The 70,493-nt window shown below is 38.6% G+C and overlaps 3 protein-coding genes across 6 annotated transcripts; 2 read left to right on the forward strand and 1 right to left on the reverse strand.

Moving 5' to 3' along the window:
• Positions 1–5,084: 5,084 nt before the first annotated feature.
• Positions 5,085–7,915, reverse strand: s100a10a (S100 calcium binding protein A10a). 2 transcript variants are annotated; one of them, XM_041809985.1, is made up of 4 exons: positions 7,793–7,903; positions 7,375–7,484; positions 5,424–5,585; positions 5,085–5,337 (listed from the first exon to the last, which is right to left on the reverse strand). In XM_041809985.1, the coding sequence occupies exons 3-4, from the start codon at positions 5,562–5,564 to the stop codon at positions 5,176–5,178; spliced, it is 303 nt and encodes a 100-aa protein (XP_041665919.1). In that variant the 5' UTR covers positions 5,565–5,585; positions 7,375–7,484; positions 7,793–7,903; the 3' UTR covers positions 5,085–5,175. The 2 variants fall into 2 exon arrangements, with proteins under 2 accessions (XP_041665919.1, XP_041665921.1); XM_041809987.1 differs by lacking the exon at positions 7,375–7,484 and having other exon boundaries at positions 7,793–7,915.
• A 6,164-nt stretch (positions 7,916–14,079) lies between these two features.
• On the forward strand, positions 14,080–40,176 carry trim46b (tripartite motif containing 46b). Of its 3 annotated transcripts, none has more exons than XM_041809320.1 (14): positions 14,080–14,098; positions 14,178–14,256; positions 15,104–15,218; positions 20,353–20,614; positions 20,754–20,943; positions 21,349–21,547; positions 23,093–23,239; positions 24,107–24,202; positions 27,389–27,642; positions 29,709–29,830; positions 30,562–30,900; positions 34,336–34,565; positions 38,308–38,375; positions 39,005–40,176. In XM_041809320.1, exons 3-14 carry the CDS (start codon positions 15,126–15,128, stop codon positions 39,444–39,446), a joined length of 2,442 nt encoding a protein of 813 aa, XP_041665254.1. In that variant the 5' UTR covers positions 14,080–14,098; positions 14,178–14,256; positions 15,104–15,125; the 3' UTR covers positions 39,447–40,176. The 3 variants fall into 3 exon arrangements, with proteins under 3 accessions (XP_041665254.1, XP_041665256.1, XP_041665255.1); XM_041809322.1 differs by having other exon boundaries at positions 15,104–15,206; XM_041809321.1 differs by lacking the exons at positions 14,080–14,098; positions 14,178–14,256 and adding an exon at positions 14,816–14,945.
• Positions 40,177–65,657: 25,481 nt separating this feature from the next.
• On the forward strand, positions 65,658–67,194 carry dpm3 (dolichyl-phosphate mannosyltransferase subunit 3, regulatory). The gene is made up of 2 exons (XM_041809218.1): positions 65,658–65,696; positions 65,924–67,194. Exon 2 carries the CDS (start codon positions 65,970–65,972, stop codon positions 66,246–66,248), a length of 279 nt encoding a protein of 92 aa, XP_041665152.1. The 5' UTR covers positions 65,658–65,696; positions 65,924–65,969; the 3' UTR covers positions 66,249–67,194.
• Positions 67,195–70,493: the final 3,299 nt, after the last annotated feature.

The raw sequence follows: 70,493 nt of genomic DNA on the forward strand, positions 1-70,493 counted from the left end.
ATATGGCTCTGCTAGTATCTACAGCTACAGCTGTGTTTTCAGCGGTTGCCATGATATATACAGTTTGTGGCTAAATGGTTGTTACCAAATGGGGGATTTATCACTAAGACAGGTTTGTAAGGTCTCACACTTTAACACTAGCTTAAAGGTCGACATGGAAAGATAAAACTTTTTGGCATAAGAAATGTTTATTAATTTATTCATCTTTTAGATTCAGATTCTCTTTCTTGTCCCACGAAGGTAATTAGGGAATTTAGTGAGGCAGCACACAAAAAGGCAAGGCTCATAATGAAAGCATCAGGTAATATATCTGCTTTCCACACCACCGTTTCCAGCAAGTAATGCACAGTTATGTACGTTCAAACTTAAACACGTTAACAGGAGAGCACTTTATTTGTGTTATGTGAGACTATAATATATTTTATCTATTTGTGTTTAATTTGTATTAAGTGCACATGATCCTTAAATGAAAACCTCGGGGTGCACTGACTCACTGAGTCCTGATTGTTGGTCCTGAGTGGATCTTCTCTTCTTGCAGTTTTGTGGTGGAGGCTGTGACTCAGAGTCATCCCTGAAGCAGTCATGAGTCAGAGACCAGAAATCAGGGACATAAAAAATAAAAGTAGCGGGGCAACATGTGTGTTTGTTTGTTTGTTCCTGTGGATTCCTGTGTGTGGGCTGCTGAAAGACTCTTAGTTTGCTATCAAAGATTCCCCCACCCACCCCGTAGTCCTGGTAGAGTTGTTTTACTCACTAATTATAAACTTCGGTCGGAGTCTGCTTCACTAAAGATCATAGATTAGAATCTAAGTCACTGTGAAATGACAAACATTCACATTTGCTGCTATGACATTTTTTTGACATATTGGATTGTCCCTGCCTACATGGAAAACTTTAGACAACCTTTTGTGACCCTTTCAAACTTCCTCATCTTACTCAACATCACCAAATAAAGGAGGCTGTAACCATAGAAACCATAGTCTGCATCATTTTCAATTGTGATTTTAATTTGAAACTTTGCAGAAAAGCTGGAGCGATTTTAATAACTTCTCAATACTCATGCACAATACCATAGTTAAAGTTTTACTTTGCTTCCATCTAGTGGTCAAATAAAAGAAAACTTCAAATAAATGTTTCCCTAACAGAACTATAAAATTCAATACTAAACACCAGCACCTGGCAGAACTGACTGAAATGTCTTAAAATTATCTTTAAAAAACCAAGGGTATGTGATGTGCTTGTTCTAGACACAATGATTAATCAAGCTATACTTTTATAAGCATTTATTAAATGGCACATACATTAAGTGCATGAAAGTAAGCTGAATAACAAATAAAAGTGGTCTCAAATGGAGTTGGTACTGGTAACTGAGGTTTATGTTTGATACTTGATTCTCCAGCCCAGGGGTCCCTAACTTTGCCATGCCAAGGACCCCCATATAGTATAAGCCTGAAGCAGAAACAGAAGCAGAGCAGGCACCGGTGACATCAGAATGGCATTCATTGAGTTAAAAGCAGAATAAAGGAGGAGCTGGGGCAGAGGACAGTTGCTAAAAGTGGCTTGCAGGGGGAGCAGCAAAGCGTATCCAGGTTAGAGCAGTTAATATATGGCAGCATGATTGCGATTAGCCAACAGCGTGCTTATAGCAAATCATCTTAGAGCAGTTCATGAGGGCATGCATGAGATCAGATGATCTTAATTATATGGAAGCACTTGACTCCCAGGCCAGCCTAAACTAACGCTATATGCTTGATTTTTTAAATTTGAGATAAAAAGAATATGATGATTTACAATTAACTGCAAAATTCAGAGATGAGTTGTGAATAAAAATGTGAATCTTTTGACAGTCCTAAATATAATATGTCACCTGGCAAGCTGGCAATGTGTTATTGGAGTACTATGTCTAATCACTGCAATGCTATTGTCACAAATAAGGTTAATGGTTGACCCCCCCCCCCACCACCACCTTTAGGGACCCTCACACCTTTAGGCCAAAAGGCTGTCAATTTTCAACTATTTTGAAAATTTAGCCATATTATAAAATTTTCACTACACAAAGGTCTGTCGCTTTCCACATTTAGCCTGAAACACTGCAATTTCTTCAAAAATGATTTTGGGGATTTTCATTGTCTTGGCAATCTCAGAAATTAATAATTTTACTCCAGGCCTTTTTCAGAAGCAGACCATGTTAACCATGTCTTAGTGGCTATGTCCCTTAAAAATTCTAAATTAAACTTAGGCTATACCAAACATAAACCCAGAGCCAACTTCAGCACCATGAGGGATGTGGCGTATGCAGGCAATCACATTGATCATGCAATAGTCTTATGTTTCTGATGTTTTTTCCCCAAAAAGCAAGTCAGCCAATGAAAGGGCATATAAAGTCATAAATCCTGTTCTCTCTCTTTCAAATATAGGACTGCCAGGTGCATGCTGGTCACTTTTGCACCTATGTGACCTCAAGTGCCTATCATGATACCTAAACACCAAATAAACATGAAACCTATGCCATCCATACTGGGAAAGACAATATTATGAAAGTTTAATATTAAAAAAGAAGTAGAGAGTAATATTAAACAAAACTACACAGACCTAGATACATAACTGAATACTAAAAACAAATAATCAGAACTCCCAAATCCTATTGTTCGACCCATTACTTCATGAGTGACAGTGAAGCAGCTTGGACCAAATCCAAGAGGATCCTGGATCTGAAGCAACTAAATGGAATCCTGCCGTCATCACTGTTAGTCTTTACTCCACTGCTTCTCCTGCTCTGACATGTCAGTTTATTTTGTGAACAATGCCAATGTCCAGTCTGCCTTGTACACATTCCTGTGAATATACCAAGCAAAGCTCTGACTTTAAAAAGGAAAAAAACACAACTTTAAAGAAAAATCATCAGCTACAAGGATAACCAGACAAGAATAGTTTCATCCTGTTTCCAATGGCAACAGTGCTAAACAGGATGTTAGAAGGGTCGATAAAAGGTGTGGTGTGCATGAGTGGATGTTTGCTTGTCTCTAACCCGAAACCTACCTTCTCTGTGTAATGGCCGACAAATCTTGAACAGCTGACAAAAAATGTGACGCAGATCATAATCTCAGTGTTAGTAAGTGTCATCACTAAGGGGAACAAGCTTTGGTCTGTTCATTGACCTCACAGCTGGTCTCTCACTTCATCTTTTACATGCTTATTCATCTAACCACATACAACTATGATGTTATTATACATCGCATGATGAACATACAGTATGTTCATAGCTTTGGATTCAGGAAAAGCTCCTTTTAACAGAAAATACTTTACTAACAGAGCAAAGGCGTTTAAAGAAAACAGTCGACAAAGTAGGAATCCACTGCTTTGACTCAGCCGTGGATCACATGGGAGTGGCTCTTGTGTAAACCGGGGGCTGAGTATGAACTACACACACAGAAAAAACACATAGACTGAGCGTCATAGCCTAGCAACTTGAGTGTTTACTCAGTAACCATGAACACTGGTAGGCCGCAGAGCCAGACCCTACCCAAGGAAGTGTGCGCAGTATGAAAGACATCTTATTATGAGACGTTCTGTGCTCAGAGTTTTGCCTTACAGGCAAGTATTTCTCAAGCAATGAAAGTGATGGATGCTTTTACTGGGGTTGTTGGACCCTGAATGCAGCCATGACCAAACTAAAGACATGGATTAAAAGAGTGTAGGAATATTACACCTCAGTAAAAGTACAGTTAGCTTTGACTTATATTTTCCTAAATAGGATTAAGGTCACTAGGCTAAAAATCTATTTTAGTGACAGCAAAAAGTAAAATTAATTATTTTAAGTTTACGGGAAGTGATAAGCAATCATAATTGAGACGTAAAATATCAGAATCAAAATCAGCTATTGGCTAAGTAGGCTTATGCAACAAGGTATTTAACTAAAGATGGCTTTACTCTCAATGTACAGGAGCAAAACATTAAATATGAAAAATAAATAAATAAAGATGAAAAAATAATAAGATTTAAATATGTACAAGCTCTTGTTTCGTATTTTTCCTAGCATATAAAGTTTGTGTGCATTGATAGTATGGTTGTCAGATGTACAAAGGGTGCAAGAATGCTGATTAGACATCAAAATTATAAAACATGCAGGGATGTGTGCAAATTCACATGAGGTAGATGGGATAATTTAACATTTTAAATGAGATGAGGTACTTTACTACAGTGAGCTTCCTTACAATATTTGAGTACAGTAAATAGATTAATTTGCGCAAATGGTCATGTGAGATGAGGCATTATACCACAGTCTTGCAGTATTTGAGTACCATAAATAGATTAATTTGTGCATGTGTGTAAAGCAAATATTCTGATTTTAAAACCTAAAAAGTAAAGTACTAGTGCACAAAGAAGCTTCTCAGTCACAGTGGGAAGAGATATCTTGACTATTTATATAAAACATTTTTGGTTGGGTTCATCAGTGCAGCTGATGAGAAATTTTGCATGGGAGGCTTCCTGCATTGCCATCTCTGGTGTTACTCGACTTTCACCAAGCATGAACACAATAAGAAGAATTTCCTGGAATAACAGTGTTGTACTGACCCACTGAGGCCTGTGACTCACTCCCTAAAAATTCTTCTCAGAGCCTGGGTCTGTCCTAATGAATCAAATCACACTGACCATAATGCCACGTAGCTTACACAGATCATACCTAAGAGAATTGCACCATCTGCTTCACAGAGAGGTGTGTTTGTTGCAGGAACATTCTGCAGATTCCTCAGTGCAGTGATAAGCTGGACCTTATCAAATGGACAGGGAGAGGTTTTCCTGCCCTTTCATACCCAGGTGGCATAAATTATAGGTGCAAATTACAGCGTAACACCTAATGTGGCTGGTACAATTGTCAAGGTAGTCAGGGAACAGTGGTCTGTAGTGGCTTTTGTTCATTTGTCATTTGTATATGTATAGGTGGAAAAAAAGATTCAATGTTGAATTGAAAGAGACTGCATGATAATTTGAAGGCATTAGTATTAATTTTAACCTAGTTCCATCACCACCTTAAAATCCTTGCAGGAGCTTTAACATAGACATACAATAACTAGACACAGCACTTTTGAAATTCTTCAGTTGATTTAATTGGTGGAATTACAAAAATTGAAATGCTTATCACTTTTTTCTCCTCCCAGCTTCTGTTGTTGCTTTTCACTTCTTTGCCATTTTCTTCATATGCATCTGATAGCACTGCTCACAGGCAACGGAAAGTCCAACAACCAGAGAAACAAACTCTTCAAAGTCCACCTGGCCATCCCCGTTTGTGTCCAGGTCCTTCATGATTTGGTCCACAGCAGCAGGGTCCTTCTGAGACTGTAATAAAAACAGGGGGTGTATCAGTAAGCTAATGAACACAAAATCCCTTCAACTGCAGATACTGTGACAATAAACATTCTCACCTTGAGGAAGTTTGACAGCTCATTTTCCATCAGCTCTCTGAGCTCTCGTCGGCTCAGAGTGCCGCTGCGCCCTTCTTTAGAGGCGTATCTGTGGAACACCTTGATAAGGGACTCCATAGCTGTCTCTAGTTCTGAAGGCATGGTTGCTGGAGTGTATTTGGTCTGAAAAATGTCAAGACAGAGAACAAAAAGTGTAATTCACCACATCAGCATGACAACAATTTTGTAACACATCACAACAGCATTACAATTGTTGTACTAGGACTATTGTCTATTCGGGCAGTGAAAATTCAGAACAAAATTTGGCCATTCTTCAAAAGTAAAACTTTCAGAGATAATGGGATTAGTGGATATTGTAGTATTTTAGGCTGAGATCACAAATAAACTATGTTTTTCTTAAAAAAAGATTGATATCTTGCAAACTTTGGCATAATAGAATAATAATAATAATAATAATAATAATCTTTATTTATAGAGCACTTTTCAAAACAGAGTTACAAAGTGCTTCACAAGAAAAAGAAATTATATGCAGATAAAATACCAGTAATCAGGCAGCAAAGTGGGTACAGGTAAAAAGATCAAGACATGTCAAACTCAGATAAAATCAGGTAAATAAGAGGAGTTAAATTCAAGAAAAATCCAGAAAGGCTCTTTGATAAAAGTATGTCTTAAGAAGAGATTTAAAAGAAGTCACTGACTCAGCCAATCTGATTTCCTCAGACAGGGAGTTCCAGAGCCCCAGGGCCCTGACTGAAAAAGCCCTGTCCCCTTTTATATTTCAGCCGGGCCCCTGGGACAACTAGAAGACCCTTGCCTGAGGATCTCAGGGTACAACCTGGCTCATAAGGGTTTAAAAGATCTAAAATGTAGGTAGGAGCCAGGTGATTTAGAACTTTAAAAGTTATCCGTAAAATCTTAAAATCAACTGGCTGTTACAGGAATCTGGGTGTGAGGATATAAAAGCATGTAAAAGTGTTTCTGTGTCTTTGAAATTTAAAACTGGTCATATTTTTAAGATATTTCTTAGATGATAAAAACAGGATTGCACAAGTTTAGTAACATGTTTTTCAAATGGTAAATTACTGTCAAACCACATGCCTAGATTCTTTGCAACAGGCTGTATGTTATACTTTTTCTATAATGACCCAATGACAAGTATGTCTGTTTTGTAAAAAGTTAGAGGACATTCAGCTCTTGACATCATCCAAACAAGTTTTTAATGTGCTTACTGTAAATAGCTTAATTAGTGCAAATGTGCATATGAGGTGAGGCATTTTACCACAGTAAATGAACTTTTGGTATCTACGGGAGCATATACCAGCTTGTGGTCAGTCTGGCTTGGATACTTCTGATAATTAGGCTTTAGATCTGCTATAGTGAAAATGAATGGTATTTTTGCTTCCAGGACCACACTGCTGAGCCCTAGTGTGGGTTTCTAAACATAAAATCAATGCTGGATTGACACGTCAACAAGATGGATTCCTCTCTGATGTGCATTAATTCCAAGGCATGCTGTATAATGTCTGGTTGAAAGGCCTCTATCCTGCAAAAGAGATTATTTCATCCACTGTAAGAGGATGTGATCCACCCTAATGAAAAAGGAGGCAGCACACTGGTCTTTGCTCCAGTGTCCTGCCCACCTATGAGTAATGCTCATGAGAAGTTAGAGACAGTCTGTTATTACGCTGTTTGAAAGGCTTTAGCCACTGCACAGACTGTGCTGATTAAAACCATTCTGAACACTGTGTTCAAGCACTACATATGCAACACATAGGGGAAAAGAGAAGTGGGAGGGGTAACTTTTTAGTGGTGGAAAACTTCATCTAATAAGGAAAACAAAAGCTGAGAGGACCAGAATGATAAAAGTGAAGGCAGAAAAAGTGAGGACAGCAGCAGAGCACATGTGTGTGCATACCTTCAGCCTAACCACACCCTTTTTTAGTATACCTACCTGACAATGCAGATTCTGTTGTTTTAACTCGGAAGTTAGCTAAATATGTTGAAAACTGAAGAAAATATCATGGAATTTTCCTGTCGTCACTTTTTGGACTTCCTGCCCTCCTGGTAAGAAGGAACGTGTACAGTCAAAACTTATACTTAATACGCAACGAAGTTATTTTAACATGGAGTCTAATATAAAATAATAAAAAGATGTTCGGTGCTTTCTGTAACCTTTCGACGTACATATAGTGGAATGTATTGGAAAATAACGGACCTTTTTAGCGCTAGAAAGTCTTGCATAGACAGAGAAAGACATACATAATCTAATACAATCCTACAGCACCCAAAACAACAGCAGGCTTAACCTTCAGAGTTAACAAGGTGTAGTCTATGTTTAATATTGGAGCAGTAGTCCTGTAAGATCTTACCGTGCAGAGCTGGACGAGTGTTGGCACAGGAGAGACAGGAATGTTCAGAGTTCAGGAATAAGTGAGACTCTGATTTTATAGTCAAGCCCCGCCCTGACTGCTGCTGCTCCGTGTTGAGTAAAAAACTGTGATAGCTACAGATAGTGAACACTGTTTAACTAAGGATGGGCTGGACACACAGCGATAAGAGGCGATAACACATTATTAAATTTGATATTAAGTGTATAAGATAACAATTAAATGGCATCTTTTATTCTGGCTGTAAGAACTTTGGTTCAACTCAAATGCGTGTTGTAAAAAAGTGAACTGATTGGGATATAAGGTTGAGTATGACTTAAAAGAAGGTTTATTTCCCCTTATAATACATGAAATAAAAACTTTCTCATGAGCCCACACTGAGACACGACATGAAAATTGCTGTCCCTCGTTGGTGTGACATTACATGGGTGGGAGGCTTTACTAGTTTTCATTTTAATGTAATGACGATTGTCAGAGCTAATAACATAAAAGCAGAGGTGGAAAGTAACTATTTAAATTTACTCCAATTACAGTAATTGTTTATTTTTGGGGGGTACTTTTTGAGTATATTTTAAAATCAGTACTTTTACTTCTACTTAAGTACGTTTTAACCAGAGTAACTGTACTTTTACTTGAGTACAATAGTCATCCAGTTTTTCTGCCTCTGCATTAAAGTAGAGTATGCATACAACCAGTAGTGGACTAAAAGTTTGGTGCCCAAGGCAAACCCACGCATGACCCCCCACATCCGTTGTTCTGCCCCTTTTTTCAATCCTCATAAACCTAAAAAAGTCCAGACTAAAACATAAACAGTATTCTAAACAGTTAATACAACAAAATACTTGTTTTTAAAAACAAAATAATCTCTGTAAAAAGATGTACTCTATTTTTCTGTAGGTTTCTCAGTAGTTTGATCCTAGATGGATTTGCTAAAGCTGATTTATCATAGAATCAGCTCTACATTTATGTTAACTCACCCTCCCAGAATGACAAGACCAGAATGCAAGAAAATAAACGGTTGCAGAAGAAAAAAACTGTGTTGTGGAGGAAATGTATCGTGTGTTTGACTTTTTTCCCTTATCAGAAGACAACAGATAAAATATGTCCCAATGTCACTGAACTCACAGAAATGTAGCTGCAGCAACTTTGTCAACTTAAGCAATTGAATATACAAGATAAGATACTCTTAACAGGAACTCCATCAGAAGTTTAAATTCTAGCAGTAAAAATCTTGAGATTTGAACGTCTTAAAGTTCTGACTAAATAAATAGATTTGAAAATAAAAGGGATTTTCTAAGTGTTAATACAAAACAGCATCCAGACTTTTTAAGTATCATATGAAGGTCTATCATTGCATCTACTATTCCAGCAGAGGAATGAGAGTTATTTGTATATACTTCTCACACACATAAGTATGAATACAAAGCATTCATAAATGAAATAAAAACACATGGTTGTGGTAGAAGCCTACAAATGTCTTACTGTATACGAAAACCTCAGCTGGAGGACGTATTAAAGTAAATATGAAACCACCAAAAAGACTCTAGAAATCACTTATATGGGAATTTAGTTGTGACAATGAAAATAAATAACAGAAATAACAAGCAAGGATGTGAGAAACAATAATTGACTGGTAACTTAAATAACATTCATTTCATATGATATCTTTGATACTTGAATGTGACCTGAAGACGGACAATCTTGTCTTAATAAAGCTTGAACCTCAGATCACATGACCCCAATGTTATTCTCAACACTCAAATTTTACTGGATCACCTGAGTGCAGTGAATGTTGACAACTGCAGGAAAGATAGCTGTGGTGAAGAAAAAGAAGAAAGCCTGTTTGACCACTGACAACAAATCATGATTAAATCACAGACTGGGACTTGATGTGATCAGTAGCCAGTCAGTAGACAGTGATCAGAAACTACAGGATTGATTTACTAAACAAGATAATGCCCACTAATTTATCACACATGTGATTAGATTTATGATAAACCAGCAGAGGGTGTCACTGTTAACTTTTTTCCTTTTGTAAATTCTTTGGAGAAATCAACACGTGCTTAGAGTACCATGCAATGAAGTACTGTATATCTTTTATAGTTATTTGCTTCAAAAAAAGTTTCTTACTTTCTATGGATCCAGGGTGGGAAGCAACATTATCTCAAGCAGTTCTTAACGTACTTGATGCTGAAATGATCTGGTATTTTACAGCATCAGGTTGACGCTTATGAAGTGGAATCCACATGAGTTATTGTACTTTATGTGCAGCTCATATCTGCTCGTTGTAGATAGTAGTGTTGTAGTTCTAGAGAACGGTCTTGGTCTTAAGACCGGTCTCAGGAGCACATTATGAACGTCTTGGTCTTGTCTTGGACTCGAGAGCATTTTTACGTGGTCTTGTCTCCGTCTCGAACTGGCCGGACTCAGGATTTTCCATTGAGACCGGTCGAAACCAGCACTGACCTGCTATTCTTCGACTTCTAAATGTGATAATAAGGAGAAGCACTTGCTAAAACAACAAATAGCTACACCTGCAAAAACTCAGGCAACAGTCCATCTTATTTTTAGTCAGAAATACCTCTGAACACTTAGTTTAGGCCTCATTCACCTGACACATAGATAAACATGTCATTTTCAGATATTTAAAATAGTGACATTTAAATACATACAAGGATTTATTTTTACAAGAAAAGTTGAAGAAATTTTTTAAGATTTGAGATTTTTGCATATTGTGCTTTGAAAGAGTTCCAGACACCTTGTTTTTATCTGTCAAATTTATTATAAAGAAATCTAAAATTAAAGAGAGAATGCTCTTGAACTGTTCAACCTTATCATGGTTTTTAAAATGGATTTTTATGGTCTTGGTTTTGTCTCAGTCTCAGTCTTGACCCCCAAAAGTCTTGGTCTTGGGTAAGTCTTGGTCTTGGATAGTGTGGTCCTAGGTACAACACTAGTAGGTAGTATCCTGTAGTTGTTGCTCTTTTACACCTGAACTTTTCCATTTGACAAAAAAAAGGTTGGTAGCTAATTTTCAACCTTCTGACATTTCTGCATCATTTAAAGCTGTTGCCCCATTCTGACTGGCTAGAGAAGTGTGTGTTATTTTGTTATGCAGCTATAAATAGGCTAACATCTAAAACAACTAAAAAATAAAAACACAATAAATTTCACCATCACAACCCTCTAACACCCCCTTGTGACCCCCCAGGGGTCAGGGACAACACTTTGAAAGATGCTATCCAGTAAAAGTTGAAGGATAAAAGGCCAAAAAACAAGCAGCTGTAAAAATTTGGGTAAACACTCCTGATGCAAAGGTCTTATCTGTCAGTCTGTTTTTGCATCAGCTGTTTAAAAAATGCCCCCTGCACACTTCAGTGTATAAGGTACAAATTTGTTAACTACTAATGGAGCAGATGTCTGACTAAAGCTAGCTTGCACCATCTTGTGGACACTAGTAGTAAGACTCCTGAGAGCCTGAATTACTCTAATAACAATGATCTGCTAAATTATTATTTTTACAAGAAGGTTGAAATTCTATACTCATCTACAGATAGAAATAGACTTAATTGTCTAAATAAAATAAATCAATTACTGACTTAAGAACAACTTTGATGTTCTTTTTTTTAGGGTTTCCATGCGACTTCTACTTTAAAATGCCCTCAGGGTGCTGCTTTATAAAGCCCTGTAGGAGAACAAAGCATCATTCCAAATCAAACTCAAGGCCCAGGGGCCAAATCCGGCCCGTGGTACAGTTGTATCTGACCCACAAGATCATAGGATCTTTCTATTATAACTGGCCCATCAGTATGAGGTCTGCAGATTTCCTCCAGTATAAACGTGTAAACGTAACCTTGATGATTTAAAATATCCTTGTTAAACAATAAAAATCTGAAAAATCAAAGAGCAAAAGAAGTTAGATAAAAAAAGTCAGGAAGGTGGTAAAATAAATTAATGTTGTAATTTCATATTTTCAATTTTTCATCTCAGTTCAGCTACAGTTCAGACTTAAACTTTTGATTTTGAGTTTTTTCATGTTTTGGCCTTCAAGATTCACAATTCAAAACTCTGAGTCATATTTTCACCTTTTAAACTTGTGATTTTGACTTTCTATCTCATTTATTTGCCTTTTAAAAACATTATTATCCCTCTAAATTTCATTTTGACCTTTTGAACTAATAAGTTTGACTTTTTATCTAAGACTTTAAGCCTTTAAACTTATTAGTTTTACTTTTTTTAATCTTAGAATGATTTATTATCAGTGTTATTTATATTTTTTCATATTTTACTAATGGTGAAAAAGAGGTTTACAGTTTATGTTTAAATGCTGACCTTGTAATGCCTAAATTTAGAATCTGTGATTGACTTTCACAATCCTGGCCTAAATAGTTCGGCCCTCAGAATTTCTCATCAGAGCAGTTCTGGCCCTGGACTCAGTATGAATCTGACAACCCTGTTCTAAATATTTCAATCCTTCTGTCATTAGGCTGTTAAACCTTGATAGTGGTTTCATGGGTTAAGTATTTTTTATTGTTTTGTGTTCCTTGTTTGGCTTTTAAGCACATTCTGGTTTAAACTTGTTCTAATGCTGGTGGTTCTTTCATACATTCAGTGAATGGAGACTAACAATGTAACCTGCAATGCACCTTAGTGTGTCTTTTTTTTTTTCTTTTCTTTTTTTTTTTTGGCTGCTGTTCTTTGTTAACCTAGCATGAAAAACCATCAATACTAAACGCTTGGGAAAGGGCAGAGGCTTTGAAAAAAACTCGGAGTGTGATTGGATGAACGTTCTGTCTGGTCGCGACTGAGATGTGCGTGCGCAGCTACCCAGGAATAACGCGAACCATGGACTCTATAGACATGTAAGTACATGACTTTTGTCATTTTTAAAAAGAAAATAACTCACTACTGTTCATTGTTCTTCTCTTAACAAAGAAATGTCGTCAAGTTCTGATAAAACTGGCACTTTAGCAGCATCCACGCTAATGTCTTCCGCCATAATTGCATCGGCCTCTTGTTGATGTTTGCTTATGTCACTACTCACCCATGCACTGCCCCTCGACGCTGATTGGTCCTGTCACTTTCTAACCGGGCCCAAACGGTTCAGATGGGAGCTGTGCAAGATGGATTCGCCAATGAGAAAAATGGAAACAGGCGTATCCATCTGTTTTGCAAGGTTAGTTTTTTATTGTGCTTCATAGATTGAAGTTCATGTCTGTGATCAATGAAGAGTTTCAATTAGAAGTCGTTTTCCCGATATCTGACATCAGTCAAAACACACATGATGCCTGAAATGAGTAAATGTACTTCTCATTATAAAAAAAGGACCTGTGGTAAAGTTGGTAAATTGCTAAGTGTCATTCAACAGTTTTATGGAATTATAACATTCTATTCTGTTTTGTTTTAGCACCAGTAATGTTCTGTTGTACTTTTAGTGAATGTGCTTAATTTATGGAAAAAATGCCTAAAGTATCAAACGTTATACAAAAAAAAAGTGATTTTTTTTTGTCATTTTTTGAATCAGTAGAAGGTTAAATAAACATCTTAGGTCCAAAAAATGAAACTTTATTTGAGGCATCAGGCTTATAGGGTTAAAGCTCAATATCTGATCTATTGCTCAAATCTGATTCTTCTTTTGTTTTGCTGTTCACACTGTGGTCAAATTTAAAAAGATCAGACATTTTTTCTGATTTAGTCCCAAATATGAAGGTGGCCTGAATCGGATTTTAAAAGATCAGATTCAATGTCACTTGTGGTGTTTACACTAGTAAAAAAATCAGACATGAGTTGCTTTAAACTGCAGCATGAGCATAGCCTTCAAGTGTGGGATTAGTTTCATAGAAAAACTATTTACTATAATGACATACACAGATACATTTTAGGTATGTTTACATTGTGTCCTTATTTGAGGGAATCAACAACATTTTTATCATTATAACTATATTTTTACTTGGCTGCACAGTGGTGCTTTTGCATTACAGTTAAGGTCCTTGGTTCTGCTATAAGCCCAAATCAGTGGAGGGCTGCAGGGACAGTTGACCTTCTTGAACCTTGTCCCATCTCCCACAGGATCTCTGGAGCTCACTCACAGTGTCCAATGGGTTCTTGGTCACCTCTCCGACTAAGAACCTTCTCCCCTGAACTCTCTGTTTGGCTGGGCAACCAGCGCTTGGAAGAGTCCTGGTTGTGCAAAACTTCTTCAATTTAAGAATTATGGAGGCTACTGTGCTCTTTGGAAATTTTTTGTAGCCTTCTCTCCTGCTACATTACTGTCTCTGAGCTCTGCAGGTAGTTCTTTTGACCTCATGGCTTGAGTTTTGCTGTGATATGCATTGTCTCACAATTCAAACATTTAATTTCACCACAGGTAGACTCCAAGGTATAGAAACATCTCGGCAATGATCCAGAGTAATCGGGGGAAGCTGAGCCAAATTTCAAGTGTTTCTGTAAGGGGTCTGAATTCTTACGTCATATTTTAATTTTTAATTTGTCATATATATGCAAAAAAAAAAAAGCTAAAATTATATTTCACTTTTTCATGATGGGAGTACTGAGTGTAGATTAATGAGAATATAAATGTTTTTAGACAGTAGCATGAGGCTGCAACATAACACTGAAAAGGTGAAGGGGATCTGAATACTTCATGAATGCACTGTTTATTTTAGAATTATAAGTGAACTTTGGAACTCAAGGATTAAATTAGATATTCTTAAAAAGTATCATGTTATTTACAATGTAAACTCTTGTTGGAGAGGCCCCCTTGTGAATTCAAGCCCAGGGCCCCATCAGACTTCAGAACCGCCACTGATCACTGACGTCACTGAACGCCATTAGTACAGTTATGATAATTGATAATTTATAGCTTTATGTTTGTACACCTTACCAAGGGATCCAAAGCTGTTAAGATTCAGTTTTCATCTCCTTTGACATCGAGCTTCAGTCCTGCTGCGGCCACTTCATTTGAAGGCATCCGGTGCAGGATGGGAAGGGTGGGGGGTGGGATGTCTGCGTGAGGAATAAAAGCTACAGGCATCTGCTAGTATTCGGCGTGGATATACACTGACAGCAATCTACAGAAAGACTGATCCTTCTTTTGATATTATGCTGTTTAGAGCAGCTTTTCCTGTTCAGCTTCGTACGTAAAAATGTTTAAATTCGACGTCTTTTGAAAAATAGCTTCATTTTTTTAACACACTGTTTGACCAGACGGTTAATATTGAATGAGTGAGCATGAAGTGAGCATTTATTTATTTTAAAATTTCTTTAACATGCACCATATGGCGGATGACCCAGATACATCGAGGTTTATATCCAGATGATGAAAGCAGGAGGAAGCATTTTCCTTAAAATGGCAGAGATGGATCTGAAAACGGCCACATCGACAATGGAAGCATTGGTTCGTATCAGTGTGAGTACTCTACAACATGTCTGTCTGTTGCTATTTTACCTGTGCTTGCTAAAGTACTATTTTTATGAGTAGACAGAAGGACGTTGTTTTATAAATGGAGAACCACATGAGCGGCACGTCTCCAACATTTCTCCAAAACACTGCGTCTAAATTTTACCTACACCCAGATTAAAGGGTGCCAAATCAAAATGGAGCCCACTGCCGGTAAAAAAACACGTTATTTGTTTTTCCTGGTTCTTGCTAAGGGCTTTAAAATAAATATCCCAAGGTTCGTTGTGTTCCCATGATGCTGCTGGAGGTGCTAAAATGGCTCGGTGCAACAGCTCGTGCTACATAGCCTGTTCCTCTTAAGAATGCGTGAAAAAAACGTGCTTTCTTTGATGAAATAAAATTTAACTTTTAAGCAATTACACATGACAGCTGAGCGTGAGCAAGAATAAAATGGCACGTTTCTTTTTTGGGTTCACTGGATGGTGGTTTCCATGGAGACAAGATGCAGGATTGAGCTGCTGCTGCAGAGGCACGGAAGGGGAAAAGTGTGCGTGTTTGTGTACGTTGATGCTGCTGCTTGTAGCCTCGGTCGTTTCAGGGTTAAATACCCTACATATTTGCAGAGATGGTCACAGCAAACAATGGCGAACCGGCTCGTGCACACATCGCAGCATCTTTCTGGTGAATCCTACCGACGCCAGACACTCATAGCTCGAGGTGGAAAAATGCCTCAAACCCCTCCCCTCTTCTCGAGAGACTCTTGATGCAGGCAATGTCCACGTAGTCTGCTGCCATGGCGCCTAGATTCCAGGTGAAGGTAAGGATGCGCTGTCGCATCGCTTGTTTTGCGCCTTCACCGCGCCGTGCTCAGCGTTAGCAGTGCGCATCATGCATTATTGATGCATATGACAGAGCTACGATTCGTCGTTGTGAACATAGCATGCTGGTAGACTGAGATTTCAAAAGGCTAGATTGCTACATGAGGAGAGAATGAAGAAAAAGGCCTGAGTTGACATTGGGGAATGACACAAGGAGGGGGCTAGGGGAGAAAGTGGGTTATATTAATAATCCAATTATTTCAATTTAATGCCTTAATCTGGGTCTGGGCAGCCTTATTCTGTCTCATCATGCCTGTAGCTGTATCACTCTATTTGATGGAAGGTGTGTTACCTGGCTGTGTAAATTCAGGCCTCTTAATATCAAGAGGAAACGCTGTAATCTTCTGTATATGATTCAATGATCTCACTTCTATAGACCATTGTTGTACGCTGTGATGATCTTTATGCTGCGCCTGAGCTCACCCCTGTGACAAAACTCCCAAAAGCCCAGATGCAGCACAGTCCGTCACTCTGTCTCAACCTGGTTTTGAAGTTGACTCACAGTGTCAGTGATGTGGACTGTGTGCCTTCGCTGGTGTTGGGTGAAGATGGAGGAACAGGTCCATTTAAGTACGTCATAATTTATGAGGCTGGGCAGACTGGCTGTAGCTGTGAAGTCACAGGTTTGTGCAACAGTCAGCATGTCCTTTACTGTCATTTCCATGTCCTTGAGCAGGACTGTGGCATGCTATGTGCTCCTGAGGGCAGCTTTAAATCTCTACTTAAGGCTTTATATAGCCTGAAGGTAGCAAAGGTATAGCTACGATAGCAGCACTCTCTTAAACACAAAGAAACAAATCTATAATGTGAAACTTAGAGGTAAAACCTGTTCGTTGTGATCGGAATTGTATTAACTGCTGTGTCTTTGCTCTCTGTTGAATGCCATCTTCCCTGAGCTTCTATTAAGGATGCTCCGATCTCTCAGTTTAACACCAACATCAGCCAGTATTGGCCCTGGTGACAAACATCAGCCAGTAACAAATAATGTGCCAAGGCCAGATATCACTTGTTATCAAGTATCACTGTTTTAGAACGTAGTGGCTCACTTTATCTTCAAAGCTAACATAGCTACACTAGCTATGAAATCAGTGTTACCACATAAGTCAATGTAGCTATGTTAGCTTTAGCAATGTAAACTTGAGAAAACTAAAGCCAGCATTACTACATAGATAATTTAGCTACATAGCTAAAGCTAAGCTCATGAAGTAGCTCTACGTAAACTACATAGCTATGTCACCTACACTACCTATGCAGCTTATGTAGCTATGTTACCTACATAGCTTAAGGAGCTGCTTTGTGAGCTAAGTTCTAGATGTTAGCTATAGCTTACACAGCTAACATATCTATGTTAGCTATATTTGCTACATTAGATGTTTTTGTGGAGGAGTGGCTTTTTCCTGCCAGCAGACTGTTAACTGGGCTTCTTTATCCATTTTGTATTCAGTTTTTGCAGTCTAGGTTTTTTTAACATTTGACTTTTGGTGTCCTAGCCCTTACCTGAACCCCTTAATCTAACTCCAAACGGAAGTTTAATCCGATTTTATTTTGAAAGTTTTAGTGTGTATTTTTGTTCTGACTGTCTCACATGAACCATCAGGGATGTACAGTCTGCAGCCAGACACCTCTTGAGATTTCTGGAGGGGCGTGAAAGCTTTGTTCTGCTCTAAGATCACCAAAATTAGATTTGCACATAATAACTACAATCAAAGTAGGACATTTACTGGATGGATAAGGAAACAAGGTCTGTTGGTGGGATCAAGTGTGTGTAGGCCTGTTAAATTTCGACATTATCACTTAAAGCTATAAAGTTAATGTTAATTATTGACAGCCAAGCATTATTTTTTGTGTGGGTCCTAGGTGGGCTCACCATGTTTTAAGATACAAGTCGGAGGGCTCTAAGGAAAAAGGCCAGACCAGTAACTTAGTAGGTCTTACTACATTTATGATCTTGTTCTATAGCAAAAAGGGAATCATGATGTACACTTGTGGTTAAAATGTAACACACACTGAAACATTTACCACACATAAAAAACCTATGGACTAATAAAAGCAACACAGCATGTGGAAAAGTGATCATTTAATCTAGATTATCTTGTTTTTATGTTTGTGGTAAGACAAAATCATAACTGATATTAACACGGATTGATAACCTAGCACTAGAGTAGAGTATGAAATATATAATAAAAGACAGCAAAACTGGAGCATATAAAGGTGCTATTAAGTGGTTGGATTTAGGTGCAGGGCTGCACCATGAGGGATGCACCCTGTGCAGTGTTTGAATAATTAATGTCTGATCTTTATACATATTTCACAAGAATGATAGCCTAGGTCACATGTCCGACTCAGCTTCTCCCATTAAGCCCATCACTCTAAATGTCTCCTTTAATGTTTCTAGTTATGAGTGTCAGAGCAGAGGAAACTTGCTCTCTAGGATTCCTCACATTTATAATCTTATTCTCTGTGTAAAAAGTTAGAGTCAAATCAAATTCTCACAAATTTAAGATAATGAATTATGTCATATTTTGATGTTTGTCTACTTTTGTTTAAAGCTTCTGTGAGGAATTTTTGTTGGCAATGGAAATGACTCACACTGATACTGATGTTTCTTTTTGACCATCAGTGATAAGCGTAATATTCTCTTTCAAGTTATTTTTATACCACTGCTGAAGGGTAGGTTTCAGACAAAGGGAGTTAAAGCATGGTGCACAACCAGACTTGGTTTACATTTCTCACATCAAAGATCCATAGTGAGTGATGCAACTGAGTTTTAAAAGAAAGCTACTGCAAAGCAAAAGTTCCTCACAGGAACAAGAGTATTCTAATAAATACATGCTTATATTTCTGTTGTTAGGTACCTATTCTAATATATTTCAGCCTCCAATACTGCCATCAAATGTTGTTTCAGGTATCAGTAAGTTCATCTACCTATGCTCCAATCTGATGCTGTAAAATGTTTATATTAGCCCCAAAATTTTTAACTGTTTTGGTCAAACAACATCATTTATTGTTTTACAATAACAAACTACTACAAGTTTGCAAGCAAAGAATGGAATGTTTTTGAAGAAACTGTAAAAATGTGCTTTATTCAATCAATAACCTATAAAGCCTTGTTTCCACAAATGTATGGTTATGGAGGAATTGCTGCGTTCCATTTAATTCTGGTAAACACATAATTTAAGCTACTTAATGGTGAAAAAATGACACTAGGAGGCATCATCTATGTATTCAGGGATGCACAAACATCAGTCACATGCCTTTGTGGAAACAAGGTATTAATCCCAGAAGCTCACCTCTGTCGCAGTGGTTCCCAAAGTGGAGGTCTGATGGAGGTTGTGGGATGCTTTCTGAAAAAAACAGACATTTTAAATGATTTAAAATAGTATATCATATCCATTATTGTGAAATATAGTCTTAAACTTAGTTCAATTTAAAATAAAGCTGTAGTTATTAAGTAAGATTTGTGCTTAAATATAAGTAATGTGCAATTTAAATGTAATTTTTTACATAATATTTTAACAAGCCCCAGGGAAGGTGGTTGTCCCCAGTCTCTGACATGGTTATTTTGGGGGTCAAGGGCTGAAAAGTTTGGAAGACCTGCTCTATCAGGGGGCTACTTGGAATTGGTCCCTAGTCAGGTCTAGGAACTGGAATTGGTTTCCTTATATTGGCACTAGGGATGTTCTTATGAGACTAGTGTCAAAGATGATTTAACCCAAATATAGATTTAGATGATCCAATTTGTCTGAAGGTATGAAAATACTTAGAAAACACAAACATCTAAACACTGGATCACAGAATGTATGTATCAACAATGTCGTATTGGTTTGTTGAGTGTGGCTGTTGTTCTAAGCTAGTTAAACTTTGATACATAAACCTTACCCTAAATGCATCTTCATCTCTATTCTCTATATGAAATAGAGCCATACCACTCTGAGTGTCCATCCATCCACTGAGCTGGGCCCAATAGCTGGTCTTCAACAATTATAAGTCTAAAGCTCCGACTAGCTGTGCCAACCTCAGGCACAATGTTTGACTGACAATGAGGACCAACTTAGAAATATAGTTATATAACTTACTAGTAATTCTGGGGATGAAAAGCAAGGGGGATGATAGGTAATCATTTAGGTCATCCCTGATGCCACCATCTTTAACTGTCTGAAACAAGGATACTGAAAGTTCTGTTTTGCTATCAGTAGAAATAACTTCTTAAATATTTGTTTGGAACCCTTGTTCATCCTAACTTCTTGCCTCTTTCTCTCTCTCAGTCTAACATGAAGAGCCTGGAGCGTGAGCTGCACTGCTCTGTGTGTAAGGACATCGTCAAACAGCCCGTGGTCCTGCCATGCCAGCACAGTGTCTGCCTCCTGTGTGCCTCTGAGGTCTTAGTAGCAAATGGCTACCCTCCTCCAGAGCTCCCCCCTGAGCCGAACTCCCCGGCCTCCACGCCCAACATGCGCTCACCCCGTCAGGCCCGCAGGCCCACACCTAAACACGAGCAGAGACCTATTGACCGCGTGCTGCGGGCAGGTGTGACAAACCTCTTTTTAAATCTTTAATATGTTTTAGGGTAGAGAAGCGGAGAATTCATACATGATTTGTGTGTAAGATTACCTGGAACCTGTTGTAGGTGAATTTATTGATCTTTGGCTTCTCTGATCGGATTCAGGCCCCCATCCGCCCTCCCCATCCATGCCTCGGTCTCCAGGATATGGGTCGTATCCAGGACGACGACGCAAGGAGGGCCCGCCTCTAGTGATGCTGTTCCCCTGTGTCCCCTGCGGCAGAGATGTGGAGCTGGGAGAGAAGGGCCTCACTGACTGTTTGCGCAACCTCACGTTGGAGCGGATAGTGGAGAGGTAGAAACAACACACTGATACAAACGCTTAATGGTGTAGAATAAACAAGCAGAGGTAGGTGCAAATAAAACCACTCTCAGTGATCTAACCCTTAAGTGCTTGGATGGCCTGAATAACTGAAGATGTGGGAACATTTCCAGTCCTGACTGTAGCTATTCGGCTGCAGCTGAGCTGTGGAAGAATCCTGCAGAGCGTGCACTGACACTGTAGCTGTCATGGCTGACTGTGTGCTTCCTTTGTGGAGTAGGTTCTTAAACACTTCATCACCAGTTAAATAGGTCTCCCTCTCTAAAAGTGGTCCTTAATATTTGTCTACAGATCTCTCATGATAGGTAATCACAGCAGAGCATGTCACCATAAGAGTTTAAAGCATAATCAGTCTGTCTGTTCTCTCCCCCTCTTCAGGTACAGACACACAGTGAGTCTGGGCAGTGTGGCGGTCATGTGCCAGTTCTGTAAGCCTCCCCAGGCTCTGGAGGCCACTAAAGGCTGCGCTGACTGCAGGTCCAATTTCTGTAATGAGTGTTTCAAGCTGTATCACCCATGGGGGACGCCACGAGCACAACATGAACACATCCTGCCCACACTTAACTTCAGACCAAAGGTGAGACTCTAATTATTATTCTGTATATTTAAAATAGCGTGTCTAACTTCTCTTTAACTCCACTTTTTAAATTAAGTAAACAGAGTAAAGACTAATGATTTGAAAACATTTTATCTGTTGTTGTAACAAATGACATGCTTCAGGGGTCAGCTCTGGGACCACTTTAAATCTTTGTTTTATCAATAATATTGATTAAAATACTTTTTAACATTATATTTTTTGTGTAGATTATATTGTACTGTACTGCTCAGCATCCTGTCTTAACTAGGCTGTTTTCCAGTTACAGCTTGCTTTTATGGGCCCTAATTACCTTGTATTACAAAGTAATTTTGTAAGTGGTAGTTTTCTAGTAATAAGGTGGTATTTCACCAAGCAATAACTCAGAAATATGGTTATATTAACAAAGTATTTACCTAGTAATGATGTAATAATAATGTATTTTTTATCAAGTAATTCCTTGTAATATTATGGCAGTTCTCCTGTAATTATGTGGTATTTTGCCTCAACCCCCCCCACCCCCCCACCCATCATCAAGGAGACTAAAATTAAACTAATGTAATGTAGTTTTTGTTGGGACTTTCAAAATCCATAAAATTCTCTTATGTGGGCAAATCTGTCAAAACACAAAGCATCAGCAATTTCTCTGCATCTCAGTGGTGGAAACCCAGAGTGCAAAGAACACACTAGTTATTTGGCACCAGATTAAGGCCAAGAGAATAAATGTTTTTACTAAAAGAAGAGACTAAAATGTAAGAACCTTTTGTGGACTAAAACTGGACTACAGCTATAAATGATAAAAATGACTAAAATGTGACTAAACTAATGAAAACTTTAATCTCAAGGGTAAGACTGACACTAAAATTTACTTAACACTGCTTAATTTTACATAGTTAATTCTTGGTAAAAATTTAACTTATTATTAGGTAATTGCACCTTATTTGTGAGAAATTACAAGATAATTCCACTTTAACTATACAGTTACAAGATTACTAGGGTCAACAAAAAAAAGCTCTGCCTTTTTAATTCATACTTAAATAAAATTTTATGAAACTGGGGGTTTTAATCATAAAGCACATCCAAGATTGTCCTGAGATTTTGAATCTTAATGAGTTTTGTCTTGGTTAAAAAAAGTTTGATAAATATTAAAATAATTAAAAGTCTTTGGTTCAAAGAGATAAGTCTCCCTGTTAATGAACATTTAGGTCTAACTTGTTAAATCCTTAAAGGTCTATGACCACTAAACTGATAATAAAACTAAATCATAAAACAATTCATCAGGTTTCATAATTAAAAAAAAAACCTGTACCTTCTGTAGTTTTTCCTAATTAAACACTCTCACATGTTATAATTGTATTAAAGACTCAAATTTTTTTTACATTTCATTAAGAAATTAATTGCAAATTAATTGTGATACAAAAATGTAATATTATCAAGTTTGGACTACTCAGTAAAAAAATCAATTAATATTAATTTGTGTTGTTCCAATTGTGTCTAAAGACACTTCGCAAAAAGTCAACTTAGTTTCACATCTTCTCTTGTTCCCAGGTTCTGACTTGTCCAGAACATGACCAAGAGAAACTGCAGTTCTACTGCAGGTCGTGTCAGCGGCTGCTCTGCCCTCTCTGCAAACTACGCCGCATCCACTCCGGACACAAAATCCTCCCTGTGGCACAGGCGTACCAGGCCCTGAAGGTACCTCTCTGACTCTGACATTTCCTGAACTAGATTTAAAAATCTAGTGCAAAATGGATGGTTTAATACACAGTTTATACACAGGTTTACAGTCTAATTCAGGGATGTTCAAGCTATGGCTGGTAGTCCATTTTTAATTGGCTCAGTGCAAATTCTAAAATGAAAATGAATCAAAATAGTCGACATAAGAACATGAAGCTTGTGCTTGATTGCATTGTACTTCTTTGTTTTAACACTAGGTAATGCTGCTATGTTAATTCTGAAAACAAACATATTGACTTCAAGGATTTGTTGCTGTTTTTTTTCCATATCTAAATTGAGCTGACAATTAAAATAGCAAACACAATGATGACCAAAACAGTAATTATATTTTGTTTCATTATGCCCTGAAAAGTAAAGACAAGGGATTATAGCAGCATATAGTACCATGAATGAGGCTCATTTAATCCACATAACATGTGATTTGTCTGCATGTGGCCCTCAGTGAAGAACTGTTTGGACACTCCTGGTTTAAAACCTCAAGAAACTGACATTTACAAGTAAAGGAATCATTTAAGAAAAAGTTATCTTTTAGATAAATGTTAGGGGATATTTGAGTATATTTTCACATTGAAATGACCAACATTTTAGATTTTTTTTACACCATACAGAATAATATTTATAAGATTGTGTTACGATAACAGCATGCATTTGTGATTTCTCATTCTCTTTATTTAGATTTTAGTTATAGAGTAAATTAATGTTGTTTTAAACCAAAAAGACACCATGACTTTATTATTTTAAACTGTATGCCTTATAAGTATCTGTGTATAAATCACGGACAAGCAATGAACTGCTGTGCCTCTGTTTGTGCTTTGTGTTTGACAGGAGAAGATTACAAAGGAGATGAACTACATTTTGTCCAACCAGGACACAGTGCTCAGTCAGATTACCCAGCTGGAGAGTTCCATCACACAGACTGAGGTGATTAATGATTTAAAATGGCAAAATGTTGCTTAACATGGAATTAACACCAGTCAGGATAATACCGCAAACACCCCTAAATAATACCACAAAAACGGCTATGTTTCTGTTAGGGCTGGGTGGACAAAAAGTCATATCTGGCTGAATGGTGTTACACATTTATCTTCATAATTTGTGTAAAAAAATAACATATGGTTGTTACAATACCAGAACTCTAAATGTTATTATAATAATAGCAAAACTGAAACAATGCAAACCTTTTTGATGCCACAGCAACTAAACAGAAGTCTTTGAAACACAATGATGGGTAGTTTTTTCTTTATTATTATCGAAATTCACAGACAAAGTCCTACACATAGTCTGTACTTAAAAACCTTGGTAACCTATCCATTGCCACGTTTTTTTCACAATAATTAAATCTGCAATCATCAGTGGCATCAAAAAGTTTGGAAAATTCATGATTTTCATTCATAATTTAAACTCAAAGAGAGAGAGAGCTGTTTCTAAATTTCACAAGTGTATCGGCAACATTTGGAAAAGTTTGTGAAACTGACAAGGAGCAAGGATTTGCAGATTCCTTTCACTTTTCCAGATGTATCATATTTGTGCAATTATTGCAGCAAGCAGGTGTTTGCCTGCTATGTTTGATATTTTAAATCAATTAATTAATTTCTAAATTTAGGGTGTTTGGGACTAGGGATGGGCGTTTGGAAGAAACCTGCCAACTCGAGCATCTATGATGTTAATGATCAATTAATTGATTAATCCATATGTATGTATAAAACATACATGGGCATATATATATATATATATATCTATATGTATGTGTGTTTGTGTATATCATTTCCCTATATAAAAAAAACAGGTAACTAATGAGTGTGTTTCTCAATGATTTATGTATTTTCACCCTTCGAAAGCCTAGGGCTCTTAAACATAAACAAGGCATGGTCCCACTCACAATGTTATGACGGTAGATATTGTTGTGCAGTGCAGAGTAAGACGTGTTTAGTCTCTTTATTAATTGCCAACATCAGATCGACTAAATTCCCAGTGATTGACCAAATTCTTAACGACCAATTAATCGATCATCGATTAATTGTTCCCATCCCTATTTGGGACTTCTATTTTTGTTGCTGTGGTACCAAAAAGGTATCAGTACTATAAAAATGGTCACTAAGTAATAAAATGATAATATTCCATTTAGTCTTATTAGTTCAAATAGATGGGCACCAGTTTAGCTCAGTCAGTAGACCAGGTGCCCATATCCAGAGGTTATAGTCTTCAAAGCAATGGCTGCAGGATCGAGTTCCGGTTTTGTGACTATTGCGTTGAGGACTGTAGCCTGTCTTTCCCCCTCACTCTCTCGCCGTGTTTCCTGTCTCTCTTTGGTTATTCTATCCAAATATTTGCAAAAAAGCCCAAAAAAATAATCTTACACAAATGATTCAGATAGATTATGTTGTAGAAAATAAGCATATTCAGTGGTTCTTACTGTAAACAGTCTTTTTATTGACTATTTGGTCTGATCTTTACTTCAAAATAATTATTTAACATTGCACCCACCAATGACCAGAGGAAGTCAGGAGGACCATAAAGCAGTATAACCTATGCTGATCTGAATGATATTGTCCCCATGTCTTGTTTGAAAATTACATCAATGTATCTTCAAAACTCAAACACTGCCTTGTTTCTATTGATTGATTCAAACTAGACAGGGACAAGGTAACAACTATCATCCCCTCTAATTGGCATAAAAGCAAGTTAATGATGAAGAACAGAGTGAAACACAGCTGCAATCATGGCTTATAATATATTTATCTTATCATTTCACACCAAGTAAGCACTTGCAGCCTGTTTCTGTTGGAAGGTTTAAATAATAGTTAATAGATCTATTCTATTAGTTTATAAATGTTTTCTAATGGCCTTCATCAGCTGCTTGAGTTTTCACAGATGTTGACAGTATTGACAAATAATACAGTGTAATTCTTTTAGTAATTGATTTCAATCAATACTTCATTAAAAAAAGGCAGTACATAATACATTTACATCTACACTGCACTGTAACATTAACTACTGTCTGTTAACCTCCTTAGGCTCTTTTGTTTGAAATGTATTTTTAGTTCCTTGTGGGACCCGATAAATATGAAACCTAAGCCCTGTCTTTGAACAGGAAGTAGTTTTCTCTTAAAAAAAAGATGTCTACATATGAGGACACCAGGCTTGTCTTATTGTAAAACACATTTTTTGATGGAAAAAAAAAACATTTTGATTGTGTTTGATTGGGTAAGAGGCAGGGTACACCCTGGACTGGTCACCAGTCAATTGCAGGGCTGACATATAGAGACAGACAACCAGGCACGCTCACTCTCACACCTACGGCCAATTTAGAGTGATCAATTAACCTAACGAGCATGTTTTTGGTAGCGGGAGGAAGCCGGAGTACCCAGGGAGAACCCACGCATGCACGGGGGGAACATACAAACTCCACACAGAAAGGTCCTGACTGGGAAACAAACCAGGGACCTTGCTGTGAGGCAATAGTGCTAACCCCTGCACCTCAGTAAGACCATTTGTGAACTAAATTTCCACTAAGAGTTCTGTAGGTTTTTGAGATGTCCCAAAGCATTAAATAATCCCCCTAAAGTCCCCCAAATTTCCAAGACATTATGAAAAATAGTGCAGACAGCACCCTCTCATCTGCCTAAAACTATGTGTGATGCACATCGGCAAACATACCAACCTATTTGAAAACTTTAGCTGGTGCTCTTTTTGATTTGTGCCAGCTTCTAATTAAAATATTACTAAATGTCAGAAGGTCTTGAATTCTTTCAAAGTTTGGGTTATTTTCAAAATTATAATTATATATTATATATATTATAGTAGAAATTGTGCATTTTAAAACTTTAAGGTGTATTGCAGCATCATAAGTCTGATATCCATATTGTGTAATAATCAATGTGTTTATAAAGTAAACATAATTTTATAAAATATTAAAGCCAAAGTGAGAAAAAAACAAGCACACACATTATCCTTTTTGATGTTTTGTCCCCCAGCTTGCTTATTTTCTTGTGGTTAACAGTTCTTACAAAACACCTGATGTATCCATGTTAATTAAAATGCTGTCGGCTTGAACAGCTGGGTGCTTCTAAATACAAAAACCTGTCCGTCTGAATTTTTCACCAACAGGTAAACAGTGTATCAGCCAGAGAGCAGCTGGCTCAGAGCATCAGGGATCTGACGGCTGCCCTGGCCGAGCGCCACGCCTCGCTCACCCAGGCTCTGGAGGCGGCACGTCAGAAACGAGGCGAGGCTTTGGCTGCTCAAGTGGCCGAGCGCCGGAGCTTGATGGAACACGCGGGGCTCATGGCGTTTACCCAGGAGCTGCTGAAGGAAACAGACCAGCCCTGTTTTGTGCAGGCTGCTCGCCAGACTCACAACAGGTTTCACATTTGTTTTTGTCTCTGGCATTGCTCTATGACTGACCAGAACAATCCTTAATTCTCAGTCTGTGCTTGATTTAAATTGCTCAATTTAAGATAACCACTACCCAGCAGAGGTGGGCTGTGGATCTGTACTTCACAACTATCAACAGTCAGCACTGAGGCTTGGAGCTCAATTACTGTAACAGTAGCTAGCAGGAGTGGAACAGATGGATGGAAATAGCTATGCAAACTCAACTTCACTGAGTGCTGATTGAAACAGTCATACAGGATGACAGTTAAGCCTGCTTTCTCCCAAAACAGACAGGCCCTTAAAGAAACGAGACTTATATTCTGGATTTTGTGGTAAATAGCTTTGATTTAGTGGCACAACTCCACACTTTATTTTTGAATTTTCAATGAATTTACATAAAATCGTGCAAAGTACTATGATCTGTATCATGTGTGGTCCATTTTAATATGCATCCCTACTGTGACTGCAGGGTTTGGGATTTCTGGTTTCCACTTATGTTTAATTCAGTCGGGACCACTTTGTCAAAAACACACGATTTGCATTTATAAATATTTTTCTTTATCAGCAATTTTTAATTAGCACCTAGTGCTGTTCTGCACCAAGCAGGAATAGCACATGTTACTGCCTTTCCTGTGCCTACAAGGAAAGCTGTGGCAGAAGGAGAAGCAACAAAAAAACCCAGAGCAGAGCAATCAGTGACAACAGAATGGCATTGACTACATCATAAGCAGAATAGAGGACGAGCTGGGGTGGAGGAGGGTTGCAAAAAGTGGCCAGGCTAGAGCTAACGTGTGGCAGCATAAGTGCAATTAGCCAGTAGCGAATCAGCCGGCCATCAGCTGAAGAGGGCAGGAGTGTGATCAGCTGATATTGATCATATGGCTTGACTCTGTGGCCTGCTTCAACTAATACTATATGCTCAAATTATGGAGGTGAGCTAATTTGAATTACATTCTTTCCTGAGGGAATCTATTTGGCATCCAATGTGCCCACGAAAAAAACAACTCCCCTCCGTTATATCCAATGCAATATTTTCATCCAGATTGTGCCACAAGTATGTTAACAATATAACTTTTGAAGGGGATTTTGAAGAGACTGTATGACCTAGCTTAGCTAACAAGCTGCTAACTAGCAAACAAACTGTGATGACGAGTCATACATTTATTAGCTTCATAGGAAATACAGTAAGATGAATCACTTTGATATTGCATCTGGCCAAAACCTCATATTTCCATTCAGTTTTTTCCATGGATCAGTTCTTGAAAAGTGGTGATTTTGGAGATAGGAGGTTTTGGCCAGATGGCAGCAATATGAAATGAAGTGTGACCTGTCAGTTGATATGAAGTGTTGTAAGATTGTCTCGTCACTTTTAAACATATCTATAATTCAAGTCGAAGTTAGAAGGAATAATAAGATTAAAAAACTGGTTCGTTAACATAAACAAACATAAGATAGGCTAACAAGTTAGCTTATCTTAGCTTGTTTGGCCATTTGTACGTACTTTAAATAAACAGTTTCTCAAAACATGCTGCATTCCAGGCAATCCAACTTCTTCACATATTCTTGATATGCAATATAAATCCTGTTTTAGTTTCAGTAATTACCCTAATGCATAGTACAAGCTACTGAAGGGTTAAAAACTAAAAATGGTACCCTCTTTCCATGGCTTCAGCTAGTTTTTTGGAATGAGGTTTCTATCAGTCTTAAAAAAGTGCACTTCCTTGCCTTGGACACTTGGAGGCATCATTTGTATATTTCTTTCATTATGAGGAAAACAGGTCACTGTAGTTTGTTAAAAATTGCGCACCATCCTGCTCTCAAGAGCATTTATTTATGTAAGTTTTGATTGATCTGCAGCTGGAAGAAATGCTTAGATAAAATGTCTATTCTAAAACTGCAGTGGATTTGGAACTAATAAGAAACACACAGCATGACGCCAGCCTTATCAGTTTTAACATGTCATACTCCTCCTCTCAGCGGTCTGTCTGAGTGGGAGTCAAAAGTAAACACTGATCCTCCTTTACTCCCTTCTCTCTGTTTTCTTCTACACCAGGTTGAGCAAAGCGATCGAGAATCTGCAGCATTTCACTCTGGCTGCTGATCCGTCCTTCAGACACTTCCAGCTGGACGTCTCCAAAGAACTCAAACTTCTGACGGAGTTGAACTTCATCCAAGGTAAGAAGGTGGAAAGAGGGACATGGGAAGTGGGTATGACTAAAAACACAAGATTACTTTTTAAAATTTCCCTTGTACAATAAACATCATTATAATAGTAGGGCATCATCACAGCCATTATGATCTTGTGTTGGAGGCCACCAGCCACATCCTTAAGCAGCCCTGCTTTCTCATCTAAACAAGGCCTTTGTTTTCACAATATACTCCCTGATAAATTAAACAAGTCGAGAAGCTACCAGCTAAGCCCTTAAACTAGTCAGAAAAATGATCATTTAGACAATAAATCCACTCAAACAGTGATTTTCTCATCCTTTTCCATGCAATCAGTTTTCTCTCAAACTCATATTGCTCCCCCTGCTGGCCGTTAGAAATAATGTATTGAAGAGTGAGTAATTTATCATTTACTTTGCCGATAAATTTAATTTCTACTCTAGATGTATGGATTCAGGGTTGGGTAGGACCAGATGGCATTTTTTTTGGTTGTTTTGTTTTGTTTTGTTTATTTGTTTGTTTTTGTTTTTGTTTTTTTGGGGGGGGGGCTTTTGTGGGAAAAAAATGGAGAAATATTACTGATGTTCACTCTACTTACTGTACTACACCCGTAAAACGAATGAATAAATCTATTTAAAAAAGAAATAATGTATTGAAAGTAGCCTAGTAAAGATGGCAGTACATTAACTTTGAACTTCTAGATTTGACTAATTAATGTAAATTTTACTATTACATCACAGCTCCCCAGGCTCCAGTGATCGATACCCAGCGTACCCTTGCCTACGACCAGCTCTTCCTGTGCTGGAGACTGCCCCCAGAATCCGCCCCCGCCTGGCACTTCTCTGTGGAGTATCGCCGTCGCGGTGTGGTACCAGGAGGAGCGTCTAGAGGTGGGATCAGAGGAGGATTGGCGGCTGCCCGCTGGGGCTGGCAGCGATTGGATGAAGTGAGTGGGAGCAGCGCTGTGATTGACAGGCTGGAGATGGACAGTGTGTACGTGCTGCGGGTGAGAGGCTGCAACAAGGCAGGCTACGGCGAGTATAGTGAGGAGGTGTACCTGCACACTCCGCCTGCACCTGGTGAGACACACTGAGGTGTTGTGTAATTCTGATTAACAAGTAGTGACTTTGACTTTGCCACAGGGGAAAAAAGCACCCAATAGAGGAGCATAATAGGGTCATTATTCAGTAGAGTTGGTAATAAACAGTGAAAAATGGTTTTAACTTTACTTTGAACCCTTTATGGTTTTACACAAAGTGATTCAAGGTTATGAATCCCATATCCAATGAATCAAAAACTAATATGCAAAGAAAAATAAAGAGAGTTAAATGTAGGGATGCCCTAATTGATCAGCATTCAATCATTATTGGGGGATTGTCATTAAAAATATGTGATTGGTAGATTGATCAACTGTGGTTAATAATCTGGTGACTGCAGCTGTGAGAAGCACCGTGTTTGCAGTAGAGTATAATTGCAAAGGCTGACTGAATTGCCGGTCAATAAGTATGAAGCACATCAGCATTTTAAATCAAATTAAACTGAAATGAAGCACCTTCGACTGTCTTCTTGAAAAAATACAAAAAATGTGTAAACACTGCTGATCAGATCAGACGGCCTCCTCCATTAAAAGCAGACAGGATTAAAGCTCCTTAACTTTGTAGCAAGTTCTTCTTGTTAAAAGTAGCAATCAAATTTAAAAATCTATATTGAATGCTGCAACATAAAAGCTAGCTAGCTAACTAATTAAGGTGACAAACATTATATTATTATGACTTAGGCAAAGGTAAATAAGACTTCATTATGATGGTTTCAAATGTAGCTTTGAGAAAAGTTTTGCTGAAAAACTATACAGTTATGTGGATAGAAATTTGTTTCTTTTGCGAGTTGGAATAATTTAATCAGTTGGACAATACAGCTGAGTTATTGTTGTGAGACTTATTGCCTGTTATTTATCCAGACTGTTTGCCTTGTTTGGCCTCTGAACCAAACCATAAGGGAAGTAATGTCAGACATCACAGCAAGGCCATAATGTGCACAAACATCAGGATGCCAGACAATAATGTCGAAGAAACAGAGAGAAGTTTAATATAAAAGAATTTAATAATTGTGAAAAGAAACATAAAATAGGTAAACAAAAAAAAAGTGGGGGAAAATGTGGCAAAAATGGGAGATATTTTTTGGGTCTCCCTTGAAAAAGGGATTGTTGATCTCAATGGGAGTAACCTGATTAAATTAAGGTTAAATAAAGAAGCAATAGTGGGGCAGATATGGGTAAAAAAGAGTAAAATGAGTTGAAGTGGCAATAAGGGGAAAAGGTGATAAAAAATTGTGAAAGCGACTCTAAAAAATGGTAATAAGTTGTAATAATGGGTTAGAAGTGGCAAAAATAAAGAGGTGAAATTAGATTTAAGTGGCAAAAATGGAGCAAAATGGGCTTCAAGTGGAAAAAATGGGTAAAAAATGGCTAAATAGAGCAAAAGGGGGAAAAAATTGGTTAAATGTAGGAAATAGAAGTGGCAAATATGGGCAAGAAAGCCAAGAAATGTGTTAAATGTAGTAAAAACATTTTTCTTTAATGGCAAAATTGGTAAAAGTGATAAAATAGGGCAAAAGACTGCAAAAAAATGATTAGAAGTATCAAAAAAAGGTTTTTTAAAATGGGGCAAAGAAATGACAACCAAGGGTAAAGTTCAGAAAAATAGGTTAAAAGTGGCAAAAAGAACTAGCAACAATGGGTGGAAAAAGTGGTGAAAATGGTTAAAAAGTAGCATGAGTAAATAATTCCAACATCAGACAAGACAAACAAGACACGGCCCGTTCTCTGGGTTTTTCAATTCTCTGGGCAGGCCTGACACTACATCTATGAGATACCAGGGTACTACAGAACTAAATAATCCAGCTGCAATATCGAGACACAAATATGATCAGCATCAGCTGAGGATCAGCAGATGATCACTAATAGATGACTGATATCGGTATCATCAGCAAGAAGACACGATCAGGGCATCCCTAGTAAAAAGTGATCAAATGTGACACACTGACAATGAACACAGGCCTGTTATAACCATGTTATTACAGGGTTATGACAGGCATTCCCAAGACATTGAGATAAAATACAAATGGAAAGAAGAGAATTTAATGACTTATATATAGGATTTAAACAGATAACAATGATAAAATTATATCAGGCTACACAATGGATAGAAAGCAGTTACTGTGCCAGGGCCAAAATCATAACTCCATTATTTGGAGGATAAAACTTTAGGCTGATTTTCTAGTTTAAGGGTAAACCAGCAGGATTTGAAACCTGAGATATTGAATTGAGCTAGTTCACTAAGGTCCAGTGGTACAGGCTAACATGATTATTGGCCCTTTATCGGTCTGTGGAGTCTCAGTCAGTATTATAAAATGTCTGAATCAAAAGAGCATGATTGTCTCTGCAACGTGTTTAACCAGACAGTGAAAAAGGGGTGAGTGCATTCTTCCTTTAATTCCTGGGTTAATGACTAATATCAATTACAATCCATGTCACGTGTTTGAGAGCTACACTTATATCTGGCAGGCTGTTGGCCATTCATCTGCACACACCTATTTTTTTATCACACTTTGAAAGCATTATGATGGTTGCCATGTTGAGCACTTAATAATTCATTCTTTTTTTCCTTTCTGCCCAATCCCATCTTCCTTTTTTACATTTTTTCACCTCTTCTTCCACTTTCAACACATCCTCACTTTCCTCCTCCTTGATTCTGCATCTTTCTCTCATGTTTTATTCCCATTTCACAGCTTTGCACTTGTCATCCTCTTCTGCGCTACTTCAACGCTGCCAACCTCCATGCCTCCTACAGAACGTAAGAAGTGCATTCATAACTGTTGACCATCTCTGCTCCTCCATGGTACATGATGATCTCTTCTCTTTTCTTTGTGTTCATCCCATGCATCCTCACATCCCATGAGCCCTCTGTCTCCCACTCTTAAATGCGATCTGTCCAAGTTGATGAGGTTTGCAGTTTGTTAAGACATTGGGCTTAACAACATGGATCACACTCAGATCCAGGGCTTTAGAATTGGTTGAGTTCAGTGATTGGTGGATTCCTTGTGTCCCTGTAGGCTTTTTTCCTCCTGCTGTATCGTATGTTCTCCCTGTAAAATGTTCTGCCTTTGGAAAAATATCTGCACTCCCTACAGACAGAGCTTCTTTGTGATACCTTCTGTATTTTTATCCCTGAGTCATCAGTTTATAGATTGCTGTCCCTTATTTTATGCCAGCGCTGGTGGGAGGAGGTGCATGCCTGCTCTCTGTTCTCCCGACTCTCTCCTCTCTTTTTGTATTCTCCTCATTTCTCTCGTCCCGACTGCTTTCTGACCGTAAATCTGCTGCCTCCCAAACTTCTCCCCTTACTTCTAAAATCTTCTATATGTCCTTTTTGAATACACTCGTCTCTTTGTCCTGCCTCATATCTTCTCCCTCCCCCTTTCTCTTTGCTTTTTCCTCTCTCCTCCTCTCCTCACAGTGTTAAACTTCTACCTGGACTCTCGCTGGGGTCTCCATGCAGACCGCCTGGTGGTCAGTAAAGAGCAACGCTGTGCTCGCAGCGTCCCTGGTCTGTCTCTGCTGCAGGCCGCTGACCACGCCCTTACTTCCTGCCATCTAACCTCAGATCTCTTAGTGGGGGATGTTGCAATAACGCAAGGAAGGCACTACTGGGCATGCTCAGTAGAGCCTGGGTCCTACCTGGTGAAGGTAAGAAAACCCTCCATGTGCATACCAAACCCACTTGGTGACACTTTATTTTAGTGAGCCCTATAACCAAGTAATTCTATATTACTAAGTGATAATTATCCAGTAATTTCCCAAGAACAAGGTGTAATTACCTTGTAATAACTTGGCCTTTTAAAAAGTAATAATGTAGAAATATGGTAATGGAAGTTTTTACCAAGAAATGATGTATTAATTATCAAGTAATTCCTTGTACTACTGTGGCAGTTATCTGATAAGTAGGTGGTATTTTACCCTAATTCTAACCCTTACCCTAACCCCTGACCCCTAACCATGACCCCTAAACCCTCTACTCCTACTCTTAACCCTAAAATTTGCCCATTAGGGCCCATTAAAATAAAGTGCTACCAGCCATTCTTTGAAAAAGGGAATTGCAGTTTGGTCTCAAGTTTTCATTTAAAACAATATACTATATGTTCCAATGGATTATGGATTTTTAGACCATGGTTCTCAACTGGTCGGTTGGGACCCAAAACAGGGCCACCAAGCCATTTTTAGTGGGTCATGGATGTGATCCTGATAAAAATGTATGGCAAAAAGTCTATGCTGTGCTTTTCTTTGAGGGAAATGTCTCCACCTCTTCATTCTGTTACAGCTTCTTTTCTGTCTTGAGTCCAAACTGCCCCATTTTTTATCATCTCTGATGACTCCTCTTGCAGACCTTTCATATGAAGCGCTGTCTCAGTCAGAACAGAATACATGCTTAAACTCAAAATCTGATTAAGCTCCCATGTAAGGTTAAGGTAAAATGATGATACCAAAACTTAAGTTAAAGCCTAATCTGCAAAACCTTATCATGAAATGTTTAATAAAGTCAGGTAAACAGTCTGCTTACAGGAATAAAGCTTATCCTTCATTAAAACATTCTAACACAGCAACTGTAGCTCCATTAGCTGTGCTACATAGCTTATGTAGCTAAAGCTAAACTAACAAAGCAGCTATGTAGGCTTTAGCTACATTTGCTGAAGCTCATGTGACTTAAGCTTACATTCTCAAAGCTAACTTAGCTACATCAGCTAATGTAGTGATGTTAATTACGTAGCTAGCATAGCCATGTTGCTTTTGCTAAGGCTTGTGCTAAAGCTAACCAAGCTAAAGCAGGCTACTGTCTGTGTAACTGGCTCTAAATGTGTTAATTCATAATTTCATCCCCGTTAGAGCTCTGATCTTTTTCTTTTTTTTTAAAATGTATGACATGTTACCTAGTCTAATGTTTGTAGGGCGGGTGTTTCATGAATGTAACTGCCAGACTTTGTTTATGAATAAAGTTGAATTTGTTAAAAAAACATCTAAAACTAGAAATAAGTTGTACGGACAAATTACAGCATTTCTGTTTCTGTTCTCACACGAACGGTCTGTGAGACAGGCCGCCAGAGATATTTTGTTGGCAGCCAGGCAGTCTTGAAAACTTTTGGTTATGACTGGAAATTTTAAGAAATTTTGGTTGCAATTCGTAAGGACTTGGTGGTGGGTCCTGATTCAAAACAGTTGAGAACTGTACACCAGAAGATCAATTGCAGGATATTGGAAAAAAAGACTCACAGACCAAATGTTACACATGGGGTTTGGCAAAAGCTAATAAGTTTTCTTAAAGATGCAGTGAAGTTTATAAGAAAGGGGAAACAGGATATGTTTGAAAAGATGCAGGCACCATTTGCTGCCTCTGCAAAAAGCTTTGATACATTCAATAATGAAGAGGAGGAATTCTGATCTTATCTTGCAACATGGTTAAATGAATGTATTCAGTTTAAAATGTTATGGTCTATTTAAACTAAATTACTAAGGTTCAAAACACAATAGCCCAAAAAATAATGTATAAAGGACACTACATCAGGCTGAAGCTGAAAGAAAAATGTCCAAGCTTGTAAAAAAATGCAATAGATGAAAAATTAACCAAAAGGGGCTGTAAGCACACAGTAGATTCAGCCAGAGCATGAGACCATATGAGACCTGTCTGTAGAAACCATTTTACACTGAAAAGTTTGATATTTAGGATTCAAGGTCAGCAAGGCTCTGACGTGTTAGGGAACAATAAGGTAATGATTTTGACACTACATGCTTGGGGATTATTCAGACAAATAATTGTGTGCAACAAACCTCAACTCAAGAAAAGCCATAGTGCCCTGATCATCAGAGGGGGCAGATCTGGCCTGAAGTTAAGCTTTAGATCATGTAGTGTTTGGCCAAAAAACTGCTTGCAACCTCCAGCCCAAACAAAAATATCAAAAGCCAGCAATGTGGACATTTGTGGGGAAGAAAAAAAGGAGCAAGTAAAACTGTTTGGATAAAAAAATAAAGCCAAAAGAAACAAGAGGAGACCAGAGAACAACCTCCTCACCAGCCCTTTGTCCTGGAGACTGTGTCAGCTTTATGGTCCTCTCTCTGCTCCTCTGAAAACAATTTCCTCCACTCCGAGTGCAGGTCACACTCAGGTGTGCTACAGTCAGAGGGAAGAGGGAGACCAGAAAGCCAGGGACAGGGATGAGAGGCTGCAGGCCAAGCCACATGTAATGATAAAATATGGCTTTATGTCTACAAAGTTTGTTTAAGTAGCATTCATCTGCTTGTTGTGTTTGTTATAAAAACATGAATAAAATCCTAAATATTTAAATGGAAAATAATTTTGCAAGGACTGATGTTAAACTTTTAAACTACTGAGGTAGGCCTGCATGATAAGAATTATGCAATAAATTACTTATTATTGTGTTAAATATGACGAGTCATTAAGGTATAAATGTTTGAGAGAAGATACACTATGGACAGAAGTATTTGGCTGCCTGACCATTACACTAACAGGGACTGTAATGACATTGTATTCAAATACATGTACTTAAATATGGAGTTGGCCCCCTTTTGCTGCTATGACACCTTCAACTCTTCTTAGAAGGCTTTCCACAGGATTTTGGAGTGTTTCTGAAGAAATTTGTGCCCATTCATTCTGTAGAGCATTTATGAGGTCAGGCACTGATGTTGGACCAGAAGGACTGGCTCGCAATCTCCATTCCAGTTTCCAGTTCATCCCAAAGGTGCCCGATGGGGTTGAGGTCAGGGCTCTGTACAGGCCTGTTAAGTTCTTCCACACTGAACTCATAAAACCATATCTTTATAGTCCTTGCTTCGTCATGTTGGAATAGAAAAGGGACCTTCCCCAAACCACTGCCACAAAGTTGGAAGCTTAGCATTGTCCAAAATGTCTTGGTATGCTGAAGCAGTAAGATTGCCCATCGAAGAGAAGTGGCCTAGCCCAAACCCTGAAAAACAGCCTCATAGCCTTATCATTCCTTAATCTAACTTCACAGTTGGAAAAATAACAATGAAATTGTGATTAATTGTGCAGCCGTATTTTGAGGTTTAATTTATGAATAATTCAAACCTTCTAATCCAAACTGTGTCAGAGTGGTTTGATCTGATTCGCCAGTTGATGCAACACAAAGCAATCCAACTGGAATCAGTTTAAGCACTCAGAAAACCAAACAAGTTATTTTATTGTAAAGACAAATATGTTTGGAGAGATCTACTGGGCATTGCCCCAAACAGAGCAAGCTTGTAACAGCATGTTTAGTTTGGATTTCAGTCTACAGTTGTGGTTAATGCCATTATTTGTCAGCCTCATTTATATAAGTTAGGAAGTTATGTAAAGATTTGTTGCAATAGAAATGTTAAGTCTATTACATTTCTTTTTGTATTGTTTCTCCTGTTTTCAAAGGTTGGAGTTGGTTTGGAGTCTAAACTGCAGGAGTGGTTTCACCTCCCACAAGACATGGCAAGTCCTCGGTGAGTAGTTACAGTATGAAATAAGAGACTGGCAGACAAAAGTGATAGAAACAACAGTGTGGAATTAGAGGTGGAAGGCACTTTATTGGCATTTATTATGTGCTTTCATTACAATAGATTTCAATAGCTCAGGAATAATCCCTATTTATCCCACATCTTTTAGGTCAGTGGTTACTAACCTGGAAACAAATGTATATTGGCCTGTTTTATTGGGATTTTTCACAGAAAAATAGTAAAATTTATGCTAATCTTTGATATCAATGCATAATTTCTTTTCCACGTTGGTCCTCGGGGTGGGGCTCACATGTTTTTTACAGTACAAGTAGGGGTGCTCCAAGGAAAAAGGTTGGGAACTACTGATTTAGGTTCTTCCCTTTCTCAAAGATTTTACTTTAATGCTTCTAGTTGAAAAAATTTCAGCTTTTTTTCACGTTTCAGAGGGCTAAAAGCTGTCAACTCAGCCACTGAATAGAGATCACTTTTACTCCTGGTGTAGTCTAGATGCTCGAATATCTAAATATTTTATCTTCCACTCTGTGTGATAGTAGACAAAAAAGGAAAGCTAAATAAGGAGATGACTCATCCTTGTGCTTTCTCACTCTCTTTTTCAAACTGCACTCCCTCTCCAGCTACGACCCCGACAGCGGTCATGACAGCGGAGCAGAAGATGCACTGGACTCGGCTCCACCCTTCTGCTTCCTCACTATGGGGATGGGGAAGATCTACCTGCCCCAACACAGTTACCACCACAACAACAACCACGGCAGCGGCGCCCGAGACCCCATCAGCAACGGCCCCTCCTCGCCTACAGGCGTCACCTACCCGCTGCCACCACGGCTCGGCGTGTGCCTTGACTTTGAGAAGGGTAGGGTCACCTTCTATGACGCCCATTCCCTACGGCCTCTATGGGAAGGCCACGTGGATTGCTCCGGTCCTGTGTGTCCGGCTTTCTGTTTTATTGGCGGTGGGGCGCTGCAGCTGCAGGAGCTGGTGGCAAATCGCAACGCAGATCAGACTCCGGTACGGAGGGTGACCATCCAACCACGTGTCTCCAATTTAAACAACAACTGATGGAGCTCAAACAGTCATTTGGAATGTAATTGTGATGTATTTACTCAGCTAGAGCGAAAAGTTAGAAATCTCAGCGATTTTGTTTTGTATTTCATTTTCTTTGTACAAGAAAATGTTTCTATAGCAACAAATATGCAATGTAATTAAGTTTTTTACATTTTTGTTACATGCAGTTTTGCAGGAATTATTGCTTAAGTAGTGTCTGGGATTTCCAGCACTTTATATGTAATAAAAACTTTGACGCTTGCTCTTGTAGCCAGGCTAAACTGCATACATTTATAAAGCTAATGTAGATTCAGCATCACACATTGTGGTCTTCTCTGTAGAAGCTTCTCTGTCATTCCACATCCAACATGTTAAAATCTTTTAAATCTATTATGTGAGTAAAAAAAAAAGAGGCCTCAACTATTTAAATGCTTATATGAGTGAACTTGTAATAAACCACAGAGATTTCTTTGCTGTTGGTGAACACTTTTCTGTAATTTACGCATTATGATCCCAACCAAAGTTATTGTTTTCTGGGATGTAAATGCGGTAAATTAGAGGTAGAAAGGAACAATGAGGCAATACTGTAATTACAAGCTCCAATTATACCTCTGCTGCACAGCTAATCACTGGTTCCCGCCGTTCTGTTTGTGCTACTTTGTATTTCAAATACATGAGTCTGAAGGCTGTGAGTGTGTTTACTTTCCCCACGCATGAGTACGTGTGCGGTTTGACTGACAACGCTATCGACTCATTGGCTGTCCAAAAAGTTGTTTTCTCTTGCAAACAGTAGTTTTTTTTTTAACCTTGCTTGATTGTAAGTTAATGAGCAGTGCTTGTAATGAAACGATTAGCAGATTAGATTCATGTAAACTTCACCTGCTGGCAGAATGTTTGCAAAGAAAAGTGGATTTAGGAAATTAACTGAATAAATGCAAATTGTTTAAATTACAATCAACACCTTCTGTTTCTTTGTGTTCTTGTTTCTGTTTGAGCTGTGCTTGTGCCTGTTTTCTCTGAGAGCATGAAACTTTACTGCTGTTTCAGCGCTAGGGGGCAGCAATGCATAGCAGAGAACCTCCAAGCTTGACTAACTGAGACACAGCAGCCATGGTCAGGATTTTAATGTGATGGAGAGTTGGATGCATTTTCCTCACAAATAGTCCTTCATTATGGGATATTGGCAGGCTTTGATTCTGAAGTGTGCTGTTAGAAATTGGAAAAAGGAAAATTTGGCATCATTTTCCAAGCCTCACTATGACAACAGATTTGCAGTGATTTATTTTTCCTTTCATAGAAGTTTGAAGTATAGTGTATATCACCTGGATTTCTTTATTATTACATTCCCATTCAACATTGAAAAATCTCAGTCATCTTTTTCTTTAATTGTAGATCTATTGCCGCTTTTTTGTCCCTGATAGCTATTGATCAGGACATTTAAAGATACTTATTCCAAGACAGTCTGGCTGCAGACCATGGATCTCAGACAGCCCCTCATGCAGACATCATCTCTGGCAGAGAAAGAGTCAGTTTAGATTTTTGGGGCTGAAATTCAGCTTTTGTTCACAAGTTACATTCATGAAATAGCCACACTGCAAATATTACAGACATAGCAATATTTCATAAATAAAACAGAGAAAAAGATCAGAGGTCTATCCTGGGGTTTTAAAAGTAGTGACATGAATGGTGGCTTGCTTTAGTTTCGTTAGCTTTGGCTAAAGCTAACATAGCTTCGCTAGCTACATAGACTGTGTCTGAAATGACTCCCTGTTCACTATATAGTGCACTATATAGTGAATACGCCATTTTGTAGTGGTGTCCATACTCTGAGTGAGCATTATTATTCATTATATAGTGCACATGACGGACCAACATGATGGACGAGCGAGAGGAGCACAGGAACACATTTAAAAACTTTAATACTTTTTTGTTTGTTGGTTTTAACCAAATCTGTAAAAAAAAGTTAAGGATTTAAAATGGAGTAACTCTGAAATTAGAAGACATGAGACCTTCATCTTTATGCAAAAATAAGTTACATTACACACAAAAATGTACACTATTTTGCCATTAAAGACACAAGCTTTTTTTAATCAATTGATATTTTTATTTTTTGTGAAAATACGTTACGTTTAGTATCAGTTTTCAGTGAAATTTTTCCGTTAATTTCGATCCTCAGCCGTTGTCATGGAAATTTACGAGCCGTTGTTGCTAAACGTTTAAATTGTGAGATGGCGATGACGTCATTTCCTGTGGCCGAAGTAGTGTCCAAAATCATCAACTATGCTGCTCACTGTTTAGTGGATAGGGAGTAGGGAATGAGTGAGTGGTTTCGGACACAGCCATAGTTAACGTAACTACCCAAGCCAAAGTAGCTAAGTTAGCTTTAGCAACGGGAGTTTTAGCAGAGCTAGATAGAGGTAATGATGCTCAGGGTTAGTTCATGCAGGACACAGTAGTCATACGCCCAGCCGTGATCAGCTGAATCATAAATCCCTGCTTGCATTAATGCTGATGCACCACACTGCTGCTGCTGGCAAAGCTTAACCTCCTCCACCCCAGCCTCCTCCTTTATAGCATAAAGCTTGTTGCACCCTCTAATTCACATTCATGCTACTTTGGATTAATTGCTTTTGAACTAATTTGATTGAATTCAGTATGCATTCTCATTAATGTATCCATCCATATGTTTCTTTTTTTTAGTTATGTAGATAAGGTAGCTCTGTAGATTATTTAGCTTACATTAGTTTTGTTAGTTTGTTCAGCATGTAGTTTGCTCTTGTTTTGAGTCTGAATGTGGAGATGAGATGTCAGCATCTCCCCTCCCTGCTGCATAGAGCATCATTTTCATCCTAACCAGAGGGAGAGCCAGTTGTACTGGCTGACCAGGGCCACCTGAAACCTGATCAACTGGCCAAAATCCTTGACAATATTTAGCCATTTTTTTTGTCAGTCATTGATGTGGCTGCTATTTTTCCTCGAGCATATCCAATGACTAAGCACATGTACTGGCACATCAGATTGGTTTTACTCATTTTAACACACTTAAAGTGAGTTATATCAAAGTGGCCTACTCAGCTGTATATTTTTCTGAATGCGGCCCAAATTGATAAAAGTTTGGACACCCCTGTCCTAACATAACTGAAGTTTATTCCGATTTTATTGTGAAAGTTGTAGTGCATATTTCTGTTCTGACAGATGCAGTGTCCCACAGTTACAGTCTACAATGGGGGAGTGTCTGAAAACTATGGTCTACAGCCAGATCCCTCTCTCGTATTCTGCTACTGGAAGATTAGCTGCTAACTTAACTGGGTCCTCTTTACCTATTCTGCAGGACAGTCTGGTGGCAGACTGCGGCTCTGAGGTGCCTGACTCTGCAGACAACAGTTGTCAGACACCACCACTATCAGGACATAAATACATACAAAACCATTCAAAATAAAATTAGTTGAAGGTAAAGGGTCACGGTAAGGGTTATGGTTATGGTTATGGTTTTAGGGATGGCCTGAATGACACTAAAACTCATCATTTTTATAATAGACTTTAAGCCTTTTAAAAAACCCTCCCAGGTCCCAGAATGCTCTAGTAGTATCCTGCAGTGCCAGCCAGGAAGGCCATTATTAACCGCTTTTCCCCCTCATTATATGAAATTCATCCATGAAAACAAAACGCTGGTTTACTGAGTCCTCAGTTCAAAACAAGAAGTAGGCTGCAATGTGACCTGATCTTGGCTAAGGACGTCCCATCATCCTGGGAGCCATGTCAAATATGCATGTGCAAGAGAGAAAGAGATTTTTGTATGCTAGTGATGATATCCATTGTGTTTATGTAAGTGTAAAAACTGCTGCTTAGAAAACAAAGCAAACCCTACACTCCCTACAGTGGCAGATCTTCTTCTGCCATAACTATAAATAATGTGAAATCTGGCGGTTGCTATGGGTTGCTAAGGACTGTCATGTTAAGGTCACTTTCATTTAACTGCATAATAACAGTGGAAAAATAAAATGCTGTTTCTGAGTTAAAGAAGGGAACTGATAAAAGAATGGCCATGATACACAAAAAATGCTTGCTCAGTGGTACATGGCATATTTGGTGAGGAAATTTCAATCAAAGTGGACGATTCTTCACCGCAGAGCTGTAACCAATAAAATAACTCTTCTCATTCACATTAATCATAATAATGGTTATTAGGCTGGTAACATAATAAGAGTTGCCCTATTGTTAACATTTTTATGGCAGTCAGTGTCTGTTTTTTACTTCAACTGTAAAGTATAACAGTTGTCAGCTTCACTCTGGAGTTATCAAACATCAGATTGGTTAATTATGGGGTCTACTTGAACATATAGAACTCAGTCAGCAAAGAGATAAGAGGTGCTGTTTTGTCCACAGGGGTCACCAAGATCAAGGCACAAACCAGAAGTTCCTCAAAGGTTTCCATGTAACAGTAGAGTTTCAGGTTTTTTTTTTTTTTGTCTCACCGTGATCTTTTTCATTGATCACAGATCTATAGCAGGCTGTAAAACACGCTGTGCTTTGGTCACTGATAGCTGAGAATAGAGATGTTTTACTATTATGGCTCTTTAAAGCTCCCGTAGAAAGTTTTAGGTTGGTCATGAAAGATTTTAAATTACATGTGCAGGGCCTACCAAAATGGATATAATCTATAAGGCAATGGTTTTCCAACCTGGGCTCCAGACCCTCTGAGGTTCTAAAAACTGGATTAGGTCTACTAAAATCAGGATAATAAACTAAGTAGATAGTTACTGGGGTCTTGAGAGGAAGATGGCATGACATACAGTTGCAAGAAAAAGTATGTGAACCCTTTGGGATTTCTTGGATTTCTGCATAAATTGGTCATAAAATGTGTTCTCATCTTCATCTAAGTCACAACAATAGACAAACAGTCTGCTTAAACTAATACTGCACAAAAAATGATATGTTTTCATGTTTTTATTGAACAAAACATGTAAACATTCACAGTGCAGGGTGGAAAAAGTATGTGAACCCCTAGGCTAATGACTTCTCCAAGAGCTAATTGGAGCCAGGAGTCAGCCAACCTGGAGTCCAATCAGTGTGATGAGATTGGATGTGTTGGTTAAAGCTGCCCTGCCCTGTAAAAACACACACCAGTTTTGAATTTGCTGTTCTCAAGAAGCATTGCCTGATGGGAACCATGCCTGGCACCAAATAGCTCTCAGAAGACCTACGATCAAGAATTGTTGACTTGCATGAAGCTGGAAAGGGTTACAAAAGTATCTCTAAAAGCATTGATGTTCATGTGTCCATGGTAAATCCCAAAGGGTTCACATACTTTTTCTTGCAACTATATGTATATAAGCCCCCAGTAGGCTACTTGTCTCTAAGATACAGACAAAAGTATCTGGCCACACCTGTTATTTATTATAATTCAGATGTTTAAATCAGACTCGTCGCCACAGGTGTATAAAATCAAGCACCTAGCCAAGGAGTCTACATCTGCAAACATTTGTGATATAAAATGGGCCGTGCTGAAGAGCTCAGTGACTTCAAGTGTGATACTGTAATGGATGCCGCCTTTGTAAAAGGCAGTTCTTGAAATTTCATCCCTGCCGGATTGCAATCCTCTTTAAGAGATAATACTATAAAGTAGAAGAGTTTAGGAACAACAGCAATTCGCCCATGAAGCGGACGACGAGGCAAAATCACAGAGCTGGATCAGTGACTGCAGAGTCCTGTTGTGCATAGAAGTCAAACTTCCTCTGGCATTACTGTAAGCACAAAAACCCTGACCTCAACCCTTCTAAACACCTTTGGGATGAACTGTAACAGAGATTGCAAGCCAGGCCTTCTTGTCCAACATCAGTGCCTGACTTCATTAATGAATAGGCACAAATTCCCACAAAACATTCCAAAATCTTGTGGAAAGATTTCCAAGAAGAGTGGAGGCTGTTAAAACTGCAAAAAGGGGCTTCCTCAATGTTAAAGTGCATGTATTTGAAAACAATGAAATTACAGTCCCAGTTGGTGTAATGATCAGGTGGTGAATACTTTTGTTCATATAGAGTACTTTGATAACACCTGCCTGGCTCTTTTTTTTTTTTTTTTTTTTTTTGAGGTTCCTGGTTAACAGTTCAGTTTCTCACAGCGATTTTTTTTCTCTTACTGAGGATGTATTGCTGCTCCCAGGTCACCTACACCTATGATAATAAATAACAACTATGACCTTAGACCCTCCTGCATGTGTTCGTTGATGTTGACATCCATTGTGACGTGAAACTAGGCATTGCATAGAGAGTTTAGAATTCTACAGATTAGTATGTACTGCAAAATGATCTCATATTCATGTGGATGTAAATCAAGTCAATCAAACCTTATGGTTAGTATAGATGTAATGGAAGCTTCATGCAGAAATAGATAGTGGATGCATACAGCCCCCCAAGGTCTTTGATTTACTGACTCTAGTACAAGTGAGGGAAAAAGATGCCCCCTATGGGTAATCACAATATGAAATAAAAAACAGATCTTAGACACAACTAAGTTTACTTCAAATGGAAATATGTCTTCCCTTCCCCTGATAGGAAATGATAGATTAAAACAACTTAACATGCACCAACAATCCAGACAGTCTAAGAGATTTTTTCAATGAAAGACCTGGAGTGAGAATAATGAACAGTGATCACCATCTGCTTCTGATAGAGATATTAACACCTCACATGTGTGGGTACTTGGCATTCCTTATGTAAATGTAATGTAAATAGCTGCAGTTTTACCTTTTATGAGCTTCAATATGAAAATCCACATGTGTGTTTAATTGGACCCACATTCAAGGGGAAACTGTAGGGGGATTGCTTTGACCACAAAGGGAAAATAAAAAAAGGAGTATTGAGAAAAAAGAATTAAAGCGCACAGCCTTGACACAAGCCAAGATTCTTTTTATATGTCCTTATACACATAGATAAAAATACAGCCTCTAAAGGGAGGTTTAACTCTGATCCCTCATGATATAGAAGAAGAGGAATTCACGGTAAAGCATGTATATAGCACTGCACAGCCTTACCCAACCCCCTTGTGCATGCTGCACCTCTCTTCTTTAGTCCAAATCTGTAACAGATTGGGTTTAGTCTGACTGGAGGTATGCAGCCACAACACCACATGTAGGGGTCTGCATAATCCCTCCACTGAGTATTAAGCACACAGCATGGGCATTCTTCTAAAGACCTGGCAGGAATTAACCAATACATAATCTCCATGATCATCATTTAGTATAGTTCAGAAGGGATGTGGATGTGGGGGGGGTTGGGAATCATCAGAACTTATGAAGGATCTCGGAGCTAAATGCAATCTGGGAGAGACAGCGTGTGGTGCCATCTGGAGAACAGTATAGCACAGAGAGTCTGCAGGAATCCGCTAACCGAGCGTCTCTAACAACATAAAGCTAAACCACATGTTCAAAAAGACCTGATTTGTTTTGTTGAACCTGATTTGTGGTTTCTATAGCCTGGAGTTGAAGGCATTGTTTATGGGGAACCTGCTGAACGCTATTGTGCTGAGTCAAAACCATTATGGTGGATCTCTGAGACAGAGGCCTGTGGTAGGAATTAAACGGAAAGTCTGTGAGAAAAAGAAAGTAATGTGGTTGTGCTGCAAGCTCAGCTACCTTTACTTTACAGCCATGGGAGTCAGTGTAATTGAGTAAGAACATCAATTATTAATCTTTATAACTTCTAAATTACAAACACAACAGGTGAGGACTCTTATTTCACTGATAATCATCTCCCTCTATATGATTTGTTTTCATTATTTAGTTTGCTCTGGCTTTAGATTAAAAAAAAGGACTTTAAAATTGTTCTTCCAGATGTGGCCACTGCTGAAACATTTATATTTCTCCTTCACGTCCATCCATCCAGCTATGAGGCTAAATGGCATTAATAATATAGAACTTCCTGCTTTTATCACATTGATAATCTGTAAAGAGGGAGAAGGGGAAAAATCAATCAGCTAAATGTTGGCTAAGAGGATTTGTGGGGCATAGCAGGGCCATCTCGCCTCACTATAATAAATGAGGGGTGACAGTAATGCTAGACTGAGCCCATATGGCCACATACTGTAACCCAGTGCACTGCTTTTGTCAGAGAAGACACAGGGCTAATTCACTTTAACATTTATGCCCCAGTGGCATGTCCCACCATATTGGATTTGTGTCCTGGATTTGTGTATTCTTAGTTTTATGATGCAACATGTTTTTTGTCATAATCTTGTAATTTATTACATAAATCCAACTAAACAAAGTGCACCATTGCGAAACAAGAGCGTCCCTTGGCATTTAACGTAACATTACAGAAGTAGTTTAGTAAAAAAGGTTTATTTACTCCAATTCCAGGAACACATTGAGCAGATTGGTGCCAGTCTGCAGTCAAGTGGCTTAGCTTAGCACAGTGGGTCAAAAAATAGAAACAGTTAGCTAACCAGAACCTCAAAAGCTCAGTAGTTAAATTGTCATTTTTATTCAGGCTCTTTAAAATCAGCTTGGAAGAATCTTACACTCCCCTTACAGTTAAATGTTGTGATTAAATGTTACACTGTCTGGCCACAACTTTACTGTATGGCCACCATATTAAAAAAAAATAATATCTCAAACAACTAGGAAACAGACAAAGAGGTGGAGATGAAACTGAGGTGAGCCTTTAGCTGGAAATACTGGGCTGGCCTCAGGTTATATGGCTCATATGACTGCCAGGCCTCCCATTATGAAGATTATTGTGGCCTTCTTTATTTGATATATATTTTTTAAAAATCCACCCACCAGTATGTGCCCTTATGATTTCAAAACATCTGAATTTCTTTATTTTTAAGGAGGTAATGATACAATACAATACACCACAGTATGATACAAGAAAATTTGAAATCTCTACATTTTGCAGCATTGCAAAGTGAAGCAATATGATTGTGGCTGAGGTCTTTGAATATAACACAACACTTAGACAATGTCTGAATTTTTTTGTACTTCTGGGTATGTTAATACAATATGATACCATACAATATGAAACACGCTGTACGTTATGATACAATAGGAAATGTACAATACCATATGATAGAATAGGACACTAATCCCAATCTGGCCCCGAGAAGCTTTGGTTGAATTCAGAAAAGGTGCTGACAGAATTATGATCCTCACAGATATTTAAATAACTCCAAAAACAAGTGAGATTCAAACATTGTTTTTAAGACTGGCTTATGTTTGATCAATTTACAAAAATCCAACTATTATTAATGAGCAAATAAGATGCATGACAAATATACTCACAAGTCTATTCTTGATTAAAGTAGCAGATTTCTGCACAAATATAACAGTTCAGGGAGGTTACAATTTTATTTTTCACTGCCTGAGAATTAAAACAAAATATATTTTTCCTTCATGTGTTTTTCACCGGGGCAGCACGGTGGCACAGCGAATAGTGCTGTTGCCTCACAGCAAGAAGGTCTCTGGTTCGCTTCCTGGTCAGGGTCTTTCTGTGCGGAGTTTGCATGTGCATGGGTTGGTTCTCTCCATGCTCATTAGGTTAATTGGTGACTCTAAATTGGCCGTAGGTGTGAATGTGAGTGTGATTGTCTGTCTCTATATGTCAGCCCTGCGATTGACTGGCGACCAGTACAGGGTGTACCCCGCCTCTTGCCCAATGACAGCTGGAATAAGCTCCAGTCCCCCCACCCCTAGTGGGATAAGCAGTATAGAAAATGGATGGATGGTGTGTTCACCAGTAAAGTCACAGCATGTTCACATCTAATGTGTATATAGGTGTACATAGAAATATCTCCACCATACCTAATCTGTAATATATCTTATCTTATCTTATCTTATCTTATCTTATCTTATCTTATCTTATCTTATCTTATCTTATCAAACTACATAGCCGCACCAGAAATATGTGGCTTAATTATCTCAATCGCCCCCTTGTGGCTTGCCTCGGTACATGGATTTAACTGTGCGATAGGGACTCAGTTCACTGCAAGAGGCTAAAAATAAGGTACATTTCAAAGAAAATACAATTATTTAGAGAAAAATGTTTCTGTTAATTAGTTCATTTAACATGCTGGCTCTCACAGGGTCTGCAAGGACATAAGCTGGCCCTTATACAAATGAAGTTGATGACCCCTGCAAGTAGAAAAAAAAAAAAAAAAGAAAAACGCGTCCTCAGATAAATGCTGAAAAGTGCTCCAAAACTTTGTAGCAAGCCATGTTTGTTACAAATATTAATCCAATGTAGAAATCAGTGGTGGAATCAGCAAATCGAACCTAATTAGCAAAACTTAAAGAGTTGAAAAACTGAAAATATGATGCATTCAGGTAATCTCAGTAAACTAGAAGACTGTATTCATATTTTATGATGTGTTCAAACGTCACATAAATATGGGAAAATTTAGTTTGTGACGAGATACTTCAATGAATACAGTTATGAATATGTTTTTATATTTGAGGGATATATATAATAGATGTGACAGACTGAATCATAGCTTTTTAACTCAAGCAATACTCAGCTAAGACCACTTGTAGTTTAAATATTCGCCCTTATTTTATCTTTCCACCAAACTATAGAAGTTTTGTTAGTGGTATCCATAAGGACTCGGATCAATAAGGAGTATCAATAAGGGTGTCAATATCAATAAAAATGAATGATCCCCATCCCTGCCTGCAATAGGATATGACACAGTCACACAATAGGAAATAATACTATACAATAAAATACCCCAGGATATGATAAGATAGGATATGTAATACAATACGATACTGTATGCTACAATTTGAAATGACACCATATTTTACCACACCTTACAATATACTATTAAACAAAAAGAAAATGATCCAATATGATACGATGTGATACGATACAAAATAAAAAGATATGAAACGATAAAAAACGATACATTTTAAATGTTACGATAGGATAGATAAGATACAATATGATACTATAAGATACTGTAGGATATGCTAAGATTCAATTCAAAGGGATACTATATGAAACTCTTCGTTATGTTACAAAGTGAAACAATACCATTCTGGCTGAGGTGTTTGAATCTGTTTGCTCAACAGTTTGACTTATATTGTACAAAAAACTATTGATGCATCTATCGATGTCTGATATTCTCGTTTTTTAATGTTTTGATATGATACAATACATGGCTATGTTTGATTCTGTTCACACACCTTGAGTTAAAATCTGAAATAGATCTACCTCTAACAATAGCTGAATTTTAATTTAATTTAATCTTACTGTAATTTTTACATTAATATTATGTTTTAACAATCCATAGATGATGAGTTCTGGTCAAAATGCACAAAGACAGAAATCTGTACTTTATTTGAACTAACCTTGGCATTGATGCTGTTCTTAAATTTAATTTAGGCCATTGGATGTCATAACTTCCATGCAGCCAAATATCAATGGCAACACTGCTAGAGGCCAGCTGGGTAATGAAGCATTTAGCAGTTGGCTAATTTGTCCCTGTGGAGTGAAGACAGAGCCAAAAGAGGTTGAAAAACACTGGACTGAAATTCATGTAGAAGCAGGAAACATGACTCTGAATTTGTGATAATGAGCATTTATTAGTGTGGAATGTCAACAAGCAACAGTTTACCCTTTAGGCTTACTGTTATAATAAATGATATTTCTATAGGGCTGAGGCATTGTGTCTGACTCCCACAAGTGACCCAAAAAAATCTGTTTTAGCGGGTTTAACATTCTGAAACCAATAATGTGTGGAGCCGTTTTAATAGAAACAATGTCACCGTGAACCTGGAGTAAGAGTTCACCGCTTTAAATCAATAAAATCCTGTCTATTGGATCATGAGTGAAGTGGAGCGAACTATATAACATCACTTTTGGCCCTGAAGTGAAACTTCAAGTCTGGCATAACTTCAGATATATGTCTTTATAGTCTGTCTATAACCTCACAGCGAGGGTATTATTGTTTCCATAAAAGTAAGGTGTGGAATAGCATTTTAGCGAGACTAATGATACGAGATTCTTTGTAACAAATGGTGTGAGCAGGTGTGGGACCATAGCTCGTGGGATTAGAAACCATGATTTTTGATTTGGCTTTACACACAATGTGACATATCCATTCAGTCTGTGTGTCACTCAGGACGCAGCAGTTTTTGAGTGGTTTCCCACCGAGGTCAAACATGCTGATTCAGACCTTAATAGCCCCATGCACTGTTAAAATTCCAGGTTAGAAAAGTGAAAGGCAAGTCAAATCAGTGTGTCAACAGGGGATCTGTAAACCACAGGTTTCCTGGACGGCTCCGTCAAGACCAGCTGTGCATACATCACAGCCTGCACGATCTGTGTGTTCAGTTCAAGAGAGAAATAAAAGACAAGCAGAGTGAAAGGCAGAAATCAGGAGAGAAACGGACAGACGTGTAACAACAGATACCCACAGACGTACACAGAATGTGAAGCAGGGGAGGAATGGGGAGTTGGTATTTGATCCGCGAAAAGAGAAAAACAGTCTGACCATCTCTCTGAAGTCTGACAACTCTGTGGAGCGATCTGTTACCACGTCAATACTCAACAGCGGCCCACCCTGGCCCCGCTGTCCGTCCCTCCTCACCTCCCAGATGCTCGCCCAGTGACGGGGTGAAAGGTTGGCAGGTGCCTGAGGGAGCAGCAAGGAGCCTCAGGGGTTAGATTTCTGAAAGGTCAAACAGCCTCAGCCTTTTGGTTGATGTAGCGGGCATGTTTGGGGGAAGACAATATGGCTAGTGTCCAGAGCAGAAGAGAGACAAAACCACAGAGCAGCAGTCTCTCCTAATCAACTTCATTTAAGGGCAATGACAGACAGCCACGCCGACCTGAGACGGTCACAATCAGCTTTCAGGGTATTACCCACTGCCCACCACAAATCCATAATCCTCCAATCCTTGACCTATTGCATTTTTGAGGTGAAGTCACACTGTCGTCAGCATACAGACTCTGCAATCGTAGCTCCAAATCTGATCGGTAACTACAGTACACCTTCAGCATTCAGCCATTGATTTTTCGTGACATAGAGAACAATAACTGACCTCTGTGGCCTGTTCAGATGTAAACACGACATGTAATTAGTCTGAAAAAAATCAATCAACAACATATGGATCAGTGTCCTGCTGACTGAACATGTGAATTCCTATAAGCAACATGACTCTTGCCCTGATTGCTGGACCTAATTTGGCAAGGTATAAAAGGCCATCATCTGCATAATGAGAGACCTTTAGTTAGGTTCTAATGATACACTCAAGTCACAAAACAATATATTCACAATATTGAGTCTATGATACAATTTTATCACGTTTTTTGATTTTTATTTGTAATTATACAAAGGAAGCTTAAAACAAACAATTCTTTCTGTATTCTTTAAGAAATAATTAATGCTTTTTATTTCGAGAATGTAAGTTTACCTATTACATATACTTTATAATTTGTTAAATATAATCTGTTTTGCCTTTTTAAGCAAAAATGTGTTGTTGTTGTTGCTATTTCCCTCCCAGTACCAATAGACATGGACAAAATACTAGGAACAAGGCGAATGATAAGCTAGTAAGAATGTCCTAAAGATTTTATTGATCTTTTTTCAATTTTTTTGTTGAACAGAATTTGATAATTGTTTGACACAGTGGAACATAAATAATATTCCCATGAACTTTAATTGAAATGCTGTGCTCTGACTGTTGTAAACCCAACTGATTTACAACCATCTATAAGCTGTAATCAGTTGTGAATACATTTGTGAAGTTTAAGGCAGGACCATCAAGAAAGGTCTGCCTGCAGACCACAGATCTCAGATGCCCCCTTTCGCAGACCGCTAATGTGAGACTCCACCTCTGTCAGAATGGACTTGACTTAACTTGCTGGTACAATGTGTTTCCAGTGTTATCTTATTTGTAAATTCAGCTTTATTCATAAACCTATTATGACAGCTGCATTCATGAAATAACCACATAGCAAACATTACAGACTGAGCAACATTTCATAAATAAAACAGAAAAAGATCAGAGGTCTAACCCACGATTACATTATGTATAGACAAGTTTTAGAAGTCGTTAAACTAACAATGACTCACTTGCCAACATAGCAATGCTAGCTACATAGTTAACGTAACTATGTAAGCAAATTTAGCTACATTAGCTTTAGCAATGTGAGCTTTCACAAAAATAGCTAACATAGTTACATTAGCTATGTAGTTAACATTAATATGTAAGTCAATGTAGCTATGTTAGCTTTAACTAAAGTTCACATGCTAGGTTCAAAGCAAGTATTGCTAACAATAGCAACATAGCTATGTTAGCTTTAAAAAGCATAAGCTAACAAATATTTCTTATCTCAAGCTTTAGCTATGTCGGCTATACAGCTACATTTAGCTTACGTAGCAAACAAAGCTACATTAGCTTCAGCCTTAACTACATTAGTTTAGTTAGAGTGTTTGATTGAGGATAAGCTTTATTTCCTGTAAGCAGATGGCTTACTCAGATTCTTAAATGTTTTGTAATTATGCTTTACAGGCCAGGTTTGTGACTTTTAACTTCTTGTATCCTAACCCTTATTCTTAACCTCAGAGGTGTGAGTGGATTTAATTTGAAGGTTTTAGCAGGTATTTCCATCCTCACAGGTGTGACATCTGACAGTAGAGGGGCAGATAGCTGCAGTCTGCAGCCAGACTGTCTTGGGACAACCAGACCTGTGTCAGCTGAAGTCCTATTTTGTCGGTTCTCATTCCTTAAATTTTAAAGTGTATTTTAAGAACTGATGTACAGGTACACACTACATTCATATTATATAACAGTATCAACAGTACTGGCTAAAATTAATATGTAAATATCAACATATTGGATATCAGAAAAATCTGATGATCTTTGATCTCTACAAAGCAAAACAGTCATGTTTCTTCAATTAAAAAAAAGTACTAGAGTTCATACTGCTGACAACTGTAAGGAATAGAAAGGTAAATATTTGACAAATGCAGCATGGACAGGATGTGTCAGATGCTGCATGATCCTAGCAATGTCTGATGAATGTGTACAATAAAGACATGCCAATAATCATTAGCCCATGTCCTTAAACTCAAATGCACACAGTTCTGTCTTTTAACGGTGGTAACAGGATCATAAATCTAGTACCCAGTATATGTTTTTATATCTTTTGATGACTTTGCAGCATGGCACAGTTTTACGTGCTGCATCATGCTGGTAGCACTATTTGTTTCGACCCAATCTCTTTCAATAATTGCACAAATGCACCTGGACTTGGTGAGTTCAAATCTGTAGCTTCATGTTTGGAAGAAATAAACCATCTAACAATGCTCCCATTTCCCTGTAGAGCCCTTTATTATATCAATGAAATGCATCAATAGGGTTCACAGAGTCTGCCCTGGATCAATGCAGTATTGGCAACAGATCTGTTTTCCATGTGATGAATTGCTTCAGTAAGCAAAGCCAGTAACCATTCTGAACTCAGCTATGCAGTAACTACTTTAGCAATAGATCTATCAAGGTAAAGGATGCAGTGAGTGACTACAACTACTTGACAGGATTCCCTATCTTACTCCCATTACAAGCCATTATGTGAACCCATGATGTGTTCAATTTATTCCAGTCTAGACATGCAGCCCTACATCATCCGCCCCTCACTGAATACACAGCACTGACCCACATTAATACGTTTATAATCAATACCTCCTCAGGTCCCGTGCGTGGACTTGCCTATCAGATGTTGGAGGAAATGGTGCAGTCCAATTTCAAATGGCCTTGGGGGGTACTTTCATAACCATGTGCCAATTAGTTTCACTGTCAATAATGCTAATGCTAAAGGACATTGTGTTCTAGAGGAGATGGGGAGGAGGTACACATCATCAAGCTTATGCTCCCTTGTTCATTGTTAATGGCTGTTACACTGACAAGAAGCATTGAATCAGACACACACACATCGTATGCCTTGGTCCTGGTTGAGGGGGTTGTGTTATGGGGCAGAATTACACAACCCATGAAGATAATAAGTGATGACGTCTTCTAAAGGTCAACAAACAAAGCAGTAGTGGGACAAACACTGGCCGTGTGATGAGATTCATTACGACAGCACTGAGAGCGTGGAGATGGAGAGAAAGAGGGGGATGGGGGGGGTCCTCCTCCTCCTCCTCCTGCAGCGGTCACAGCAGCAGCTGAAACAGGTGTGTGCCTTTACTCAGGGCACTGAGGGCAACACAAGTGCTTCTCTCACATGGTTCAGACTGGTCACACTTGATCACTTGCTGACCTTACACCCACTTGAGACTCAAAAACTTCATTAAGTGGGCCCTAAGTAGGGCTGGGGTCCCACAACTATTATCTAAGCAATTTCATACACTCTCTGCACGTCCATGTAGGGTCTCATCTTGAGGATGTTTATGAGAGCTCTGTTGATCAACTTAAAAACTTTCAGCCACGCCTCACCAAATGTAGGGCTCTTAACTGAGCGGTATCAAGAGGGTTCTCCTATGTGATGCATCTAATTTTATTTTGAGTCAGCTCACCTGTCTGAGCGCCCACGTAGCCTACTCCAACAAATCAAAAAACAAAGTACTTCAATAGGAGAAAACTGCTTTTCAACATACAGTGCATTTTCTTATGTTGCAGCCTGATGCCACAGTAAAAAAAAGATTTTCTCTCATTAATCTACACTTAATACCTCATCACGACAAAGTGAAAACAGAATCTGTGACAAATCAAAAAATGAAATATCACATCTTACGACTATAATTCAGACAGTGTGTCCATCTGTGTTGATTTGCATGCCACATTTTTGCTCCAACTGTCCTCAAACCTCTTAGAATACTTCTTGGGTGCACTGGTTCACAACTGGTATCATGAAAAAAATCATAAATATGTGCAGATTTTCTGTAAAATCCCAAAATGTGGCGTCAAATTATCATTCCCTTCTCTACTTTCCATAAAAGTTAGCCTGATTGCATTAAGAACAATAATGATGCTGCAGTTTTTAATGACGCATGAACTTTCCAGAGATCAGGAAACAATATGACTTTAAAATAAATTATGTGTAAATAAAGTCAGAAAATATTACTTTGATGTTGTTATTACCAGGAATTAAATCAAGTGAATCAGCTGCTTTTTATTTATCCCTGTGTGGCACAGTTACGCACGGATAAGGATGCGGTTGTTTTCCTAGGGTTTCCTTTATTCAGAGAGGAAACTTTGTCAAGCTGCTGCCAGAGTGAACATATCAATATTACCTTTAATTTAACACACTGCCTGTTGTTCTGAATATTTAACATGGATTTTCAGAACCTGTGGGTGTGGGGGCTGTAATGGTCAGAAATCCAGCAGGAGTGGGATCAAGAAAGAGTGCCTTAACCCTTTACAAGAACACTTGAAATATAGCTCAGTGGCCGCAAATTTCTTTTGATCTTTGCTGAGATGTTTCTTCACCTTGACTGGAGTCTAGCTGTGGTAAATTAAATTGATTGAACATGATTTTGAAAGCCACACACCTCTCTTTAGAAGGCCTCAAAGCTGACAATGCTGCTCTGGCTTAGACTGCTGCATTGCTCATCATTACCCCAACAATTATGTTTTGAACATAAACCATAAATAAACCATCAGGGGAAGTCTAACTATTATATTCAAAAAACACCTGGAACATTCCACGGGTAAGTAGGCTAATCGGCAACAGGTTATATTACCATGATTTGATATAAAAAGAGCACTCCTAAGAGGCTCAGTTGTTCAATAATGGTGCAAGGCTCTCCCCTTTGTGAAAGACTGCAGGGTTTTTAGTCACACAGTTTATGAAAAGCTTTCCTCCATGTGTAGAAATCTAGAGATTTCACCATCTACAGTCCATAATATCATTAACAGATTCAGAGAATCTGGTGAAATCCCTGCACTCAAAGGGCAAGGCTGAAACTAACACTGAATGACTGCGGCCTTCGATCCTTCAAACAGCACTGCATTACAAACTGGCATCAGTCTGAGAACGATATTACAATGTTGGCTTTGGAACACCTCAGAAAACCATTCTCTGTTTACACAATAGATTATTAAGAATCTATCATGCAAAGCGAAAAACATGTATTGAGAACATTTAGAAGCAGCGCCAATTTTTCTGGGCCTGAACTTGTCTGTGAGTTCAATTTTTTTTGGTTGATTTTGCCATTTAGGGGAGGAAAAAGACCAACAGATTGTTATCAATGCAAAGCTCAAAAGCCAGTATCTGTGATGGTGTGTTGGTGTATTAGTGCCAATGACCTGGAATAGATTTGTTTCACACATCAACTGGAAAGCCACTCATAGACAGTGTTTGGGAAAGGGCAGAGCCTTTGAAAAAAAAAACTCAGAGGATGATTGGAGGAACGTTATGTATGTCACATCTTCACAGGCCAATCAGAGCAACAAAACACGTGATGTAGCCGCTATCGAGCTTTGTGCCCCTACCGGAGGAATAAACTCAATAGATAACTGCATAATGCCGCAAACCATGGCAACTGTAGACGTGACAGTACACAACTTTTGTTGTTTATGAAAAGAAAAGAACTCAATGCTGTTCTTTGTTCTTCTTTTAATGAAGAAATGTCATCAAGTTCAGATAAAACTGGAGCTTTAGCAGCATCCACGCTAATCTCTTCCGCCATAATTGGACCGGCCTCTTGTTGCTGCTTGCTTACGTCACGACTCTGCCGCACCCAAAAGTACGGCCCCTCAACGCCGATTGATCCTGTCACTTTCTAACCGGGCCTAAACTGTTCAGATGGGAGCTTTGCAAGATGGATTCACCAGTGAGAAACACAGAAATGGGCAAATCCTTCTGCTTTGCAAGGTTACATGGCATGGGTAACTTGCACATCTGTATAGGCACCTTTACATGCAGGTTTTCCATTTAGATGACTTTTTTTTCAGGGAGGTCCCTGCTTATTTCAGTGAGACAGTGCAAGGTTACATTGTGCATTAGTGATAGAATAGCTTCACAGCAAAAGAGCAGAGGTACTAGAATGCAGTCCAGATTTGTCTCTCACTACAAATGTATGGTGCGTTGTGATGTGCAAAATACAACAATGGAGAATCCACACTATTCAGCAACAGAAGATGTTCAGAATTTTCAATACTTCAGTCTCCAGATGAGGGTTGTGAGAAGAAAAGGGCATGCAACAAAATGGTTGACATTCTCCTGTTCCAACTTTTTTGGGAGTGGGTTTCATTCATTGAATTAAGAATCTGAGTGTATTTCCATACAACAAGGACCATCAGTCTGGACATGTCTTGTCTTTGTGCTGTATCTTATTAAACATAGGTTGAAAAGGATTTGCAAATCACTGTCATATTTCACACAATGTCCAGACTTTACTGGAATTATGGTTTGTATATAACAGGCTAAGTAATGCTAAAAAAATGTTATGTTTCTGTAGTGAGATCTGACAAAGATGACTAGCCTGATCTGAGGCCTGAATTGGACTCGTCCCAAAAGACTTCAAACAGCTCTGCTCTCATTGGACTTCACTAATCATTTACAGTCTGTTTTTCATTATTCAGATTTTTTGAGGTCAGAAGTAGAACTAGCTGCTTTAAAATTACACTCAATTTTTGTTTTGTCTCTAATGTGGGGATCAAACAGATTCTGACAGGGTCCAGGAGTTTTCAGATGTTGTCTCATCTCTAATCAACTCCTCATAGTTTTCTGACTGAGCTGCCAGGTTCAGTTGATTCAGTCTGATTCCTTCCAGAAACTGAGCTTGAGAGATTTCAGCTGGCTTTACTGGGTTAACCTTTCCCTGCTCAGGATAAGAATCACTTCCCACTCTTCCACCAGGAGCGAAACCTTCTTAACTTGGACACTTGGATTTTTAGTCACTCTTTCCTTTACCGAAACACAGCGACACACACATCTAATGATAACATTACACACAGCTATAGTCTCCAGCTCAGGAAACAGAGGGTTCCTGTTTTTGAGTCCAAGCTCTATTGTTATTTTAAACAGCCTTTTGACAGTACATGCACTCTCTCTCTCTCTCTCCTTCTGTCTACTTTTCTCTCCAGCTCTTGCCTAACACACTTGAGATATTACACAATAATTATCTTGCCAAATCTTGATCCCTATATAGCTCTTCACTGGCACACATCCTTATCTAGACCTTTCATTCTGCTAATATTGACAAAGCCAGAGAGATAGAGTCAGCACAACTCTCCATTACCACGTTCCTGGTGTATCTGTGCCTCGCATCTTTGCTCTCTGTATAGTCACTCCTATCCTGCTCTTTGGGATCAACTATCTCCTCCATCTCTCTGACTCTTCGTGCTTTTTTATTATTATTCCTTCTGCCTACACTGCAAGACTCACTCCTCGTTGTGGGAACCAAGGTGAAGCATGCAGTCTACGGCGCAGTCCGAGGTGTTAGGGGGATTGTAGAAAAGTCTGGATAAGCAACAGCTGGATTTAATGCACCATTAAGGTCATCGCTTGTTCAGACTGCACCTGCAAATCCCCTGATTTCACCCCCCGCCCCCTGTCTAAACCTCTCCCTCCACCCCTGTCTGCTGTCTCCCCTCCTTTCTCCATGCCCCAATCACCCTTTCTTGTCCCTCTTAGCCCCCCCACTATTGAAAGTAACCTTCACCTTTTTCTCATACTCTGCTTCCTTGCATCCTTGTCTCCTTTTTTTAGCCTCACTTTCAGTTTCTCTCTATGCATCTCTCTCTACGCTCTCTCATTTCTCCGCCCCTCCTGCTCGCAGGCTGTTGTGTTGTGTCTGCCAGGCCTTCTCGGCTGAAGCACAGGTTTCCTGAGTACTGGAACGGAACAGGAGCTGGCAGGGTGATACACTGAGAAAAGCCAGCACGACTGTTCCCACTGAGTGTCGCACACGCTCACGCTGCTGCTCACACTGATGCAACACAGGCGGGAGACAGCACAGGCTATGATGTATACAGTGATGCTGCATGTCATGGGTAATCCCAGTTTACCGGATGTAGATTTAAAGGCTTTCCGCAAGATTTTGGACCGTTTCTGTGGAAATGTGTGCCCATTCATTCTGTCAAGCGTTTATGAGATCAGGCACTGATGTTGCATGAGAAGGCCTGGTTCTCAGTCTCCGTTCTTTATAGTTCTTGTTTTGTGCACTGGGGCACAGTCATGTAAGAATAGAAAAGGGCCTTCTCTAAACTGCTGCCACAAAGCTGGAAGCATAGCATTGACCAAACTTCACAGTTGGCACAATGCAGGCAGGTAAAGTTCCTCCGACATCCGCCAAACCGAGACTCACCCATCTGACTGCCAAACAGAGAACTATGGAATCAGCAGAGCTTTGGTGATTTTTATACATCATGCACATTAGCAGTCGTGATTTTATGGTTTTTATTTTCTTAGTGTCTGAGTTGCTGCTGGTTGGTTGGAGCTCCTTTTTTAATGAATTACTGCATCAATGCAACATGGCATGGAGCCAATCAGTTTGTGGCACTGCCCGGGTGTTATGAAGCCCAGGTTTTTTCGATAGCAGCCTCCAGCTTGTCTGTATTGTTGAGTCTGGTGTCTCTCATTTTCCTCTTGATGTTTTCCCAGAGATTCTCTATAGGACAGGGAGCAGAGTAATACCCAAGCGTAGTAATACCACGGTCCAGTTCTGGTAGTTCTGGCTACACTGTGGGCAGGTGCCAAGTTCTCCTGGAAAAAGAAACCAGCATCTCCATAAAGCTTCTGACAGCGTTGACTCTGGACTTGATAAATCACAGTAGATCAACATCAGTAGATGACATGGCACCCCAAACCATCACTGACTGTGGAAACTTCACACTGGATTTCAAGCACCTTGGATTCTGTGCCTTCCTGATCTTCCTCTAGACTCTGGGACCTCCAAATTAAATCCAATGTTGAGTTCAATGTGAAAACAGGACTTTGGGCCACTGATCAACAGTCCAGTCCTTTTCCTCCATGGCCACATCAGTGGTTCAGGAGTGGCTCGACACTAGGAACACGACACTTGTTGTTCATTTCCTGGACCCGTCTATTTGTGGTGCCTCTTGATCCACTGACTCCAGTCTCAATTCACTCCTTGTGAATCTCCCCTAAGTTCCTGAATCAGCTTTGTTTGACAATCCTCTGAATGCTTTAGTCATCCCTGTTACTTGTGCAACTTGTCTTGCCACTCTTCCCTTCAGCCTGCCCTGTCAGCAGTGACCTTCTGTGGCTCACCTTCCTTGTTGTTGGTGTCAGTGGTTGTCCTCTGGACAACTGTCAAGTCAGCAGTCTTCCCCATGATTGTGGTTGTGTGAGCTGAATAGGAATATATGTGTGACTGGTTAGTAATCAATAAAGTGTAGTTGGTATACCCGCCAATGTTTAGGTTTCAAATTTGATAGGGTGCAGGATGGGAGGGTAAAAGGGTTGTCGAGAGTCGTGCCACTGAGCTCTGATATGCTGAGACACAAGGATGAAAGTTTGGTTTCAGTTTTAGTAGAAAATATCACATTTTTTAAAGGTTTGTCCAACACTGTACTTCGTACATTGTGATGTATTTAATCAGGCTGTTTGTCATGCAACTGTCTTTATTTTGTGAACCCAGCTACATTTCCTCCGGTCCATAATTCCTCTCAGTAAATCTTTAAGCTGTCGCTATCTGTGCTTTTCATTTAAACATCGCCTTAGACCGTTTCTGATAGATTATCAACACCAGAATGCTGTCAGCTCTGAGAGAGAAAACAATTTGTTTCACTGAGTCTTTAATGAGGCCCCCAGTCAGACTTTTAGCACACATTAGACCTCTAACTGTTTCTCTGTGCCATCCTCTTAATTTAGAAAAGCCATTCTGAAAAGGAGACAACCATTAGCAAGACGTGAAAGCTATCCATAAATACTAATGTCGCTCCAGAGCGAGGAATTCAACAACAATATCATTAGGGGCTGCTGGGAGCACTCTGCTGTTTGATCTTAGTGTGTCTTTAGGTGCTAAGGGGAGCGTCTGTTCATTCTTGGCGGTGAACTGTCCAGGTGCAGAGGGCACAGACATCTCCAGGGTGAAATCAGGAGGAGTGGGAGATGTAAACATCATTTACTTAGCTGGGGAGAGGGACACACCAAAGAGCCACTGAGAAATAAACATCATTCTTCAGGGGAAAATGGAGGGTTATTCTTAGGACGTTGGTGTTTATGTTTGTCTTCACCAGTGTTAATAGTATAATGACGATCTAAACGCTCTGAGTCCAGCCTGTTTCTTCTGTTTATGGAGACTGTTTTATTCAAGACTGGAAAAAATGTCAAAGTCTATGTCTCTGTGTTTTTATCAGTACCATGGCTTTGTATAGCATTTACAATGGGTTAAATGTCTCCTCACATTTATGTGTTTACCTCAAAAGGAGCTGCAGCACTAGCGCCTTTATGTAATGATTACTTTCATTGATGATTAACAGACTATTTTAAGTATGTTTTATTGAGCTTTAAATAATATAATCCATAAAATAAAAACATAATAGAATTATACACAGACCAGGGAATATCTTCTTATTCAGATGAATGATAAAGCACAAAGATAGTCTATACAATTTCAAACAAAAAAAGGCAGCAAATTATAGGTGCCCCTCCCACCGAAACAGCTCTCACTTCAATTTAAGTGAGGAGCATGGCTAGTGTGAAAAGCAGGATAACAAAAAGGTAGCCATTAAACAAAAACTTCATCTCTATTTACAGATTTTATGCAGAAATGAAAAATCTGCACAAGGATCATGATTCTTATATTAAGTGCTCTGGTTTTTGTCTGAAGTCGAACTGTTATCCAAGATGAACTGATCAGGATATAAAGGTAAAAGTTCTGTGTTGAGTCTTGACTATAAACAGACTGAACTTTGCCCATGCTGATGACAAACAGCTCAAATAGCTGATAATCGTATGATTTATTCCTCTCTGCAAACAGTGAACTGCATCAAAGTGCAGCTAATAATCCATAACAAATCAAACATTTCACTGTGAGCCACAAATCTGCTTGATACTCTGTACAGAACCAGTCAGCATCCACACTACTGAAATGAATCAGGAAAAAAATTACATTAAATGACATGCAAGTAAAAGTTTTCTTCACATCTTAAGGTGGGATCTGACAAAGCTTGACTTTTTTTCAGAAAATCTGCATAATAACATTCCTGTTATTTTGGTGAATTTGATTAACCAGTACTACGCTGGGGATAAAATAACTGACAATTATGTAGATTTAAATGCCACATGTAAAAGGAAATAATTTAATGTTACTCTCCAGCGTTTCCAGAACTAAAGAAAAATTCACCTCCGTTCAAAGAGGTATAAAGCATCTTTCAGTCAATGATAACTGTAATTGCCAATGGGCTCCAACACTGGAGAAGGGTCTGGCAACGGACCGTTCATCTGAGACGCCATCTCTTTCAGAGTGGAAATAAACGCTTGAACTTTTGAAATACAATTATCTTAAACTTTCGTTCAGAGTTAAAATGAAAATATGATTACAAAATGTTTAATAAAATAATAAACAGTCTGCTCACAGGAAGGAAGCTCATCCTGCATGAAGACATTCTAACGCAGCAAGTCTTTCTCGTAGCTTCTGTTAGCTGCATAAGCTAGGTAGACAACATTGCAATGTTGCTATGTAGCTAATGTAGCTAGAGCTAAGCTCCGAAATAAGCTATGTAAGCTATGTAGGTACATTTTCTATATAGCTATTTGCTTCAGCTACGTTTGCTAAAGGTTATATAGCTATACTGGCTTATGTCGTAATGTGAATAACCTTGCTACTGTAGCTATGTTAGCTTTAGTTAAAGCTAATGAGGCTAAAGCAAGCTACCATTCATGTAACTACCTCTAAAACTGGTCTACATATAATTTAATCCTGGATCAGACCTCCAATATTTTCTCTGTTTTATTATGAAATGTTACTTAGTCTACAATGTCTGCAATGCTGTTATCATATAGATATTTTTAAAAGACTTAGTTCATAAAAAAGGTAAATTCCAAAAACTCTAAAATGCTATAGCAGCATTACTGCACTTCTGATCTGAAAAAGATGCCGTCCCTTATGAACTGTCTGTGAGAGCTGCTGTCAGAGTCTGCAGCCAGACTGTGCTGCAAACATTGACTGAAAGATTAGATGACCTCAGACATTCAAAACCTCTTTGGTTTTCAGGAATTGGACTTGAACATTGCAGTTAGATACTGATGCAATTAAATCAGACAATGAATTTATTAGAGCATTTGAAACTTACACAACATACAGGCAATGTAAAATCAGTGAGTAATGATGTTAAATCATAACAATACTAATCAAATTATTGTGAAGATGATTTTTTCCATATTATAAAGCAGCCACACACACTGTCCTGAGGTAAATGTGAACTAGACAAACTGAGGTCTGCCTGTACATACATGATTATGCAGTGAACATATCTTTCTCTTTTAATGCACAACCATTTGGAATGGATCTATTAATAGGAAAACATAATGCCCAAAACCATATATTTAATATTGAAAAATATGCAATTTGATAGTCAGGATGATCATTAATAGAATTACTGAAACCTGATAAAATGCTTAATCTTAATCATCTTTGATTTATCTGATGTAAATCTACAATCAGCAATTCCTCACATGCATTTTGTTCATGCAGTAAATTTTCTTCATTTTGGGAAAGCATTCATTGTTTTTCTGAGGCATTTGGAAAACCAGATCTACTTGTTGCTAGTGGTTGCTAAATAATAATAATAAAAATGAATATAGAGGATGGACTTTGCACCGACCTATGATCTGTGGATGGGGGAAACAGCAAACCTGTTGCACCTGGAGAGACTAAGAATTTACAATAACGACAGAGGAAGTGAGTCTGAGATGATCTGGGACCCTTTGTAGACATTTTTAAATTGTGAAAAATAATGTTTGTTGGTTATTCTCCACTTTTATTCATTGTTTGTCCCTCATGATCTTTTTAATGTGTTGTTTTACTCAAAGGATAATTTGCTGAGTATGTGGCTTTGTCTCAAATAAGGTTTTGAAATTGCCCTGGATGTGTGGGTTCTTTTTTGTCTTTTTGGGGGTAGGGTTGCTTTTTTACTTTTCTTCCTTATCTGTTTTTGCTTATCACAATATTTTTGACTGGATTTTAAACAAAATCGTACAGTATTTGCAATAAATAGCGCCAACATTTCTCAGTATTTCAAATGACTTGCCATTTCCCCGCTTAGACAAATCAGGCACTACATTTCCCATGAAGCATCACTTTAAGTGATGTCATAAATCTGCGCTGAGCTGAGGTGGCGTTCCAGTAGAGGTAAACACATCTGATTCATTCTTCTTTTATTAATCGCTTAAACGTCTTTCTGTTTAAACGATTTTTTTTAAATGTTGAAGCCGATTTTATTTTCGACTTCTTTTCCCTTACACCCCTCTATTGTTCGTTTTTTTCCGTTTGTTGTAGCTTGAAAGCTAACAGAGTGCTAGTCCCGGTTGCTAATGCTACGATGATAAGATGCTTTCCACCGTTCGTGTCTCACACAGGTTGTGATCCGGCTGCTCACCTGAATCCCCTTCCGGAGCTCTAACCATGACCAAACTTCTCCAGTGGCTGTTTGGTGTGTCGCTGGTCGGTACAGTCTGGGCTCTGGTCTCTTTCGACCTGTTGGACCTGAGTCTGCCGCAGGCATACAGGGATGTTGCCTGGCCGATGCCTCTCTATCTGCTGGTTTCTTTTGGGTGCTACTCCCTGGCCACGGTGGGATACAGGGTGGCCACTTTCAACGACTGTGAAGAGGCAGCGAAAGAACTGCAGGAGCAAATAAAGGAAGCCAAAGAGGACTTGAGAAGAAAAGGACTGAAGATGTAGAACTTTAAAAAGACAATGTGGAAACCAAAACAGACTGAAAAGGGAAACACGGACTATTTACATCACAACACCGTCTGCTGTTGTGATGTCTGAGTTACTAACAACAGTCTTGTGTCAGTTTCCAGCCTTTCAGATTAGATATTGATCAGTTATGCTTCAGGGATTAGATGTGAGTAGAATGATGGGATGATTTTCTGGGTTACACATAGTGACAGCACATCAGTTTTCAACTATTAAAATTTCAAAACCTCTGGTATATAGCTACTAAATGACATTAATCATTGGTTGCAGGTAGATTTACTTGTAAGCTAAATAAAATAAGAAACAGTAGACATCTTGCACTAGAACATACTCATTTGGCTGCCAGCCAAAATAGTTGTAGATTCACAAGCCTTAAACTGGCATGTGCTTCCAGATGTTTATTTTCTACCTGTTCCTGTATTATTTAGGGAATTTTAAGTTGTTTTCTTGAAGTAGTATTAACTTTTGCCGGATAAGAATGCTGTTTTCCCCATAAAAATGAGTATATAACTTAAATAAATTCACTGAATCAGCTAATAACTGGCAAACAAACATTTTTTCCCATTATGATGAGATAAATAAGCATAGATTTGGTTAAAAACAACAGAAATGTGCGTGTTATCACAGGAAAAATGAAGAAAAATGCATTTGTTTGCATGTTTTTCCACTTAGGGCTTCTATAGAAGATCACAAAAATGCTACCAAGTAAAAACAAATAGGTCGCACTGGAAAACGAACTCTCTAATACTCCAGTCTGTGTCAGCTAGAAGAATTCAACCCACTGTGGAATTAGTGTGTGGAGATCATAGCTTGTCATGAAAGATGGACTAGATTTAATCTGTTAAAAATTGTACATTCCACTGTCCAATTTCAGACTTGTGCCCTGGGGCTATTGCTGAGACTTTATTAAATTTGAGTATATTTTCTTCAGGTTTCTGCCTACATATCTGTGTATGTCTGAGGTCTGGGGGTGGTATAGCACCAGAAAGTATGTGAGTATTATTGTGAATTCTTGCATATATGACACATTCCTTGCCTGAGGGCTTATTACCAACTTCTCAATGCCTCCCTCTGTGCAGGGGACAAATCTTTTCTGTCCCATTTTGTTGTTAACGACATGAAATGTGCTGTAGAGCATTTTCTCCTCTTCGCCCACAGAGGTTTGCTCCAAACAGACAATGTAAGCTAAGGATGTAGTTCTAAAGTAATCTGATGTTGGCAAGTTAAGTTTTTTTCTTTTCTCTAAGCCTTAAAAGGCTGCCAGTGCTCATTTTCTGCGAATCCCCCCGCTGTGCATAAACAAAGCGTAGCCAAGCTAAAGGCATCATTACAGGGTTTCAAAAGCTCCCATAACTTTAGAACAAATGCAAAAGAGTCAACACTTCTCTGTGTGCCTGTTGTGCTGTTTGGCTGCAGCCCCATCTTGCCTCACACCCCCCTCCTTCCCATGAATGTCTGCAAGCTGTTGCAAGAGCAGACTGGATAAAAGGCAACCTGTTATTTACCAGAAACTCTCTTACTTTGGCAATTAGACCAAAGCCTTTACTTGGTAGGCAGTTGTGTTCTTACTCGTAGCCACATGTGAACGAGTTAATCACTTTCTTTGTCCTTGTACTTTGCAAATCTAACTTTGAAGGCATCCATCTGTGCTGTCTCCTTTTCTGCAGGCTGTCAGACAAAAGTATAAATCACATTCATTAATCATTTCACAGGCCATAACTGTGGATGTCTATAGGAACAGTGTACTGTAAGCATCTCTGTGCCTTTAACATCTAATCTCCTTTTCAAAAAATGCCGGTCCATAAGCTCCTTCCCAGACTTAACCCTTAGTTTTTATTTACATGATTGCATGTGTAAGTAAGTCTAATCTGAAGGAATGACAGCGATGTAAAAAAAAAAAAAAAACACCAAAAAACAGTCCCACCCTCCACGACCTAAATTACTCAAGCTTCTTTTTCTTTTTAAAATCTCCATGGATTTCATTAGCATCAGAAGTGAGAAGAGCAGCTACACAGCTGCTTTCTGGGTGAGCTGCTGTGTTCAAAAGGGAGGATGCACTTAAGAAAGTAACTTCTAGCGCTGAGCAGAATCTATCATAAAAATTGCATAGTAATCATGTAACCCCTACTATTAGTCTGGACACAACCTTTGTAAATAAGCATCTTTTTCCTGGACTTTATGAGCTGTGGGAATCTACAGACTCCATGTTTTACCTCATAAGAAAAAACAACGAGCCACTTCTGGAGAAAAACTAACTTAAAGTTGGCATGAAATAATGCAAAAATGCAACAAATATTAAGCTATTTTCACATTAAAGATGTAGTGCTGCTTTTCTGTAAAATATCCAAATTATTTCCTCTTTCGAAAGTGAATAATTTTGCAGAATTTGCCATCTTAGAGTCGTTTCCACATTAGGGACCTGGGCCCTGATCAGCAGCATGTGGTTTGCTAATATTGGCACAAAAGCAGTGTTAATTTCTTCAACTAAAACTATGACTTAAAATGTTCATCAACAGCATTTTTTTTCCATCACAACAACTAGACTAAGACTAACAAAAATAGATCTGTGATGACTAAAACTGACAAAAACTAAGTTTAGTGTTCATCAAGATGACTAGAACTAGACTAAAATGTAATGCAGTTTTCGTCAGACATTCAAAATCTGTGATTTTTCTCCACTGTGGGTAAATCTGTCAAAAAACAATGCAGCTGTAGCTATTCTGCCTCTCAGCTGTAGAAAGCAGGGACCCCAGGTTTAGCAGAGTGCAGAGAACACACTACCACGACTTGGTACCAGATTTGGGCAAGAAAATAAATGCTTGGACTAAAAGTAAAGAATAAAATGTGAGAACTTTTTATGGACTAAAACTTGACTAAAATTTTTTGGAGTTTTGCTCGACTAAAGCTAAAAATAATAGAAATTACTAAAATGTGACTAAAACTAAAATGCATTTAAAGACAAAAATTAAAAATAGCTGCCTAAATTAACACTGACCAAAAGTTCCGTACAGTAGCTAATGACTCCCTGTGTTGTAAAATTGGTTACATGGTTACCTAAACATGTTCTTGCCTTCATTATTGTGCAGATTTATTTTTTGCTGAGTTGTAATATCCAGAGGCACGTGGAGATTTTTTTTTTTTTTTACCTGAGTAGCCAAACAGGCAATAAATTACTGAGGGATATCATGAATTTTATATGCACACATATGTGAATGAGTAGCATTTATTCACATTTTCAGTCTTCACTCATATTATTTACTTTTCCCATTGACAAATCCCCTAAGTGATGTTATGTTCCTGTGCAAAATTATTGATCTTTTGGAAATAGCACAAGAGAAATAGCATTGAAATCCCAATCCAAGTTCAATCTTTGGTTGACTCATCGAGACGATTTGCTGTAGGTCAAAAGTCAAAATTTGTATTACTCACCAGAAAGAAAATGTGTTAGCATATGTTGGAATGCACAAAACCTACACTAGTCTTTTGCAGCACAGGCCAAATATCTTAACACTGGACTATATGGTAAGTCATACTGCTCCAGAGGACTGGAAATGTGCATTTACACTCAAGCCAATTGTACTGTGCTGAAGCACAATTGCCCTCCTTCCTGATCCCCTGCTGACCTGTGCCCACGCTGCTCCAGGTGCAGCTTGACCTGTGCACAGATACATACAGTTTACAAGAAGCACCGTCTCAGAGACAGCACAGAGGAGAAATACACAGACAACATGACAGAAACTTCACTCACTTTGTGGCTTATTATTTGTGGCTGCCATTGTTTGATTGTTGAGAGGAACTGTCACATCGATTACACTTCAACATTGCACACTCAAACTCTAGCAATTGCATGAGCAACTGTAGCATGCCAAAGCACTCCTCCTTCCATCTATGCAAGGGTCAAGGAAGTGCACTGTACTTGAGCACCCATACCAGTCAAACAAACTGGATTTTGGGGGTCAAATGCATTTGGCCATGCTACAGATTGCCTTGTGTGATTGCACCCTGTTGGGGTCCCAGAGGGGAAAAGGGTTTTGCTGTCGTCCTACACAGTGGCAGCCATTGTGTTCAACTAATCACACATCATGCAGTTCCTCTGCATCTGTGTAGCTTTTCTTAGAACCATTTCTCCTCACTACGTGGACCTTGCAACATTGTTGCACTCTGCTGGTGACTTGTCTTTAATTAAGGAGTCTGCCCAGCACTCCACAAGGTTTATTTACTTAA

The sequence above is a fragment of the Cheilinus undulatus genome, linkage group 16 (genome assembly GCF_018320785.1).
Source record: "Cheilinus undulatus linkage group 16, ASM1832078v1, whole genome shotgun sequence".
NCBI lineage: Eukaryota > Metazoa > Chordata > Actinopteri > Labriformes > Labridae > Cheilinus > Cheilinus undulatus.

Bases quoted from the DNA above. Each gene is read 5' to 3' on its own strand.
- s100a10a (XM_041809987.1), bottom strand. From the start codon at position 5,564: ATGCCTTCAGAACTAGAGACAGCTATGGAGTCCCTTATCAAGGTGTTC. The intron at 5,338-5,423 runs GTGAGAATGTTT...TTTTTATTACAG, and splicing joins AGCTGTCAAACTTCCTCAAG to TCTCAGAAGGACCCTGCTGC.
- trim46b (XM_041809320.1), top strand. From the start codon at position 15,126: ATGATGAAAGCAGGAGGAAGCATTTTCCTTAAAATGGCAGAGATGGAT. The intron at 23,240-24,106 runs GTACCTCTCTGA...TGTGTTTGACAG, and splicing joins AGGCGTACCAGGCCCTGAAG to GAGAAGATTACAAAGGAGAT. The intron at 38,376-39,004 runs GTGAGTAGTTAC...CTCCCTCTCCAG, and splicing joins CAAGACATGGCAAGTCCTCG to CTACGACCCCGACAGCGGTC.
- dpm3 (XM_041809218.1), top strand. From the start codon at position 65,970: ATGACCAAACTTCTCCAGTGGCTGTTTGGTGTGTCGCTGGTCGGTACA.